The sequence below is a fragment of the Triticum urartu genome, chromosome 7 (assembly GCF_003073215.2).
Source record: "Triticum urartu cultivar G1812 chromosome 7, Tu2.1, whole genome shotgun sequence".
In the NCBI taxonomy this organism is placed as follows: domain Eukaryota; kingdom Viridiplantae; phylum Streptophyta; class Magnoliopsida; order Poales; family Poaceae; genus Triticum; species Triticum urartu.
In genome coordinates, this window is record NC_053028.1 from 484,494,707 (window position 1) to 484,566,795 (window position 72,089).

Sequence of the window (72,089 nt, forward strand, 5' to 3'; positions counted from 1 at the left end):
GTTCAGCTCAATGACGATCCCCGGACTCCGATCCAGCAAAGTGTCGGGGAAGAGTTCCGTCAGCATGACGGCGTGGTGACGATCTTGATGTTCTACCGTCGCAGGGCTTCGCCTAAGCACCGCTACAATATTATCGAGGATTATGGTGGAGGGGGGCACCGCACACGGCTAAGAGAACGATCACGAAGATCAACTTGTGTGTCTAGAGGTGCCCCCCTGCCCCCGTATATAAAGGAGCAAGGGGGAGAGGCCGGCCGGCCCTTGGGGCGCGCCAAGGAGGGGGGAGTCCTCCTCCTAGTAGGAGTAGGACTCTCCTTTCCTAGTCCAACTAGGAAGAGAGAGGGGGGAAGGAAAGAGAGGGAGAGGGAGAGGGAAAGAGGATCGCGCCCCCTCCCCTAGTCCAATTCGGACTCCCCATGGGAGGGGGCGCGCCACCTCCTGGGCTGCTGCCCTCTCTCTCCCCTTAGGCCCACTAAGGCCCAATACTTCCCCGGGGGTTCCGGTAACCCTTCCGGCACTCCGGTTTTCTCCGAAATCACCCGAAACACTTCCGGTGTCCGAATATAGCCGTCCAATATATCGATCTTTATGTCTCGACCATTTCAAAACTCCTCGTCATGTCCGTGACCATATCCGGGACTCCGAATAACCTTCGGTACATCAAAATATATAAACTCATAATGAAACTGTCATCGTAACGTTAAGCGTGCGGACCCTACGGGTTCGAGAACAATGTAGACATGACCGAGACACGTCTCCGGTCAATAACCAATAGCGGAACCAGGATGCTCATATTGGCTCCTACATATTCTACGAAGATCTTTATCGGTCAGACCGCATAACAACATACGTTGTTCCCTTTGTCATCGGTATGTTACTTGCCCGAGATTCGATCGTCGGTATCTCAATACCTAGTTCAATCTCGTTATCGGCAAGTCTCTTTACTCGTTCCACAATACATCATCTCGCAACTAACTCATTAGTTGCATTGCTTGCAAGGCTTAAGTGATGTGCATTACCGAGAGGGCCCAGATATACCTCTCCAACAATCGGAGTGACAAATCCTAATCTCGAAATACGCCAACCCAACATGTACCTTTGGAGACACCTGTAGAGCACCTTTATAATCACCCAGTTACGTTGTGAAGTTTGGTAGCACACAAAGTGTTCCTCCGGCAAACGGGAGTTGCATAATCTCATAGTCACAGGAACATGTATAAGTCATGAAGAAAGCAATGGCAACATACTAAACGATCGGGTGCTAAGCTAATGGAATGGAATGGGTCATGTCAATCACATCATTCTCCTAATGATGTGATCCCGTTAATCAAATGACAACACACGTCTATGGTTAGGAAACATAACCATCTTTGATTAATGAGCTAGTCAAGTAGAGGCATACTAGTGACGTTTAGTTTGTCTATGTATTCACACAAGTATTATGTTTCCGGTTAATACAATTCTAGCATGAATAATAAACATTTATCATGATATAAGGAAATAAATAATAACTTTATTATTGCCTCTAGGGCATATTTCCTTCACGGCCACGCGTCCGCGGCGACGCCAGCTCGGCCTCCTCGCCCCGCGGCTATATAAGGCCACCCCGAGACCCTCCGAGCTCGTCACCAGCCTTGCCTCGCTCTACTACCCCTCCCCAGCCTCTCATTCGAGCTTGAGAGCTCCTCTTCGCCTCTGTTGGCCGCCATTGCCGTCGCTCCCTTGCGGCTAAATTAGCCCGAAGACAAGCCCTCCTCCACCTCTAACCACCACCATCGCCTTGTCCGCCCTCCGGCGACCCTCCTCGTGCCCTTGCCCCCTCGTCAGAGCCTCTCTAGGGCCGTGCCCAGAAGACCACCGCCGCCCCTGCTCCGTTCTGTCGCGTCGCCACGCGCCCATGTCGCTCTTCCTCCGGCGTCGTTTCCTTCCTGGATGGATGCGCCATGCCCCCGCGAGCCCGCCGGTGGTCTCCACTTGGCCGAAGATCGCCGGACTCGGCCGCTCCATCGCCGGCGGCGCCCCTGCCCTGTGTTCTGTCAAGAAGAGGAGAAGCAGGCGCGGGGGAAGAAGAAGGAGGCGTGGGAGGAGAGAGAAGATGCGGCGGGCCCCACGCGTCATCGACCTGGCGCCTGGCCCTGCCACCGCCAAGCTGGATAAGTGGAGACGTACTCGAGGGAGTACACCTTCACTTATCGAAAGCGCATTCCGCTTCTTCTTCAAGCCAAAATATGCTTTCCTTTCTGGAAAACGTATTTCCTAAGAAGGTGCGTTCTGTTTTTCCTGCTGAGTACTTGTTTGTGATGATTTCATTACAGATAGGTCTCTGGCAGAAAAACTATCATATCTTTTTGCTCGCAACTCCGATTGAGGTGAATCCAAAGCCCACTTCTTCGTTTCGTCGAGCCCGTTCCAATGGAATCATTTTCACCATGTTTTGAAATTCTGAAAATGATCATTTTGCCCTTGCGCTTAATCAGCCCCCTTCGAGAGAGAACGTTTTCTGGCGATTCTTTTCGCGAGCTTCTCGCACTTGTTCTCGGTGCTTTCTTCCACCCCAGGCAAGCCACACCCTCCATTTTCATGATTGCAATGCAGTGACATGGTTTAATTATTTGAACTTGTTTAAAACATTGCATTAGCTATGTATGATCTGTTCATGGCATGACTCGGAGTATTGTTTTGATGTTGATATTGCCATGATCTTGCTTGGAGTTCTAGGACTTATATTTTGATGATTATGTGGATGACATGTGCCCTTGGATTCTTAGTGGATATTATGATTATGTTCATGATGGTAATATGCTTTGGAGTATTACTTTGGATGACATGTTGCCTTTGGATTCTTAGTGTCTAGTATGATTATTGTCATGATGGTATCTGTTATTTTCTTGGAGCACTACTTTGAATATCATGTTGCCTTTGGATTATTAGTGGCTAGTGTTATTTTCATCATGATGCTAGTTGATATTATGTTATGGAATATGATGGTGGAGATGATGCTTGCATGTGGATCATAGCTGGATAGTTATTTGAGTAGTAGTATTATCGTTCTTGGGTTCATCATGATAGTAGTGTTACACTGTCCTCGGAGTATTTTGGTATGATGATATTAAGCTTTGGATTATTTGTTGGATATTGCTATGACTTGGATTATAGGTTGATAGATGATATCGAAGTATCAGTCATTACTAGTATATTTTGGGCATAAATTCCGTCATTAAGTTGGTCGGGTGCCACCGAACCGGGCTTTTCCAGTGCAACCACATTTGCCTTTATGGGAAGGCCCTAATGCGGTCTATTGTCGTGCCTCTCGCCGGTGCCTCCAACTAGGGAAGGTTATGGGCGTGCACTACCCTGATCAGGTAGGCGGACATAAGCCTTGTGTGCCCATTGTTGTTGTTATGTGCACGGTCCCCGTGAGGGACGTTTTGGCCACGACAGTGGTCGTTGTGTCTTTGGTAGACACGGGGTCACCCAGGACTAGCTCAGTTGGGAGTGGGTCGGAGTGGTCGGGAGAGTGTCATGGCAGTAGATCGGTTTTGTCGGAACGCCGTTGGTCCACCCGAATGGGAGTGCGAGGCCATGGGTTCCGTGGTGTGGGTACAGTGCGCTACCTCTGCAGAGTGTGTATTTAAATCTATCGATAGTCGTGTCCTTGGTCATGGGCAAGGGTTCGTACTAGGTCACATTGTTTGATCAACACTCACATGACGGAATGACTTATAGGTGATATATTCATATGTTGATATGTTGAGCAGTACAGATTGGCAGGATGTTGATGATGATGTTGGAGACCAAGTGTTGGTCGTGGTTGTGATCGCCGGAAAGATCACAGTTTGAGACCAAGTGTTGGTCATGGTAGTGATCGCCAGAAAGATCACCGTTTGGTTTGGATCACAAGGTGATTGAGATGGTATATTGCTTGGCCGGTTAGCCAAGAGAGATATGGATATGGAGATCTGAGATGGTGATTTACCAGTATTGTATTAGTTGCATACCAAGTTTAGTAGTTGTGTCATCATAATAGTTGTTAATTTAATTAACCTGTTAAACACTATGTTATTGTCTTGCCTTGATGTTATGGTTGTTGTGAGCTTGCAAGTACATTCAATGTACTGACCTGGTGTGTCATGCCAGATTGCAGGTGCTGCCATGATTGCTTGTCAAAGTTGTCGTGCGTGCGCGCTAGATCGTGTCCCAGCCAGAGTCCCTGCGGAGTGGATTTCACCACCTTCGTCGTTGTTCCACTGCTAGAAGTATTTCGATGCTACGATTTGTTTCGCTGCTAGCACAGAGCAAGTGTAGTATCGCAGGCGTAGTGTCGCCGTGCTGATGTGCTTCTTTGTAACATCAGACCCTTGTATTATTATTCTTGCAATAAGAGCAGATTTGTTCTATGTCAAGCAGTGTCATATTCCAGAGACTTTTCCTCGATCTCTGGGCTGGAATACGGGCGTTCCGGTTTCTCTGAGCCGGGGTGCCACAGCGCCGCAGCCTTGGCATTGATTCCCGCGGGAACTGAGGCGATGAGGACGACGAAGCGACTTCTTGCTGATTCGGTGGGCCCGTCCTTGTTCACGCCAAAATCGCGTTCCCTGGCGCCCCCAGGCACCCCCTAGCGGGCTGGGTTCGGCCTGGGTCCTCCAACACCAGTTCCGGCCCAAACCGGCGAAAAAGGGTTCCTAGGGGCGCGACTGGGCCGATTTTTGGGCGCCGGCATGAAAAAATCACCTGGGGGCGTGTTGGGGGCGCAGCTGGAGATGCTCTTAGGGGTAAATCTGAGTAGGTGGTTCGAGTTAGGGACAAAAATGCAAATGGCCCATGTATATATGTAGTAATAATGTGTAATGAACTGCAAAATGTTGCCATGGCAGATTTTTTTTGTTGGTCATCTTACAGAGATCAGTGGTGGGCCTTAGTTTGGATGGGCCTAAATAGGCGGAATTAACTCCAAGCCTAAATTAGTAGTGGTGGGCCTAAATCTAGGCCTGTCGGTGGTGACCTTCCTAGCAATGGTGGGCCCAGGCCCGCTACTGACGGCAATTACCAGTGGTAGGAGACCAGTGGCGAGCCTGTATGGGCCTAAAGCCCGCCGCTGAAGCCCATTTGGTGTCCGCCACTGGTAGGCCTTTTCCTAGTAGTGGGAGCGGTGCATAGTACTGGGTTCAATCTTGTTGTGTCCTTACTCTGTGACAGGAGGAGTTGCAAGACATGTATTGTATTATTGCTACTAAGGATAAAACGACGGGGTTCAAACATATTGATTGGTCTTACTTTGTCTACATTATGTCATTTGGCTTAAAACGTTACTCTGTTTGTCATGAACTTGATACTTTTAGATGCATACTGGATAGCGATCTTGGGGTGGAGTAATAGTAGTAGATACAGTCGGATTAACGGTCTACTTGTCACGAACGTAATGCCTATATGAATCATGCCATTAAGAATCATAATCATAATTATGCGTAATTCTGTCAATTGCCAAACAGTAATTTGTTTACCCCATCGATGCTATGCTTATGAGAGAGATGCCTCTAGTGAACCTATGGTCCCTGGGTTCATTTTCCATTATTACTAAAAATTCTACAATCGCTCGTTGTTTTCCTTTATTTTATTTTATTTTATTTTATTTGTATACCTATCACTACCAGATTTGATCCATGCAAAGCGAGGGCAAGGGGATTGACAACCCTCTTGCCTTTTGGGGTGCAAGCATTTGCTTTGTGTGTGTGCAGGTACTGTTCATGCTGTTTGTGTGTCATCTCCTTCTAGTTCAATAAACCTTAGTTCTTAACCGGCGGAAATACTATCTGCTACTATACTACTTCACCCTTCCTCTTCAAGGAAGCCCAACAACTCTACAGAGAGTAGCAGGAAGGCGTTCGATAAGATACCGTGGAATGTCTGTGGTGGGCCTTGGAGAAACACAAACTCCCAACAAAGTACATTACCCTCATCAAGGACATTTATGATAATATTGTGACAAGTGTTCGAACAACGTGATGGCGACACTTATGACTTTTCAATTAAAATAGGATTGCACCAGCGGTTAGCTTTGAGACCTTATCCTTTTTTGCTTTGCCGATGGATGAGGTTACAAGGGATACACAAGGAGATATCCTATGGTGCATGCTCTTTACGGGTGATGTGGTGCTAGTCGATGATAGTCGAGCAGGGTTAATAGAAAGTTATATCTATGGAGACAAACCTTGGAATCGAAAGGTTTTAGGCATGGTAGAACTAAAACTGAGTACATGAGGTGCGGTTTCAGTACTACTAGGCACGAGGAGGAGGAGGTTAGCCTTAACGGAAGGTGGTGCCTCAGAAGAACACCTTTCGATATTTGGGGTCAATGGTGCAGAAGGATGGGGATATTGACGAAGATGCGAACCATTGAATCAAAGCCGGATGGATGAAGTGGTGCCAAAGCTTCTAGTGTTCTCTGTGACAAGAGAGTGCCACAAAAGCAAAAAGGTAGGTTCTGTAGGACGGTGATCTGACCCACAATGTTGTATGGCGTTGAGTGTTGGCCGACTAAAAGGCAACACGTTCCACAGTTAGGTGTACCAGTGATGCACAAGTTGAGATGGATGTGTGGCCACACAGGGAAGGACCAGGTCCGAAATGATGACATATGTGATAGAGTTAGGTTAGTACCGATTGAAGAGAAGCTTGTCCAACATCGTCTGCGATGGTCTGTGTATATTCAACGCATGCCTCCAGAAGCTCCAATACATAGCAGGCGGCTAAAGCGTGTTGATAATGTCAAGAGAGGTCAGGGTAGACTAAACTTGACATGAGATGAGTTCGTAAAGAGAGATCGAATGACTGGAGTATCACCAAAGAACTAGCCATGGACAGGGGTGCGTGGAATATCCATGTGCCAGTACCATGAGTTGGTTGCGAGATCTTATGGGTTTCAACTCTAGCTCACCCCAACTTGTTTGGGACTAAATACTTTGTTTACAATGATGAAAAGGTGCCCATATGCTTTCTTTAAAGTTGCCATGAAGTGGCCAATGAACTTGACACCATGCTAAACTGCAAAGTTAATGTCCCCGACTAAAAACACTTGATGCTCACTTGATATGTAGGGCGTCTTTGAGAAATATGATCCTTAGAAAATTTTCATACGTGTGTTGTTTGATTCATAGGATAACAATCCATAGTTTTCATTCTTCTTTGGATTCATTTACACTAGAATCCATAAGAAATTTTTCATCCACTCTGACCTCTTGTTTTTGTAGGTTGTCGTACGTGGGTTGTTGCCCATATGTTTCCTTTAAAGTTGCCATGAAGTGGCCAATGAACTTGACACCATGTTAAACTGCAAGTTTATGTCCCCGACTAAAAACACTTGGTACTCACCTGATATGTAGGGCGCGATTTCTAAAGGGATTTTTTGGAGGAATATGATCCTTAGAAATTTCTTGTATGTGGGTTGTTTGATTCATAGCATAACAATCAATAGTTTTTATTCTTCTTGTAATTCATTTACACTAGAATCCATAAGAACAATTTCATCCACACCAACCTCTTGTCTAGAATATTACATTTTCCCCTTGTATAATCAAACATCCATGGAATCATGTAGTATTGGAGATGACATGGCATTCCATTCTTGATGTCAATTTGGAATGGATGGGTGCCCGTGAAGCGCAAGATATTTCTTTGGACGTCTCTCCAATGAAGAATTATCACTATCGATCTCCTTCTTCAACGGGGATGGGAAGATAACTACTTCTTCCCCTTGTTCTTACAGAGCCTAGAAACGAAAACATACATCCTTACTAAGCACCCATGATCAAAGGTTGTTTGTCACACTATTTTTTCTGTTGTGAGATTGCTATTTGTGGAGGCCAACATGTGCTACCCTTAGGGCAAGAGCTATGGGGCCAACTTTATGGTGATGCCCCATGCTTCCACATAAGTAAAGTTTTATGAAGCATCTATTTGGTATCACCATCTTTCCCACCGCATACAACACTAGGACCCACCATTTCAGCTTTTCCGCATCCGATCCTCTCTTCCTTGAGTGATCTTTTCCTACATGAGCTCATCTTTGTCTTCCTTTCACCCTTTACAATTAGCTATTGTTAGTGAGGAAGAAATTTTTCGGGATCCTATTTCACTATGCAAGCAACAAGTTGGGCTGAGGTGGAGCGTCTGAACTGACATGGTGTGTCGGGGAAGTAGTCCAACATGGAGCGTAGACCATGGCCTATTGTAGTTTTGTTGATTGGATGCATTCGTTACCTGAACATGTGTGATGCTCTCGATTCAATCGTACACTAATCATACACGCAAATGTGTATGATCAAGATCAAGGACTCACGGGAAGATATCATAACACAACTCTAGACACAAATTAAAACAATACAAGCTTTATATTACAAGCCAGGGGCCTCGAGGACTCGAATACATAAGCCCGAATACACAAGAGTCAGCGGAAGCAACAATATCTGAGTACAGACATGAGTTAAACAAGTTTGCCTTAAGAAGGCCAGCACAAAAACAACATCGATCGAAAAGGCAAGGCCTCCTGTCTGGGAACCTCCTAACTACTCCAAGTCGTTAGCGGTCGTCACATAGTAGTAGGCACCCTCGGGGTAGCAGTAGTCATCAGTGGTGTCGTCTGGCTCCTGGGATCCGTCATCTGGTCGCAACAATCGGGTATGGGGGAAAAGAGGTAGCAAAGCAACCGTGAGTACTCATCCAAAGTACTCGCAAGACTTACATCAGATCTAAACTAAGTATGCATCTGTATCAAAGGAAATGGGCTGTATCTGTGGACTAAACCGCAGAATGCCAGAAAGAAGGGGAAAGCCTAGCCTATCGAAGACTAGCATCTTCCAGCATCTTCAAGCATGTAGAAGAGTACAGATCAACATAATGTAAAGTAGTAGTAGTGTTATCAACCTCGGCCAGAGATCCTTTCTCGACTCCCTGCGAGAAAGCAATCCCAGAGTCATACTGTCCATTTCTCATATCCATTTCTCATCTCAAGTATCCAGTTCTAGTTGTATCGACCGGGATACAACTCCAAGTTTCTGTTACCATAGGACAGGCTATCGATAGATGTTTTCTTCCCTGCATGGGTGCACCAACTTACCCATCACGCTTGATTAACTCTGGCCGGACACACTTTCCTGGGTCATGCCCGGCCTCGGCCAAACAATACGCCGCAACCCGACCTAGGCTTAATAGAGAGGTCAGCACGCCGGACTAAACCTATGCCCTAGGGGTCATGGGCCATCGCCCCGGGAACTCCTGCACGTTGCGTGGGCGACCGGTGAGCAGACCTAGCTACCTCCTTCAAAAAGGCAGGTGCTTACGCAGTCCAACCCGGCGCGTGCCACTCAGTCGCTGACGTCTATTAAGCTTCGGCTGATGTATACGACGCAGAACGCCCATACTATGCCCACGTGATGGTTAGTGCTATCAGGCCAGAGGCCCCTCGGATCAAATATCCAAATCGTAGTGGATTAGTAACGCGCGGTAACAGGCAGAGACTCACGAAAGATGTGACCCCGTCGCCCCGTCTCGAGTACTTGCAGCAAAGGCTAAGAATGCCCGGCCACGCCTCGTAAGTATCTCGCGGGCACCTTCCAGGTCAACCCGACTCCACATCACTCGTTATTAAGCTCGCGCGGGTACCCCTCAGGGCCGACCCATCTTTGGTAACATGGTTTGGTATAAAGTCATAGTAACCATAGTAACTGTGTGCCTAACACCAAGGGGGAAAAACCGAAGAATCACCCCCGATGAATTCCAGTCGATGTTGTCATCAAGGTGAACGTAAGAGGATCCACCCTCGAGGTTCACTCTTGAGGGGTTGCACGACAGAGCCGTAACGGAAGTGGTTAAGGAGGAAATCACCCTCGATGACCTCGACCGTATAGCTACACTATAGAGGTCTCATCAGGAGTGATGTAAGAGGTTCGACCCTCGGCACTTGATGGTAACTCTGCAGAGTCGTACAACTAGGGGGGTGATGTGCGGTGTCGGGGCCTGGGCGTTGATCATGTTGATCGAGTCATCGAACATAAAGCGGGGCAACTGGGATAAGGTGGGGGTCACTGATGGATCTCTAACCAACCTATACTAAGCAATTTAGGATAAGCAGGTAAGGTAACAATAAGCAGGTAACAAAAACAGGCTATGCATCAGGGTAGGATCATACATAAAGCAGTAGCAGTTCTAATGCAAGCATGAGAGGGAAAGAAATGGGCGATATCGGAATGCTCAAGGGGGGGGTTGCTTGCCTGGTCGCTCAGACGAGAAGGAGGGGTCGTCGGTCATAGGGGCATCAGCATCGTCACGGGGTCTACCAAAGAGAAAGAGGGGGGGAGAAACAGTAAATACATAGCAAGCAAGTGCATAACAGGATAATAGGCAGAGCTAGACGTGTTCTAACACGGTGCTACACGATACCGGTGAAAGGGGAAGTCAACCGGGAATGTTTTCCCAGTTCCGGATCTGTGTCAGACATATGACCGGAGGGGGAATGTTCCATGTCAGATAGTTAGAGGCATCTGACAGGTAAACGGACCGCGTATTCAGATTCGTCTCATCGTTCTGAGCAACTTTCATGTACAAAACTTTTTCATCCGAATTACCGATTATTTTCTATGATTTTTCAAAGATTTAAACAATATTCTAAAATTGTTATTAAATAGAAATTAAATAGCTAAAATGCTGTGTGCACCCGGATCTGTGTACACAGGGGTGTACCAGAGGGTGACAAGCGGGTCCAGGGGGTCCCAGTTGACCAGTCTAATTACACAATATCAAACTAATAGTTTGATATCTGACTAAACTAATAGTTTTAATTAGTTAAATTAGGTTATTAGCCTAATTACACAATATCAAACTAATTAATTATTAATTATTTTATTTATTTTAATATAATTTTTTTTGTTTAGAACAGAGCAGCGGGGGGGGCATAGGCTAGTGGCCCAGGGGCCAAACGGGTCGGGCACAGCGGGCAAATGGGCGGGCGCGACCGCGCGAGGCCGGCTGGCCGAAGCTGTGCCCGGCAGCGGCAACGGCGGGAGCGGGGCTCCGGCGGGCGCGGGGACAGCGGGGAGCGGTGGCGGACGGGCGCCGGACCCGGGCAGCGAGGCCGCGTGTGCGCAAGCGGGGCGATGCGGTCGGGCGGAGGCGGGTGGCCGGCGGCAGCGATGGCGGGTAGCAGCAGCAACAGGCGCGAGCGGCGAGGCGAGCAGCCGGGCGGCGACCGCGACAGCGGGCGGGCGCACGGGGGGCCGTGGATGCGGGGAGCAGGAGCAGCGCGAGCGCATGGCTCGGGCGGCGAGCGCGGCAGCCGGCGAGGCGTCCAGGCACGCGCGAGCGCAGGCCAAGGGGGCGAGGACGACAGAGGTTGCAGCGGGCAGCAGCGGCATCGGGAAGCGCGGGACTGCAGGCCAGCGTGCACGCGGGGCGAGGGGAGCAGGGCGCGGGGACTACGGGCGGCTACGGCGACAGATCGACGACGGTTAGCGGCGGCGTTCAACGGATATGTGTCTATGAGGCACATGAACGAGCAAGAGAAGGGCAAGGAGGACGAGGAGCTCACAAAGAGTGCGAGGGCGAGGGCGAGGAGGCTGGAAGAGGTCGAACGGCGACGAATCGACGGCGAGGTGTCGCGGCCGTGCGCGGAGAGGATGTCTCGTTGGCGGCGATGCGGCACTACCCCGCTTGAGCTGCTGCTTGGAATCGACGAGGATGAGGTGGGCAAAGCTCCTCGACGTCTTCACGTGGCTCGGGAGGACCGGTGAGGAGGTGAGGGCGACAGACGACGTCGGGGCAGAGGGGATCTACCGCGGGAGAGTGAGGGGGGCGAGATGGGGAAAGTGGGCGCTAGGGTTTGACACGGAGAGAGAGGAGGGGCTTGGGGTGCTCTTATCCATCCCCTCAACCGTGGGATGAATGACAGCGGCGGCATCAGCGGCCATGGCGGGGTGGACGGCCGCCATGACCCCCTCCCGTGAACAGGAAGAAGGGAATGGCACCAGTGGTGGGTTGGGCCTTCCCAGCCACTTGGGCCAAAGCCTAGTAGATTAGGTTGTTTTCCTTCTATTAGTATTTATTTACCTTTGCTTTTCTCCTTTGCTTGCATTTTAAATTAGATAGCAAAACGTTTCTTTTGCCCATGATATTTGGCAATTAAAACAAAGGCAATATTATGGAGTGGCTCACAAAGTTTGGGGACATTTGGAAAACTTTAAACATTTTTAGAAAATGAAAAGCTCAAGAAATTTGATGTTGATCCACTGAATAAATTTTCAGGGGCACTGTGGGAATCCAAAAGAGGTTGGTTCCAACATGACCATGATCAAGTGAATTTATAGGATATTGTGAACATTTTAGATTTGACATCTGAAAACTTTTATTTTCGATTTTGTTTTAGATTTGAATTTGAATCGGTTTCGAACCAACATGAGTTTAACAACAGTAATCATGAAGACATGGCATCATTAGCAGGGAATTACTGTAGCTTAATTATCTGGACGTCACAACATGTTGATGCAACGCTTTGAGAAGTGGCCAAGTCACTTGCGATGCTTGTTTGCCAAAAAATTTGGTTGGAGCGGAATAAGAGGATCTTCAACCATAAAGAGCTCTCCACTAAAGCCATAACTGTCTGAACTAAAGATGAGGTGGCCCACTGGATACTTGCTGGAAGCCCCCCCCCCCTTGATCTCGATTGAGTTCATTCATTCCTAGGCTTGGGATGGTAAGCAAAACTTATGTCTCGTTCGAAACCACCAGTCCTGTCGTGGAATTGTCACGGCAGATGTCCTCTTGCAAGGACTTGATCGTGGAGCCATCGCAGCTAGGAAGCTTAAAGGGGTTAATCGGGACAAAGGACACGCGAGGTTTATACTAGTTCAGCCCCTTACGGTGAAGGAAGGCCTACGTCTAGTTGGGTTGGAATTGTTTGAGGTTTCGATGACCAGGGAGCGAGATACGCCATGCCCGGTTCTCGATCTCTTATTTCTTCTGTCCCTAAGCCGCCAGCGGGTCGTCCCCTTATATACACGGGTCGACGCCCTACGGCTTACAGAGTCCCGGCCGGCTCATAAACAGTGTCCGGCTCGGTGACTAGTTATTTCTACCTTACAATACAAGTCGCGCCCTCATGGCGGTTTATCACCATGGGCCCTAAATCGTCTATGGGCCTTTAGACCCTTTACTGAACCGCCATCTTCACATCTTGGTCTTGGGCTTCAGATGGGCTTCTCTTTGCATAACCCGGCCCCTCCTGGGCGGCTTACGTAAATAATTATATCCCCAACATTAGGCTCCAGATTGATTTGAACCGGTTCATGTCAATCTTTAAAAACCTTATAAACTAGCCCTTAGTCTTCTGTTTTGCGCGGAAATTCTAACCCGCCGTGACGTCATCATCCGGATCCGGGTCAAATCTCTGTGACGTCATCTTCAATAAAATTCATATTTTAATCCGTCATGTCCTCCAACGAATCTTTGCCTTTACTGACCATCCCGAGAATCGAGGTGTCGGGGCCGCTGGATAATGATGCTTTGGTCTCCTCGTTTCTTGCGCCGTCTTGGTCGGCCCCTCCTTATAAATAGATGCGACCTAGGCCTTCTCCATTTCCTTCTGTTGTCTTCCTCCTCACACTTCTTCCTTTGCTGCTCAAGCTCCGCCGCCGCCGTCGAACTCCTCGTCTTCACCGACTCAGGCCGCTGCATCACCCTGATTTCGACCAGAAAACGACGGCGACCCTCCGCAGCTCTTCCGCATCTATGAGTTCCTCTTTTCCCCTTTCTCAGATCTGTCTTGAAATCGTCTTGAGTTCGTCGGTGTTCATCACCGCCCGACGCAGACCTCCATTAATTTCACCTCAATGCCTTTGTTTAGATTATAGAAACAACATAAAACTGCTGCGGAAAATATTCGTGCTTATCCTGTATAAGAACAGATCTCATTTCCCTTGTTTTGGAAACCCTCCGTGAATATATGAACTTCTCTGTACTGTTTTTAGGTCTAGAAATATTTTCTTTCTCAGAACCTCGTTTGATCCAAAATAATGATTGCAACTTGTGAAACCTGTTTGTTCCACACTTAACCAAAAAACCGCATCTATTGACTCTGCTTCAGCCATAATAATTCATGTGACCGGTTTAAAATAATACCGGTTGTCAGCACCGCTTGCTTATGGCGACTTAAGAAAACCTTAATCATCTTTAGTACCTGCAGCTGCTAATCATTATCACATAGTTACCTGTATGTCATTAGGCCCCTTCTTAAGCCGCCATCTCAGATAACCCAATAATGCTTATTCTCCGGGTTATAATGAACCAGAAAATTTCCTTTATCTTGTTGTAGGCTTCAATTTATCCAATGGCACCCAAAGCTGTTAAGCCTCCGATTACCTGCAACTGGGTCTCATCCATTGTTACAGAGAGCAAACTGTCCGAGTTTGTAAAGTCTGGCCATCTGCCCAAGAAGGATGTCATGTCTTATCGCGCTCCTGACCCGTCTGAAGAGAAACCTCAACCCAAGGAAGGGGAGGTGATCATTTTCACCGATCACATGAGTCGGGGATTTGCTCCTCCCGGTTCAAAATTCTTTAGAGACGTTTTGCACTTCTTTGACTTAAGACCTCAAGACATCGGGCCCAATTCGGTGTCAAATATCTACAACTTTCAAGTTTTCTGTGAGGTCTACCTTGGAGAAGAACCCAGCCTACTTTTGTTCAGGGAGTTGTTCTATTTTGAACCGGCAGAATGAACGCGCCAACGGACCCAGTCTAGAACTTGGTGGCATCTCGATTCAGCGACGAAGAGACTTCCTTTTCCCTTATGCTGAACTGCCGAGTCATCCAAAGGACTAGAACCAGACGTGGTTCTACTGCCAGGACACTTCTCCGGCTGGTGAAAACCCGCTGCCCGGCTTCCGCGCATTGCGCCTTGAACCTACTCACCCGCTGCCGGATAAGTTGACAGCTACTGAACGTCTGCCACTCACCCCCAAAATCAAGAAGATAAAAGCTCTTTTAGGGAACGGCTTAGATGGCATTGACCTGGTCCGAGTCTGGGTTGCTTGGAAAATAATTCTGTTAAGCCGCCGCCCCGGCTTAATGTGTAATTATTCAGGCGAGAAAGATGACCCTCAGTGTCATAGCCCTGACGACTTACCAGATGACGTAGTGGAAGCTACAACTCAGTCCTTGTTGAAGGAGGGCACAGTGAATAGTGACGCCTTCGGCTTACTACCTTTTTGCCAGAAGAACCCGGCCCCTGCAGTAAGTTTCCAGCCGTCGGGTTATTATTATCTCCTTTTTATCATGTTAGGCCGTATTCTTACGCATAACCCGTTATAACCTTTTACAGGCAAATGATAACTTCTGGAAAACCCAATATGATCATGAGGCAGCCAAGAAAACCAGGGCGGCCAAGAGAGCCGAAAAGAAAACCACCAAGCCCACCACCTCAAGGAAGAGGAAGCCAAGCGCCTCTGAGCTGTTTCAGCTTGATGATACTGATGATAATGAGGAAGAGGTAACCTTTGAATTTCCCTTTCTCCTTTATCACTACCTTACTGATACTAACCTTCTTTCAGGAAGACACGGGCAACAGCCAACCCGTCGAGGAAGAGGTAATTATAATCTCCTCCGACTCCGAGCTTCAGCCGCGTCAGAAAATTCGAAGAGTAACCCAGAAAGTAAGATTTTCACATCCTTTGGCTTACCAAGATCCTGACTTTCTTTTGAAGCGACAGATTTATGAGAGCCGGAGGCAGACCCGGACCAGCAAAGACGCGGAACTCTCCTCCGGCTTACCTGATGTGACCAGGAAACGCCAGGCTGAGGTTACCTCCGATTCACACCTTCTTTTTCCTTTGGCGGGTTTCATTCGTTATCCTCTCAATTCTTCTGACTCCAATTATCAGGATATTTCACCTTCCTCCGGTGAGTCTATGCAGTCCAACATGCCAGCCTTCAAAACTGCTCCCGGGTAATATAAACTTGTTGTACCTTATGCCTTTATTTTACTCATACTTTTCGTATTTAACCTGTCTACTTTTTCCGTAGTGTGCAAGTAAAGCCCAGCAAAAGGGCAAAAAAGAATAAGCCGCCCCAAGAGCCGGTTGTGACTGAACCAGAGCTGGGCACAGCTGCTCCTGATGCCCCTGCTCACGGGCCGCCGCCTCAACCATCTCATGACGCTCCTATATCTTCCTCTGACCCGCCTACTGAGCAAATCTTCAATAAGTCTGGTAACCCGGAGGCTCCTAGCCCCGCCAAAGCAAGTGATCCGGAAGTTGAGATCCTCAAAACTCAGTTTGTTGAACCGGCACAACCATCTGTACTTGCCAAGTGTTCTAAAGAGGAGTTGGTAGAACGCCGAAAGGCCAAGCTGGACGTCACTGACTATACTCATTTGAGTATCGGAGAGATCGTCTCCGGCTATATCAATCAAGTACATAGCAGCCGTGACCTGGAAATTGACATGGTGAAGCAGATACAGCAGAAATCTGAGGTATGACTTATGCTAGCTTTCTTTAACCATACTTACTGTACCAGCCCCCAAGTCTATTGCTTATAAGTAAATATGCTATAGACTTTTGAAAATTGCCTAGCACTGCTTATCCGGCTTAGGAAAAAGACTTTTAACCTGGTAACACTTGCGATACACATTAGCCCCCAAGTGCTAAACATCTTTGCTTGCAAAGTGTTTGGGACTTTAATTTCCATGAACCGGAGTAGTAATTGAAAATTCTTCAGGATACATTAGCCCCCAAGTGCCAAATACCTTTGCTTGCAAAGTGCTTGGGACTTAACACTATTTACCGTAATCTTGAGTGTTATCTGGTGCAATGCAGGTCATGATAAGTCAATTTGAATCGGAAATTGTTGACCTGAAGAACCGTGTGGCAGCCCAGGAGACTGAAACTCAAAAGGATAACTCCAAATTTGAATTCAGCGTCTCTGAACAAGAGAAGCTGAAGCAAAATTTTGAATCGGAGAAGAAAATTTGGGCTGATGAAAAAGCCGCACTGGTGACCCGGGCCGAGACAGCAGAGGCATCGCTGGCGGAAGCAACGGCCGAACTGTCCGACTTAAAGCGCCAGATGTCTCGAATGGTCTCAGCAATCTTTGGTGAGTGACTTACTCAAATCTTAAACACTGCAAAACTCCTTGAATGACCATTTCGGTTGTTTCCTCTGACTCACCTTATGCTTAATAACGCAGGCCCCAGGAGCACAAATCTCAAGTAGAACATGGTGATCAAGCTGAAGGCGGTTTATACTCTGGTGGAACAGCTCTACACCGGGTCACAACATGCCCTGGCCGTTGTGTCTTTATCAAATGATGTTCCCTATCTCCTGCAAGATGTGCTGAAGCGGCTTGTTGTGCTACCTCAGCGGATCCAAGAGTTAAGACGAGCATCTGCAAGAGCCGGAGCTATAGCCGCATTGAGCCGGGCCAAGGCGTGGCTTCCAGAACTAGACCCTGCTGATATTGCTCTTGGGTATCCAAGTTTAAAGGAAGATGGCACCGTGTTTAATGATAAAGATTTCACCGCCTGTGTGAAAGATATACGTCCGGTGGCTACTCTTATTGGGAACGACACTGACCTCTCCAAGTGTCAGCCGGGTTATGACAAGGAGAATTGGAGAATCCCCACGCCGCATTATGACGACGTCAGCTTGATCCCTCCAACCCGTAAGCACACCTTTGCTCCTGAAGTCGACCCAGTCGGTTTAATACATGATGAAGCTGAGTTTGAGGCCTTGAGTGGCATTGACTGGGCCTCATCATCCTTCCAGGACAAAGCAGCCGGCGGAGAGGCGGAGAAGGATAACCCGGAGGCTTCAAATCAACCCCAAGAGTAGATTATCAGGCGCCACCTGCTTATGTAGTTGTAGAAAAACAATGCCGCATCATTCTGACTCGGAGAGTCTTGTAATAGAGTAAAAAATACCTTGAGTTTTGCTATGCCTTTGCGTATGCTTATGGCCTTTAGTACTTGCATAAGCTGCCGTCACCATATACTTTATATGAATCTGTTATGCCCTTTGCAGAAATACCTTGCATTGCCCTGTAGTGCTTACAGCTGTTTTTCCGGCTTATATAAACCAACCCCTGAGGGTAAACTTAACTCCTGGAAATTGGTACATACAAGTTCATCTGGTTCTTAACAACATGATGTAACTAATATTAATTCTGGAAGATTGTAATGTATTCCATTGTACCTTCAAGAGGGTCACAAGATATCTAATGTTGGCACTTGTAAAATATGATGAACAAAATTCAAGGGTTTCTGATTCGAATACGATCAGTGACCCGTTCCAAAGGGGTTGAGCTAAGATTCGGATACGATCTGTTAGCCCCCAGTGGCTGTGGCGATGCCGATCAAGTGGGTATCGATAACTATGTTCTCTTTGGTTCGAATACGACCTATGTTTGAACAGGAAGCCCCCAAGTGACCATAAGAGTTGTTTAATGACGCTGATTCGAATACGATCCACGTCAGACCCAAAAGGAGTTAAGCTATGATTCAGATATGATCAAGAAGCCCCCAAGTGGGTTTGGCAGTATGCCGATCAAGTGGGTATCGACAGCTATGTTCTCTTTGGTTCGAATACGACCTATGTTTTAACAGGAAGCCCCCAAGTGATCACGGCTAGATTCAGATATGATCATAAGCCGGACCAAAGGAAAGCCGGGTTCAGATATGATCCGCTTCTCCTTGGTCATCTCCACCACCTGACAAGGAAAACACATAAACCTTTTTGGGAGTGGAAAAAAGGACAGAGGTCCTGCTTTATTGCTTTATATAATATACATAGTATAAGTATATACACATTAGAGCCGACGGCTCAAGTATAATAAGGCCGAAGATGAGCGATATTCCACGGCTGACGGGTCTCCTCCTCCGACTTACGTGAGTCTTTGTGTTCCCGAACGTCGATAAGGTAGTATGATCCATTGTTCAGATTCTTGCTGACCACAAAGGGTCCTTCCCAAGGAGGGGATAGCTTGTGCATGTTAGATTGATCCTGGATGAATCGGAGCACTAAGTCGCCTTCCTGAAAGGTTCTGGACTTAACCCGGCGGCTGTGGTAGCGGCGCAGGTCTTGCTGGTAAATCGCCGAACGGGCTATTACCAAGTCTCGCTCTTCATCCAACAGGTCAAGTGCATCTTGCCGAGCTTTTTCATTGTCTTCCTCAACATAAGTCGCCACACGGGGTGAATCGTGACGGATGTCACTTGGCAGGACCGCCTCTGCTCCATACACCATAAAGAAAGGCGTGTAACCCATAGATCTATTAGGTGTAGTATTGATGCTCCAGAGTACAGAAGGTAACTCCTCCACCCAACAACCCGGCGTCCACTGTAAGGGGACCAAGAGCCGGGGCTTGATACCCTTCAAGATTTCTTGATTGGCTCGTTCTGCTTGACCATTTGATTGAGGGTGAGCTACAGCTGAAACGTCAAGCCGAATATGCTCTCGTTGACAGAACTCTTCCATAGCTCCTTTGGAAAGGTTAGTACCATTATCAGTTATGATGTTGTGTGGAAAACCAAAGCGAAAAATCACCTTTTTCATAAACTGGACTGCTGTGGCTGCATCACACTTACTCACTGGCTCCGCCTCCACCCACTTTGTGAACTTGTCAACCGCCACCAAGAGGTGAGTCTTTTTATCCTTAGATCTTTTGAAAGGCCCGACCATATCAAGCCCCCAGACTGTAAATGGCCAGGTAATTGGAATCATTCTCAATTCTTGAGCCGGCACATGGGCTCGTCGTGAGAATTTCTGACATCCTCACATTTACTGACCAGGTCTTCTGCATCAGCATGAGCTGTCAGCCAATAAAACCCATGACGGAAAGCTTTGGCCACAAGAGATTTTGAGCCGGCGTGATGACCACAATCGCCTTAATGAATCTCACGAAGGATCTCCTGACCCTCTGCGGGTGACACGCAACGTTGAATCGCGCCAGTGACGCTGTAATGATGTAACTCGCCATTGACAATTGTCATGGACTTAGACCACCGGACGATCTGTCTTGCCAAGGTCTCGTCTTCAGGAAACTCTCCCCGGGTCATGTAAGCCAAATAAGGCACTGTCCAATCCGGGATAATGTGGATAGCCGCCACCAGCTGTGCCTCCGGATCTGGTATTGCCAGATCTTCTTCTGTAGGTAACTTAACAGAAGGATTATGCAAAACATCAAGAAAGGTGTTAGGCGGCACCGGCTTACGCTGAGACCCCAGCCGACTTAAGGCATCAGCCGCCTCATTCCTTCTTCGATCAATGTGTTCCACTACGTAACCCTTGAAATATCCAGCCACAGCATCCACTTCACGACGGTAAGCCGCCATGAGGGGATCTTTAGAGTCCCACTTGCCTGACACCTGTTGAGCCACAAGGTCTGAGTCTCCTAAGCATCTTACCCGGCTCAAGTTCATCTCTTTGGCCATCCGGAGACCATGGAGCAGGGCCTCGTACTCAGCTGCATTGTTATTGCAAGGAAACATAAGCCGGAGCACATAACAAAATTTGTCACCTCAAGGGGAAGTTAATACAACTCCAGCCCCCGAGCCTTCCAACTGTCTGGACCCATCAAAGTGAATAATCCAATAAGTGTTATCGGGCTTCTCCTCAGGTGCCTGTAGCTCTGTCCAGTCGTTGATGAAATCCACCAAAGCTTGAGACTTAATGGCAGTACACGGTACGTACTTCAGACCATGAGGCCCGAGCTCGATGGCCCATTTGGCGACTCGTCCTGTAGCCTCTCTGTTCTGAATAATGTCTCCCAAGGGGGCAGAACTTACCACAGTGATAGGGTGACCTTGGAAGTACTGCTTCAGCTTTCGGCTTGCCATGAACACCCCGTAAACAAGTTTCTGCCAATGAGGATATCTTTGTTTTGACTCGATGAGTACCTCACTGACATAATAAACCGGCCGTTGAACTGGATGTTCCTTACCAGCCTCCTTGCGCTCTACCACAATTGCCACACTGACGACTCGTGAATTAGCAGCCACATATAACAGCAAAGGCTCTTTGTCAATGGGAGCCGCAAGAACTGGCGGCTCAGATAACTGCCTTTTCAAATCCTCAAAAGCAGCATTAGCAGCATCACTCCAGACAAAGGTGTCTGCCTTCTTCATTAATTGATACAGCGGTAGGGCCTTCTCACCTAACCGGCTTATGAACCGGCTTAAAGCGGCAACACGACCCGCCAATCGCTGAACATCATTAATACATGCCGGTTTAGCCAAAGAAGTGATTGCCTTAATCTTCTCCGGATTAGCCTCGATGCCCCTGTTTGAGACCAAGAATCCCAAAAGCTTGCCTGCAGGCACACCAAATACACACTTCTCCAGGTTAAGCAACATTTTGTAAACCCGGAGATTGTCAAAGGTTTCTCTGAGATCAGATATCAAGGTTTCCCCCTCTCTGGATTTCACTACTATGTCATCCACATAGGCATGAACATTGCGCCCAATCTGATTGTGGAGACAATTCTGTACACACCGTTGATAAGTTGCCTGGGCACTCTTGAGCCCAAAAGGCATAGACACATAGCAGAAGGCTCCAAACGGGGTGATGAAAGCCGTCTTCTCCTGGTCCTTAACTGCCATCTTGATCTGATGATAACCAGAATAAGCATCCAAAAAGCTCAAACGCGCACAACCTGCCGTAGCATCAATGATTTGATCAATACGGGGAGGGCAAAAGGATCAGCCGGACAAGCCTTATTTAAGTCCGTGTAATCCACACACATCCGCCAGGTGCCATTTTTCTTGAGTACGAGTACCGGGTTAGCCAACCACTCCGGGTGAAAAACTTCGACAATAAACCCAGCCGCCAAGAGCCGGGCGACCTCTTCTCCTATAGCTTTTCGTCGCTCTTCATTGAATCGCCGCAGAAACTGCCTGACCGGCTTATACTTCGGATCAATATTAAGAGTGTGCTCAGCGAGTCCTCTCGGTACACCTGGCATGTCAGAAGGTTTCCATGCAAAGATGTCCCGGTTCTCACGGATGAACTCGATGAGCGCGCTTTCCTATTTAGGATCCAAGTTGGCACTGATGCTGAATTGCTTAGATGAATCGCCTGGAGTAAAATCAACAAGCTTAGTCTCTGCAGCCGATTTAAACTTCATGGCCGGGTCATGCTCCGTAGTCGGCTTCTTGAGAGAAGTCATATCCGCCGGGTCAACGTTATCTTGATAAAATTTGAGCTCCTCTGCTGCACAGACAGACTCGGCGTAAGCCGCATCGCCTTCTTCACACTCCAGGGCCACCTTTCGGCTTCCATGCACAGTGATGGTACCCTTGTAACCCGGCATCTTGAGCTGTAGATAAACATAACACGGTCGTGCCATGAACTTGGCATAGGCCGGCCGCCCGAACAAAGCGTGATATGGACTCTTGATTTTGACCACTTCAAAAGTTAACTTTTCCGCCCTAGAATCATGCTCGTCTCCGAAGGCCACCTCTAGCTCAATCTTGCCCACAGGATACGCCGACTTACCGGGCACCACTCCATGGAAGACGGTGTTGGAAGTCTTTAAATTCTTGTCAGTTAAGCCCATGCGCCGAAAGGTCTCGTAATAGAGGATGTTGATGCTGCTACCTCCATCCATGAGCACCTTAGTAAATTTATACCCACCAACCTGCGGTGCCACCACTAGGGCCAGTTGACCCGGATTATCAACCCGGGGAGGGTGATCCTCCCTGCTCCAGACAATAGGCTGTTCCGACCACCTCAAGTAACGAGGGACAGCCGGTTCAACAGAATTCACAGCCCTCTTACGAACTTTCTGATCACGTTTACACAAACTTGTGGTGAATACGTGATACTGCCCACTGTTTAACTGTTTTGGATGGCTCTAATAACCCGACTGTTGCTGCTGCTGACCTCCTTGACCAGACTGCTGTTGATTATAACCACCCTGGTTTCCCTGAAAACCGGATCCTGAACCACTGCCCGGGCCATGAAAGCCGCCGGCTCCTGAGCCGTCGCTTGGGCCTTGATTGCCATCAAACGTATTAGAATTCTTGAAAGCTTCATGATTGCGCAATCCTTCCATAAATGAGTCGCTGGTCGTTCCCGGGTGCCGTGTTTCGGGCAGGGCTCATTGAGTAGTTGCTCAAGAGACGGTCCTGACCCACCAAACCGGGGTGGCTTCCCTTTGCACTTCTGATTGTTACCCTGTGCATTGGCCACAAATTCCGGGTTACCGTCCGCCTTACGCTTATTGCCTCCTTGACTTGCCGAGTTATGCTGCTGACCCTTTCCATTACCGTTCTTCTTTCCCTTCCCCGTCTTTTCATCATCAGACGCGGGGTCCTTGGTACTATCAGAATCGGCATACTTGACTAAAGCCGCCATCAGCGTCCCCATATCGTTGCAATCACGCTTAAGGCGCCCCAGCTTCTGTCTCAGAGGCTCAAAGCGGCAATTCTTCTCCAGCATGAGAACTGCTGAGCCGGCATCCATCTTATCAGACGAATGTATTATATCTTTGACCCGGCGCACCCAATGAGTCGTAGATTCACCTTCTTCCTGCTTACAATTTGTCAGATCCACAATTGACATAGACTGCTTGCAAGTATCCTTGAAGTTCTGGATGAAACGGGCCTTTAGCTCCGCCCATGAACTAATGGAGTTGGGTGGCAAAGCCTTTAACCAAGAACGGGTCGTTCCGTCCAACATCATGGTGAAATATTTAGCCATCGCTTCATCACTAACCTCCAGCAGCTCCATAGCCATCTCGTAACTTTCAATCCATGCCCCAGCTGTAAATCGGCCGTATAATTCGGCACCTTCCGAGGTCTCTTGAAATCCTTGGGCAGACGTACATTACGTAGAGCCGGTACCAGACAAGGAACTCCTCCGGTTCTAGTGGCAACTCCCACCTCAACGGAAGTCGTCGGGTAAGCCGGTGAGTTCTGTTGGGCTGCTAGCTGAGCCGCCCGCACGTCCTCCTGACGTATCCGATCCTGAACCGGGTTATCCCCGCCGGGCTGGTTCCGGCGCTGAGCGTTACTTGACAAGGCCTCTGACTCCATGTGTCTACTGTAACTCGGGCTCCGATTTTGACGAGGCGGGGCTAACCAGGGCGGAGGAGTCGAGTGAATCCTATCCCGGCTGTAGGAGTAGGTCTCTTGCTGAGCCAGGGCTGTTTGGACAAGTTCTCTGATCTTCCGGGTTTCCACCGCTGTCGGATCATCCCCATCTACTGGGAGAGCTGCCAAACGTGCTGACGTTGCGATTAAGTTCTCTATGGGGTTGGAGAAGTGACCCTGTGGTATTGGTACGTAATTGGGCGGTGCCATATTGCCGTGAGGAGGTGCCATCCCCTGAGGCTGGACTGGACCTCCCGCTCCGGATGTAATAAGCTGATTCGCACCTGGCGGGTTACTTGGGCCGGCCCCGGGTGTAGCAAAGAGATTCCGAGGATCATAATTCTAAGGTAAGCGGGACTGAGTTTTCTGATGTCTCCTCCTCATTACCTCATTAGATGCGTTTAAGCTCAACGTGAGCTGCAAGGCCTCTGCCTAAAGTTCCTGCGCCCGCACATCCAAAGCCGCCCGCTCTGCTGCTAATCTAGCGTCCTCAGCTGCTAAGGTTTCCTTGACTCGGGCGATCTCGTCGCGAACCTGTGCCACCTCTGCCTCATGCTCAGATTGGTTCGCAGGGATGACTGTAACAGTTAACAAAGCCGTAAGCTTATCCATGAGATCCATCAACACCTGAGCCGGTGAGCGCACGGGGCCTCTTGCCCCGGCTGCTCCTAACCCGGACGTTATCGCTGCTGAGGCCGTAGAATTTTGGCCGGGTTGAGTACCAGCCATGAAGACTCCTGCCCAGTTTGGCGACTCTGAGAGGTCCGGAATAGTGCTACCATCGAAACAGCCCCCAAGCACACCATCTTGAACTTGATACAGCGAATCTGTTGAGACGGCGGATGAATCACCGTCAGAGAGGACGGCCGACTCACCATCACCTTCAGATCCTTCAGGAAGTTCACCTCCATGGATGCAACCCACAAAGGCACGCTTCACGACGGGTTGAGCTCGGGCGGGTTTCGCACGCTGAACCGTCTCGACGAGGTCGGTGCAGCTGTCCGGCTCAGGGCCTGGCTCACCAATCCGGCCGATGAAGACGTGAATTCCGCCAAAGGGGACCCGGTAGCCATACTCAATTGAGCCGGCGTCGGGGCCTCAGCCTTCGTCATCGATGTAGATCTTGCCGAGACGACTCTTGGTCATCCGGCCAACTGCGTATCCCTTGAGCCCTTCGAAGCTGCCCTTCAAGAACTCAAATCCATCGTGCGCTGGCCCCACGGTGGGCGCCAACTGTCGTGGAATTGTCACGCCAGATGTCCTCTTGCAAGGACTTGATCGTGGAGCCATCGCAGCTAGGAAGCTTAAAGGGGTTAATCGGGACAAAGGACACGCGAGGTTTATACTAGTTCAGCCCCTTATGGTGAAGGAAGGCCTACGTCTAGTAGGGTTGGAATTGCTTGAGGTTTCGATGACCAGGGAGCGAGATACGCTATGCCCGGTTCTCGATCTCTTGTTTCTTCTGTCCCTAAGCCGCCAGTGGGTCATCCCCTTATATACACGGGTCGACGCCCTACGGCTTACAGAGTCCCGGCCGGCTCATAAACAGTGTCCGGCTCGGTGACTAGTTATTTCTACCTTACAATACAAGTCGCGCCCTCATGGCGGTTTATCACCATGGGCCCTAAATCGTCTGTGGGCCTTTAGACCCTTTACTGAACCGCCATCTTCACATCTTGGTCTTGGGCTTCAGATGGGCTCTCTTTGCGTAACCCGGCCCCTCCTGGGCGGCTTACGTAAATAATTATACCCCCAACAAGTCCTTTTACTACGATTTTGTTTATTTTGTCTTTTTGGATCCTTTTATTCTTTGATCATTTGTATTCAATCATCAGTGTTTTTTTTGAGAAATTGGCAGAAGCTTTGTCTATTCTTATGGAAGAACATAGTTGTCCAGCTTATCAGGGACAACCGGATGAAAACCAAATACAAATGAGATAAAGACTCCCATGCCCGCCAAATCGACGAGACCCAAGACAAAACACAATGCCAAACACACCGACCCACCATCACCGCCTATTATGGGGAGAGAAACCAAGCCGCTATGGGAGGAGCAAGACTGCCCCCCTCCCGCCGACTTCGATGGTGAAAGAGGCAAACACCCTGACATCCACCTATCTGTCATGTCATGCACAACCCGCCATCACCACCCTCTAGGGCCGCTGCCCGACATCCACCGCTTGCACGGAAGCCGCAACGCCATAGGACCCAAACAATCACAACCCAAACTGCACAGAACATCCGCCCGTAGACCATCGACTTCTTCTTCTTCAATGAAATCTTACCAGCTGTCCTACTGACTTTTGTTTTTTCAGAAAACTGATCGGTTATAGCAGATGATTCCACAACATGTTTAAATTGTGGAAAAAACTAACGCCCACACGTGTGGCATCTTACACATCGCCCACACGCCTACTTTACCACTTATTTTGCCACATGTGAGCAGATGACATCAGCATGAATCTTTTTGGTTTTTGGCTTAAAAATATTTTATCTCCTAATTAAAAAATTAAATTAATTTTTCACCAATAAATCCGTCTCGGCGAGATCTTCAAAACTAGACCCCATGTTGATATATTTTGACGAATTTTTTTTACCCAAAAGTTGCCATGATGTTTACACTGTAGTTGCCATAGTGCTTAAACTAAAGTTGCCATGTGGCAATTTCAATTTGTAGAGCATGTCAATTTTAGTATTTTGATGATGACAACTCCAGTGCTTTGACCATCAAACTTATTTTTTATGAACCATGGCAATTTTAAGTGCATGTATCATGGCAATTTTAGTTTATGGTTCATGACAAGTCTAGTTTCTTAATTCCCGATATATAAATGTCAAAATTTACTTTTAAATATAGAAGAAAATAGCTGAAATATATCATGACAGCTTCAATGTAAATGTCATGGCAATTCATGTGCAATAGACATGACAACTTTTAACCTGAAAAAAATTCGTCGAAATATATTGATATAAGATCTAGTTTCGAAGATCTCGTCGCGAGTGATTTAATGGTGAAAACGGATCTTCAGTTAGATTTTTCATTTAAGAGATAAAATATTTTAAAAACTGAAAATCCAAAAAGATTACCACATGCATGCATACGCTGACGTGACGCGGTCGGTGTGTTATAGGCGTGTGGGCGGGTTTCGCTTCCACTACACTTGTGAGCGTTAGCGTTGTCCTAAATTGTAATTTTTTTTCCAGGTACTCGTTTTTCTAGATGCTGGAGATACTAGTATTGACTGTGGAATCATCTGTGTGGGTGTGAATGTTCTGTGAAGAACACGTGCATAATTATGCGCGGCAAACCTCCGGTACAAGACAGGTGGCTCCACCCCGTGCCGTCCATGAGATATTCCGACGGGTTGGTGGGGTATCTCCGTGGAGAGTGGGAAGAACGAGTGGTCGAGGCTCGAGGGAGACGGGGTTGGAAGCTGCGGAGCCAGGAGCGGGATGTGGAGAGGGGGAAGAAGACAAGCGGAGGTAGGAGTTACCCGGACGCAAAATGGGTTCGGTAGGAGCGATCTGAACGCAAGAATTTGATGGTGCACCAAGGCCTTCCAGATCAAAACTACCCCCCTCGGTCCTCGCCCTTCATTACTAGTACATCTGTTCCGTCCTCCGCCGAACACGCCTCGGGCACTGAAGCACGCCACCTGGAAGGTGTTCTTCCTCCTCCGCTCTACTGTGCTGCCGTGGCGTGGAGATCCAACCGGAGCTGGACCGACTCCTTTTGCTGGTGAGGAACCCTAACTTGCTCCGACTGTTTTTTACAGTGTTTTTTTTCTGGCGTTCTTCCTTTTTTCACGTGAGCCATCCAGTCCAAGTCATGCTTAAACGAAAGAAAATTTGAGTTCAACTGAACTCCCATGCCTAACGCTAGGTCCGCCCCTGCTTGTTCATACAGTACTTATCATTTTCGTGTAAGAAAATGGTACCAATCTGGTGCTGCCTTTTGTCAGAGTAATTAGCATACAATCGGTCATTCGTCAGAGTCGGATTCAGTTAAGTTGTTAACTGCTGAATCGAAGTGTTGTTTCGGATCCTTGTTTAGCTTAACTCCACTGGATCTCTCATATATGACGGCAAAAGTATTGCTTTCATTTCTCCGACCATATCCCCATCCCATATAGCCTGTGGAATTCTTCGTTCCTGTGCAACTCTGTAAATTTTGTTCGCTCCTCTGTTGCAGAACCGGTGTGCTAGCTACGGAAGCGGCCATGGAAGTGGTTTCTTCCAGTCACTCTTGCTTGGCATTTCATCAAACCCCTACCAGTGCGCGGAGGTCTCTGGGCACTGGTCTTGGTCCGCGGCATACCAAGCTTGCTCGGCCAAGAAAAAACTCAGTTCTCTGTGTTGGGAGAGCTTCAAATCCTGGTGATTCAGGAAAGCTTAATGTCAGCCGCAGCTTCGGTGTAAGCGATGTCGATGCTGCCCTCCAGGGCATCTCCAAGAAGGTAGGCCAGATCGAGAAAGTGGCGATTCCTGGCCTGCCAGAAGGGCCAGACAGTTCTCAAATCAGCACTGGTTTGTGGGAGTGGAAGCCGAAGCTGACGGTATACTACGAGAAGTCTGGCACCAAGAATAGCAAGGCGCCAGCAGTGCTTTTTCTACCAGGTTTTGGGGTGGGCACGTTCCATTTTGAGAAGCAATTGATGGATCTTGGCCGTGATTACAAGGTGTGGACGATGGATTTTCTGGGACAGGGAATGTCATTGCCGTGTGAAGACCCTGCTCCTAAGGCCATGGCAGGGGAGGAGGATGAGGAATCATATTGGGGTTTTGGACACGATTCGCAACCATGGGCAGATGAATTGGTGTACTCTGTAGACTTGTGGCGTGACCAGGTCCAGCATTTCATTGAAGAGGTACCATTTTGGAATATTTGTTGTTTCATCCAGTCTTCTTTTTGGCTTTGTGCTAATATGTCTTTCAAGTTAACAAATCTTCGTGTGCTTTGCACTCTCTGGAAGTCCTGAAATAATTAGCAAGTTAGTTTTTTTAGGGAGCAAGTTAGCTGTTTTACTTTCATCATGAGTGGTTGTTGTTAGATCATCAAGTGGTAACGGATACCAAGAATGGATTTCCAGGATAATTTGATTATCTAGGTATTTCTTAATACCATACATCTATACATAGACTTGTGAAAATGTTGTTATGGTGGTCTGGTCAAGAATCACATATATCATGTATATTCAAACTCTGTCATGGTTGCATAATCGAGTTCTTCCTTACTCGCGAATGTTCCAGTTGGAACACTATGTGATCATCTTTTTTGGTGCTTGATGGCTGTGTGCGCCGCAATGTTGCAGAGGCCAGGGTTCACCTCCTTTTCAAAAAAAGAAAGTCTTCGTTGGTGCTCACTATTCTTAATGAAAGCAAAATGATGTATTGATTCCTGTTTGGTGAATGTTTCTTGGTTTTTGGTCATACGAGTAAGAAAGGTCCTGGGAATATAACTGATCTTTGAGTTAACAGGTTCAACTTTGCTGGCTGTAAATGTTAATGTGTCTCCAAGGATTGTTATGTCAGTCTTACAACTTCTTTTTTTGGTATCATACTATTTAGAATCTTGCTATTCACAGCCAGTTTGGCGACATATATCTTCAACTGTTGGATTTATGTCTCATTTTTCTTACTCTTAAGTTTATAACCCTCTTGCAGGTTATCGGTGAACCAGTTTATATTGTGGGAAACTCTCTTGGAGGTTTTGTTGCTCTATATCTTGCTGCATCCAGTCCACACCTTGTAAAGGGGGTCACGTTGCTTAATGCAACGCCATTTTGGGGTTTCCTTCCTAATCCTGCAAGATCTCCTCGTTTGTCAAAGATTTTTCCATGGGCTGGGACATTTCCTCTTCCATCAGTTGTGAGGAAACTTACTGAAACAGTGTATGTGTTACTTATTAGGTTTCAGAACATCGACACGCAGATTGCATTATCTTAAAGTTACCCTGCTGTTAATTATTGGGCCTTGACGTTTTTTGTTCACTAAGCTGGATTCATGGATTGTAGTTTTTTATGGGATTCATGCCTTTTGCATTGTATGTGCAGGATTTACCTGAACCTTTAACATGGAAAGTTTAGCAATAAGTTGACATCTTCAGCTCTTGCAAAAAAAAAAAAACTCATATAAACCATGAACTTCTGCCTGGAATTTACTGAAATTCTTGCACTATTATTTCTCTCCACATACTAGGATATCATGGTTATTATGCATAATTACAGGATCATTAGAATTATGTTTGTTATCCATGCATTGGATCCTACAAATTGGATAGCCCATTGATCCCTTGTGATACAGGTGGCAGAAGATAAGCGACCCAAGAAGTATACAGAAGATACTCAGGCAAGTATATGCTGATCACTCAACAAATGTTGACAAGGTGTTCTCACGTATTATAGAGACAACAGAACACCCAGCAGCTGCTGCATCATTTGCCTCCATTATGTTTGCTCCAATGGGCCAGATATCCTTTCAGGAGGCACTATCTAGGTGAGATGGAAAACCCAACTTGATGAATGGCTCTATTGCTTACAAATATCAGTTTCCACTTTAACACTGATCATCTGCAGGTGCCAAAAGCAGGACATTCCCATTTCCCTTATGTATGGGAAAGAAGATCCTTGGGTTACACCTTATTGGGGTATCAGAGTCAAGCAGCAGGTGCCAGAAGCACCCTATTATGAAATCAGCCCTGCCGGTCACTGTCCTCACGACGAGGTTCCTGAGGTAACTATCGCATGCTGTGTAGAAATTATAGTCCCCCCCTTGTATTTATACAATATACTCCCATTGATCGTTCATAAAGGTACAAACATATATCTAGAGCAAACTACCATCAGGCTATAAACATGTAACTTTAAAATCGACAGTTAACAATCCGAAAATTTGAGAAGATCTTTGCTGGACCTGTGCATTATCCGTCAATTTTTTCTTCAAATTTAAACCTAAAGCGAGTTCGAATAAATAAAATATAAAAATATGTTTGTAAATTTTGCCTTTTGTTTTTATAGTAAATATCACCGAACTACATTTCTTTTGTCAAAACTATACTTTAAGCAGCCACTTCAAAACTATACTCAAGCAACCCATTCACAGAACTGTACTCTGTAAACATAATATTTCATACCTACACTTCTATATTTGCAACGGATGGGACCAATAGTGCCCACTAGTCAGCCACACTGGGAAATTAACAATGATATAATACAATAGTGCCCGCAAGTCATAAATTTATACCACATTAGAGGCTCATGAACCTGCCCTATTGTGCAACATTTTGTCAAGTTCGAAGTTTAGTAGGCTTAAGTCAAGTCTTAGATATTTCGGTAACCTAAGCAGTGGCGGAGCATTTCACACCTACACTTCTATATTTGCAACGGATGGGACCAATAGTGCCCACTAGTCAGCCACACTAGGAAATTAACAATGATATAATACAATAGCGCCCGCAAGTCATAAATTTATACCACATTAGAGGCTCATGAACCTGCCCTATTGTGCAACATTGTGTCAAGTTCGAAGTTTAGTAGGCTTAAGTCAAGTCTTAGATATTTCGGTAACCTAACTAGTGGCGGAGGATTTGGCCGTATGCATCGTTCTGATGCAGAGGCCGGGGAGTCCCCCTTTTCGAAAAAAAAACTAGTGGCGGAGGATGGGTCAATTTTGAGGTGGGGCGAACTCAATAGTGTGCTAAAAGTATGATGTAATACGAAAATAGTTTGAAAATCGTTTTTAACTATAAAATTCAAAATCACAAATTCGCATTATACACAAATGCAGACATTTTAGAAATTTATACCTCTTCCTTCCCAATTCCCCTTCACCGGCAGCGACGGCATCCAGCCGCACCACCTAGTCAGCAACTTCCAGCGGCGCCGCCTTGCGCCGTGCCTGCGCACCTACATCCAGCAGGCTGGCCTGGATCAGTGGATCCCATGTGGTTTTTGCCGCCGTCAAATTCAGCCGCCGTTGTGGCCCCTGCCCTGCCCATTGGCTCACGCTACAAGGTTCGTGCAGTCGTGTCCCGCGGCGTGCGTGTGTGCGCGTTGCTTGACATACTTGGCTAATTAATCGTGCATTGATATGAGATCACGGGCTGGGTACAAATAACGTGGCCCATGTGCACGATGCAACCAGCCCTTCCATCGTTCTTCTGTTCTTCTCAGCGGGGCAGGATTTTCTAACTAACGCAGCTAGGCACGATGCATACGCAGCATATAGGTATAACTGTTCGTGCCAAAAATCAAGGTAGGGCGGCCGCCCAGCCTCGCTCTACCAAGTCCGCCGCCCAGCCAAAGCAAATTTTACGTTGTCATGGGTCTTTAATTTGTTAGAAACTACACCAGTCGTGAAGTCAAAGCTGTGACACCAACAGGGGTTTACAGTCATGGCTAGTGAGTTCCATTTCAATGATGATGAACGCTGATCTTTTCTCTTTGGTCAGGTTATAAACTATTTGCTCCGAGGATGGCTTAAGAATGTGGAGTCTGAGGGTTCAGTTGACCTCCCATTTCTTGAAGATTCCAGCTTTGAAGAACATGGTGTATCGAGGGAGCTGGAGTTTGTTAGGACAGGGTCCAAGAAATCAGTTAGTGTGCGGCTCTTCGGTTCCCAAATTTCCCTGTGGAACCAACTGAGCTCATTCTTGAAGCGGCATGCCTCCAGCATACGGGTAGTATCCAGATGATTTGTCCGTAGTTTGTTAGATAGAAGTTTCAATTGTATATTGTATTCATTATTCTTTATGTAAAGTAGTCAGGTTGATGCCTAGATGTATGAAATAGCGACAAGTTCAAATATCTCTAGTGAATGTGAATATGTGCAGTACAGGGTTAGTATTGAGCGTCAGATATCCGTCGTGGTTGTATTCAGAGGAATTCAAGATCAGATATTTTCCTTCTGTTTGAATACCTGTAAAGTTTGAGGTAAGCAACAGTTTTAACACCGAACATTAAGTACAACTACATTCCCTGCTCGGTTATCTTTGTATCCTCTAGCGCGTCTTCCATTCCAGGTATATTGGCATCATCCGTTTCCGACCTACTCCCTCCATGTCAAGCCCCGGGCTATGAACTACTGGATTTAACACTCAAATCAACCAATTTCAGAAAGAAGTGAGAGCTTGGCCCAGGGTTCTATTGCTTGGGGAAAAAAAGGGAAAAGTAGTTTAGCACGCCACCGCCGGCTAGGGTTTACACCCGAATACAAGTCAACATAGTCCAAAATGAGGAGGGTTGGCTTCATAGCCATTACTACCTCCGTCCTTGTTTATTGATCTCCTTAGTATATTGTGTCAATTTTTGACTGTAGATTTAACTAACAAAATAATAATGCATGTCATTAAAAATTATATCCTTGGATTCGTATTTGAGGAATCAAAGGATATAATGTTTGAACGTACATCCACAAAAAAAAGGAGTATTTGAACGTAGCTTTCATTGATATTATTTTTGGGTACATGCATTAACATTTTGCTAGTTGAATCTATAATTAAAATCTGGCACGAAATGCGAAGGGAACCAATAAACAAGGACAGAGGTAGTACAACTCAGTGAAAAGAAAAGAAAAGCACATTACTGCAGGAATGCCTATCATAGGCGGGCGTAGAAAAACCCAGCAGCGTCGGGCAGGGCTCTCAGGGGCGCCCACCACATACATCCCAGAAAATAATGTAAGGACGGAAATTATCACGTGCAAAGACAATGGCAAGCAACTCTTTCTCAGTGGTAGCTAGATGTATTTGATCCTCATCCAAGCTCCGACTAGCATAAAAGACAACATTGAGTTTTTTATCATCTCGCTGATGAAGGACAGCTCCAACAGCATAATTGCTAGCATTACACATAATTTTAAAGGATTCATCCCACTTTGGAGGTTGGATGGTAGGAGCCGTGATTAATGCGTCTCTTAGTTTTTCATATGCCTGCACGCAAATTTTGTCAAAAGAATATGCCATGTCTTTGTGCAAGAGGTCAGTCAAAGGTTTTGATATTTTGGAGAAATTTTGATAAACCTTTTATAGAAACTAGCATGTCCCATGAAAGTTTGCATACATTTTATGTCTCGGGGGTAAGGTAAATTCTCTATTGCCTCAATTCTATCTTGATCTATCTCGATGCTCTTTCCTGAGACAGTGCCCCAACACTACCCCTTATGTGACCATGAAGTGACTCTTCTCCCAGTTCAGCACAAAACATGTTTCTTCACATCACTGCAAATTTTTTGTAAGATTATAGAGACAATTATCGAAGGATGTACCATGAACAGAAAAATTGTCCATAAACCTCGACAATTTTTTCAATAAAATCATGGAAAATTTTAGAAATGCATTTATGAAATGAAGGTGGTCCATTACATATACCAAACGACATTCTACGATATGCATATGTATAGTACATGCAGGTGAAGGTAGTCTTTTCTTGATCCTCGGGCTGGATTGGTATTTGTGAAAACCCAGAATATCCATCAAGATAGCAAACATAAGAATTGTTGGCCAACCTCTGAAGTATCTCATTTATGAACGGTGACGGGTAATGATCCTTCTTAGTCCATTTATTTAATTTCCTGAAATCAACACACATTCCATACCCAATAACGGCCCTAGTAGGGACTAGGTCATTATTTTCATTAGTCACTAAAGAAACTCCACCTTTCTTAGGAATGCAATGGACCGGACTTACCCACTTACTATCAGATATTGGGTAGATTACCCTGCATCGAGGAGACGTATTACCTCTTTTCTTACCACATTTTTGGAAGCCGAATGCAGTCTTCGTTGGCTTTCAATTACGGGTTTAGCACCTTCCTCAATAGGGATAGCATGAGAATAAATGGATGGATTTATCCCCTTCACATCCTTCATTGAGTAGCCTAAAGCCTTATGATGCTTGCTTAGCACCACCAATAATTTCTCCTTTTCTTTCCCTCAAAGGTCGGCATTAACAATAATAGGGAATCTTTCTGTATTATCCATAAATTCAAACCTCAACCCTTGGTAAGGGTTTCAAAGTAGGAGGAGATAGTTCCTCATCCCCCTTTCTTTCAAGCACCTCATAGACTTTATTCAAGCGCGGGCAAACTATTGGAGTAGTGTCCATTATCATTTCAATTTCCTCCTTCTCTCCATCCTCAAATAAGGATTCAGGCCTAACCAATACCCGCTCAACTTCATCTTTGGTGTTTGGAGACGAATCTCCCAATTGATTCACTTTCTGTTCTTCTTTATCTTGAGCTTCTTCTTCATATGGCTTGCATAATACAGAGGAAAATGGGAATTTGATCATCTCATCTCCCCACTTCATAGAGATAGACTTTTTCTTGATTTATGCTCATGCAACATTCAGAAAGAAGTTCCAAAAACAATAGGGCAATCTTTATCCTCAGAGATCATTAGTACATAAATATCAATAGGATAAATGAGCGAGCCTATTATAATATTGACATCTTTAAGGATACCACAAGGTTTCCTATCGGTTTTGTCTGCAAGCTTAATAACAACATCAGTGGGCTCAAGAGTACAAGGAGAAATCTCATTATAGATTTTTGCATAAAGACTGTAAGGAATAATATTGATTGGGGAACCAGGGCCACATAACCCAAAATAGGACTTGCACCTGAAGGAACATGATAAAATTTGTTTACCTGCATCTTTACCTTCGGTACAACCTTTAAGATAAGAAGTTGTATCTTTGTCTAGGTGGACTTCTTTGTTCACCATTGGTATAGGTGTAGCAACTTCTTTTACTATATCGACATAAGGTGGAGGCCCACATTGTTCTAACTTGACATTCCTCTTCCCTTTAGCTGAAGGGGTTCCCTCTGGCTTCCTGCCATTTGACTTATGATGATCTTCTTTCCTTCTCTAGGTGGAGTAGTCTTCTTCTTTATAGCCTCCACCATGCGAATAGCTTTAGACTCCCTATTGCGTTTCAAGTACTTTTTCTCTGGTAAATTCAAGAACTTAGAAAAATCTTTCAAAACATACAACATGGGGTCAGTTCCACCATTTAACTCATGACGTAAGTCTTTTACTTTTGAAGTTATAAGGAAATATTTAATACTATCATAAACAGGATCAACCTTACTATTTTCCTTTGAACAAAGGTACCAATTCTCAGCATTATACCTCATCATGTCAAGTAAGCTCCAAGCCTCTGATATTTCAGTTCGTAGAAAAGAACCTCTAGAAGCAAGATCTAAAGCTTGTTTACTTTGTGAGTCAAGTCCACCATAAAAGAAGTTAACAATTAAGTAATAAGGATAATGGTGTTCAGGACATGCAAAGATTATTTCACGATACCTTATATATGCATCTACCAATTACTCACCTTCTCTTTGTCCAAAGCTGTTGATTTTCCTTCTTAATGTATACAACTTTCCTTGAGGGTAATAATAAGTAAGGAATGCTTTCAAAAATTCTGGCCAATTCCTCAAGATGTTCACCGGCTGGCGCTCTAGCCATTTAGTAGCTCCTCCACCTAATGAATAAGGAAAGGTTTTTGCTTTTATTTCTTCATTAGTCAAGTCCTGCAAGTGAAAAGTTCCACACGCAAGATAATTTTTTTAATATGCTTATATGGGCATTCAATTTCATAACCTTGGAATATATTTTCTTTCACCATAGCAATCAACCGAGGGTTTATCTCATATATTTTGCCAGGTAGGTCAGGACCAACTAATATAACATTCTCTCCTCGAGATGGTCCTGCAGCCAATTCCACTTCTACCTGACAAATTTGCTCTTGAAGGACCATGGTTGCTTTCTATCTGCAAAAATCATTAAGACACAAAATAATTCAATACTTAAGACAAAGCCCAAAAGCACTCAGCTCCCTGATAACGGAGCCAGAAAAAGCTTGATAACCTGCAAGTGCACAGGGTTTAGTTGTAGCCTTTTCAAAGTAAGAGTATCGATCCCACAGGGAGCACATGAATCATACTTTTGCCTCTTGTAGGGAATTATGTATTTTTGTGCCTGCAAATAATTGTAGACTTAAAGCAGAGTGAGAGCGGATATAAATGATTGTTCAGTAGTGTTGTAATTGGTGGCTAAATAACATAAAATAAATGATGTGTAGGGATTGTGATGACTAGTGAAACAACATAATAAAAAGGCGTTCTCAGGAAGTCTAGAATCTTCATTGGTATGTTTCAAATGCACATATGCATAAGCATAGTATACACCGGATACTTGAGACACTGTTGATGATTATGCTAGGCGGAGCCGGGCACAGTACACGTTCTACTCGTGGTAGACTTCATGCCACGCACGCCACCATCATAGTCTCCCCAGAGGGTTAAACTCATGATAATTAAGGGTTTCCCCGTGGACGCGGCCTCTCTAAGGGTTCTTCGTAATTCCCTGGTCAATTGCAAAGGCCAGGAGCAGTAGGCTTTTACTGTCACCTCGAATTACCTCAGCATCCTAAACCTTTACAATGACAGTGATATACTTCGTGGCCACACGACATAAATGTTGAGTGGGGCCCCTTCACAACATTCACGAAGTTATTAAACTAAGCATTCAACAGGAGATCTCATTCCACAATAACGTTTCAGATCCTACACATACCAAGGTTCATCCATATCCCTGAGAACTAGGAGTCTACTCACACATGAGGACAACAAACGTCGTAGCAATGGTAATAATACATGGATGAGTGATTCAAATGATACACTAAAGGATCCACTAGGGTTCTTGATGTTGCGGATGATAAGGATGTGAATGATGATGTGGTTGACGATGATAGTGGCGATGATGTTGCCCCCCACTAGTAGAAAAAGACCCATTTGTCTCGGTTCCAGAGGGCCTTTAGTCCCGGTTCTGGAACCGGGACTAAAGGCCCCCCTTTAGTCCCGGTTCTGTTATGAATCAGAACTAAAGGCCCTCCACGTGGCCCCTATTTGGAGCTCCACCTTTAGTCCCGGTTGGTAACACTAACCGGGACTAAAGGAAATTTTACGAATTTTTTCCGAATTTTTTTCCCGATTTTCAAATTTCTGAATTATTTTACAATTTAATCTCTATCATCCCTCATCACTTCTCAATTTAACCTCTAGTCTCTAATCACCCCTCATCGTTCCAAATCATCTAACTTCTCGGACGGTCACCCATCCTCTCACTACTCCATCCTGAGCACACTTAACTTCCGGGTTCTATTCCCCCTCGTTTCCAAGTCTCCACTTGTTGTTTTCCTAACAATAGTAAGATGTCAATCCTATTAACCCTCAGGAGTTTAGATTGAGCATGAAGTCACACGTTTAACCATAGTTTGACCACAGTTTGACCAGATTTGACCGAAATTCAAAAAAACTAAAATAATTATTTAGTAACACTAATATTCTTGAATAATTATTTAGTTACACTAATACTTCTTGAATAAGTAGTTTGACCATAGTTTGACCAGAATTAACCAAAATTCAAAAAAACCGAAATTTGAGCATAACTTTTGAACCTTTTAAAATTTGAGGATTCTAAAGATTTTCAAAATGGCCTATGGCCGTCAAAATTGGATGCGGATTTTTGTGCTGAACATTTTGATATATTATACGTTTTTTCCAACATCGTATGCAAAAGTTATAGCCGTTTTACTTTTTCATAACACTTTTTTGCAAAACATGTCCAAATTTAAGTTTTTTAATTTTCCTAACTAGTAGATGTAGTAATATAACTACATCTTGAAGGATTTTTTTTTGAAGTTTTTATCATTTTCTTTTGGTTTTTTTCAAAACTGAAATGGCGATACGCCGGGGGGGGGGGTCCGGTTCGTGTCTTTAGTCCCGGTTTGAGACATGAACCGGGACTAAAGGGCATCGCACCCTTTAGTCCCGGTTTGTGTCTCAAACCGGGACTAAAGGTCTAATCTTTAGTCTCGGTTCGTGTCTCAAACCGGGACTAAAGATCTCATTTAAACCAGTGTCGGTGTCAAAACCGGCTGATCTCGGGTAGGGGGTCCCGAACTATGCGTCCGAGGATCGAAGGTAACATGAGACAAGGGACACGATGTTTACCCAGGTTCGGGCCCTCTTAATGGAGGTAATACCCTACTTCCTGCTTGATTGACTTTGATGAGTATAGGGGTTACAAGAGTTGATCTACCTCGAGATCATAATGGCTTGACCCTAGATGTCTAGCCTATATGGTTATGATTGTCTCTACGGACTAAACCATCCGGTTTATATAGACACCGGAGGGACCTAGGGTTGTACAGAGTCGGTTTACAGAGAAAGGAATCTTCACATCCGAACGACAAGCTTCCCATCCACACAAAGGAGAGTCTCGTCCGGACACGGGGGAAGGCCTTTTATCTTGTATCTTCTTGGCCCATTAGTCCGGCCCATGTCACATAGCCCGGACGCCCAGGGACCCCCTAATCCAGGACTTTTTCATAACACTTTTTCGCAAAACATGTCCAAATTTAAGTTTTTAAATTTTCCTAACTAGTAGATGTAGTAATATAACTACATCTCGAAGGATTTTATTTTTTGAAGTTTTTTTTATCATTTTCTTTTATTTTTTTTCAAAACTGAAATGGCGATACACAAGGGAGGGTCCGGTTCGTGTCTTTAGTCCCGGTTTGAGACATGAACCGAGACTAAAGGGCATCGCACCCTTTAGTCCCGGTTCGTGTCTCAAACCGAGACTAAAGGTCTAATCTTTAGTCCCGGTTTGAGATACGAACCAGGACTAAAGGGCATCGCACCCTTTAGTCCCGGTTCGTGTCTCAAACCGGGACTAAAGGTCTCATTTGAACCGGGACTAATGCCTTTAGTCGCTCAAACCGGGACTAATGCTCACATTAGTCCCGGTTAGTAATGCAACCGGGACTAATGTGTATATTGAGTTGTGACCAAAGCCCTATTTTCTACTAGTGCCCCTCCTTGCGGTGGGATGGATCCCCTCCTTCTCTTTGCCAATCCCTCCTCCGAATGAACTCCGGAGGCTAGGGTTCTATCTTCTGGATGAGTTTCTAGTGTCTCTGGGCGTCTGATCCATGATCTGATTCGACGGGTGAAAATAGTCGATCCAACGGTGGTGGCGGCGCGCCATACGGCTGCTCATATGGGCGCTCGCGGTCATATGGAACGCCATCTTTTGTGCTGGGAGTGTGGCGACGTCCATTCCTTTGGTCTTCTTGCTTGATTTTTTATAGAAAGTGATTATCACCTTAAATGCATGATTCCACTACCATTTTTGAGGATTTTCTCCATTAAAGGATAATTGATCCAAACGACATCACCTGAGGGATTATCCACAAAAAGAAGTACGCGGACGCGGTAAAATTCCACAAAGCCTACCATGTAGGCACATAATACATAGTAAAACTATCACATAAATTGGACTCATCACCTATTAACCTAGTGCCTAGTGCTAGTTGATGTTTTATGCATATTTTTGGTTTTAAAAAAATCCATACCAAACGAAGTCCAAACGCTATGAAGCTTTTTGATGATTTTTTTCTGGACAAGGAGAGACCCTAGAAGCTTCAGGGGAGGACCAGAAGCCAGACGAGGAGATGACAAGGCAACAGGGCGCGCCTTGGGGGTGGCGGTAGGCGTTCCCTCATGTCTTGTGGGCTTATTGTAGCTCCGTCTGACCTAATTCTAGTTTCATAAATTCCCAAATATTCCCAAACCCTCAACAGAGCCAACGAAACAATTCTTCCGCCGCCACAAGCCTCTATTCTTCCGCGATCTCATTGTTGCGGAACGCAGTATTTCAAAAAAGTTCCAACGAACATGCAAGATCTATCTAGGAGATGCATCGCAACGAGAGGGGAGAGTTTGTCTATGTACCCTCGTAGACCGAAAGCGGAAGCGTTGACTAATGCGGTTGATGTAGTCGAACGTCTTCACGATCCAACCTATCAAGTACCGAACGCACGGCACCTCTGCAATCTGCACACGTTCAGCTCGGTGACGTCCCCCGAACTCTAGATCCAGCTGAGGCCGAGGGAGAGTTTCGTCAGCACGACGGCATGTTGATGGTGATGATGAAGTTACCGATGCAGGGCTTCGCCTAAGCACTACGACAATATGATCGAGGTGGAAAACTGTGGAGGGGGGCACCTCATGCGGCTAAGAAATCAACTTGTGTGTCTATGGGGTGCCCCCTCCCCCGTATATAAAGGAGGGGAGGAGGGGGGCCGGCCAGCCTCAAGGGGCGCGCCCTAAGGGGGGGGGAATCCTACTCCTACTAGGAGTAGGTTCCCCCCTTTCCTAGTCCAACAAGGAGGGGAAGGAAGGAGGAAGGGGAGAGAAGGAAGGAGGGGGCGCTGCCCCCACCCCTTGTCCAATTCGGACTGGGTGGGGGGGGGGGGCGCCACCTCCAGGCCGGCCCTCTCTCCTCTAAGGCGCATGGGGGCCCATTAACTTCCGGGGGGTTCCGGTAACCCTCCGGCACTCTGGTTTTATCCGAAACCATCCGAAACACTTCCGGTGTCCGAATAACATGGTCCAATATATCAATCTTTATGTCTCGACCATTTCGAGACTTCTCGTCATGTCCGTGATCTCATCCAGGACTCTGTACAACCTTCGATACATCAAATCACATAACTCATAATACATATCATCATTGAACCTTAAGCATGCGGACCCTACGGGTTCGAGAACTATGTAGACATGACCGAGACACATCTCCGATCAATAACCAATAGCGGAACTTGGATGCTCATATTGGTTCCTACATATTCTATGAAGATCATTATCGGTCAAACCGCATAACAACATACGTTGTTCCCTTTGTCATCGGTATGTTACTTGCCCGAAATTCGATCGTTGGTATCATCATACCTAGTTCAATCTCGTTACCGGCAAGTCTCTTTACTCGTTCCGTTATGCATCATCCCGCAACTAACTCATTAGTCACATTGCTTGCAAGGCTTATAGTGATGTGCCTTACTGAGAGGCCCAGAGATACCTCTCCGACAATTGGAGTGACAAATCCTAATCTCGATCTATGCCAACTCAACAAACACCATCGGAGACACCTGTAGAGCATCTTTATAATCACCCGGTTACGTTGTGACGTTTGATAGCACACAAGGTGTTCCTATGGTATTCAGGAGTTGCATAATCTCATAGTCATAGGAACATGTATAAGTCATGAAGAAAGCAATAGCAATAAACTAAACGATCATAGTGCTAAGCTAACGGATGGGTCTAGTCCATCACATCATTCTCTAATGATGTGACCCCGTTCATCAAATGACAACACATGTCTATGGCTAGGAAACTTAACCATCTTTGATTAATGAGCTAGTCAAGTAGAGGCATACTAAGGACACTCTGTTTGTCTATGTATTAACACATGTACTAAGTTTCCGGTAAATACAATTCTAGCATGGACGATAAACATTTATCATGATATAAGGAAATATAAATAACAACTTTATTATTGCCTCTAGGGCATATTTCCTTCAATCTCCCACTTGCACTAGAGTCAATAATCTAGATTACACAGTAATGATTCTAACACCCATGGAGTCTTGGTGCTGATCATGTTTTGCTCGTGAAAGAGGCTTAGTCAACGGGTCTGCAACATTCAGATCCGTATGTATCTTGCAAATATCTATGACTCCCTCCTTGACTTGATCACGGATGGAATTGAAGTGTCTCTTGATGTCTTGGTCCTCTTGTGAAATCTGGATTCCTTTCCCAAGGCAATTGCACCAGCATTGTCACAAAAGATTTTCATTGGACCCGATGCACTAGGTATTATACCTAGGTCGGATATGAACTCCTTCATCTAGACTCCTTCATTTGTTGCTTTCGAAACAGCTATGTATTCCGCTTCACACATAGATCCCACCACGACGCTCTGCTTAGAACTGCACCAACTGACAGCTCCACCATTCAATAAAAATACGTATCCGGTTTGTGACTTAGAGTCATCCGGATCAATGTCAAAGCTTGCATCGACGTAACCGTTTACGACGAGCTCTTTGTCACCTCCATAAACAAGAAATATATCCTTAGTCCTTTTCAGGTATTTCAGGATGTTCTTGATCGTTGTCCAGTGATCCACTCCAGGATTACTTTGGTACCTCCCTGCAAAACTGATAGCAAGGCACACATCAGGTCTGGTACACAGCATTGCATACATGATAGAATCTATGGCTGAGTCATAGGGAATGACTTTCATTTTCTCTCTATCTTCTGCAGTGGTCGGGCATTGAGTCTGACTCAACTTCACACCTTGTAACACAGGCAAGAACCCTTTCTTTGCTTCACTACCGCAGGATGCTGCTAACGCGACACTACGATCATAGACCCTTTGACGAAACTGTGTGCGATGCATTAATCACAAACGGGGATGTAAAAAACCGTCAAAAAAGGTGCAAAACATTTGCGATGGAGGATGCATCAAACATGGTCCAGATTTTAGTTGCGTGTGCGATGCTGGGCACACAGTTAACCCATTCGAACTGTTTGCGATGAGGCAGAACAACAGAAACGGGCAGCCATATCAATGTGTGTGCGATATACGACATACAGTTTGCTCCGATGAACCATTTGCTATTAGGAAGGGCAACATAAATGGTTAGCCAGATCAAGGTGTGTGTGCTACAGGGAATACGGTTCACTTGGACGAACTATTTTTGATTAGCGAACGCAACAGAAACTGTTCAAATTAACAAGATGTGTGTGATACGTGGCAAACAGCCGACTCGGATGAACTGTTTGCGATGAGAATTTACAAAACAGATGGTTAATACAGTTAGCTCGTGTGCGATTCTGTGTGTTCAAAAAACTTTGAAAAAATGCAAACTAGTTTCTCGTGGTGGCTAGGAGTATCGCACATGATGCATCTACGAGTACTCGTGTGTGATGATTAGTATTTTTTTGCATGGTGCGATGGTTAGTAAGTTACGCATCCATTTCCTTATGTTAACACTTGTATGATAAATAACACGTGGCAACTACATGGTCAACCTTCTACCATCAATAAATTTTGACCTTGTTTCTCGTCACATTGCTGATTACAACGCAATAAGTAATTGCAAATCTGTTCACACCTATCAAACTAATACGTGTTCACACTTAGCACCGGGCTATAAAAACTACCCACTCGAAAATTAATTCATAGTTTCCTATCCTCATCACCCACAAAAATGGTTTTTTGTCAAGTCATTCCACCATGACCAGTAGGAGGAGTTTAGGGTGGACATATAACCAGGCAGCAAAGACCAACGCCGCGAAAGCACTAGAGAGGTCCCACCGCGAAGCCGCAGCCGCAACAGAGATGTCCCGACGCGTCGCAGAGCCCTCGAATGAGCTCTCATGGGCACACGAGGGCTCTCACAAGCGCATTCGCGGTGTCGGCCATCGCAATGAGCCGGCGTTCCTGAAGTCCTTCGTCGGCAACAACGACATTCTCGCTGGCATCACTATGCAGCAGGAGCTGGTCGACGGCTTGACGAAGCTGCTCAAGATCAGTGATGCCTCGGTTGACAAGGCGACCAACCTCGTCGAGCAACCATGGATGACAATGCGAAGCTCCTTAAGTTGGTCGCCGAGAAGGAGGAGGAGGCCGCCGGCTGGAAGATGCTGCATGAGCAGAGTAGTGCCTCAGAGATGACGCTGAAAGCGGTCATCGAGGAACTGATGGGTGCCTTGAGGAAGCTCTGGATCAAGCGCGAGCAGGAGGTGGAGGAATCTGTGGCTGCTTTCAAGCAAAGTCGCGAGGAATTGAAGAAGGAGCTGGAGGATTTCGCCGCCCGGCAATCCATCGACGAGTAGAGACAGTAGCGACCCATATCATTGTCTGCAATTCCTTCTTCTCTTGCCCCCGTGTCTTCTAGGATTTGCCGCATGTGGCATTTTAAATTACCCGGAATATGTAAGACAATTATTATCTGCGCCACTGTAAATTTGTCATTGTATTATCCGTTGCCATTTTATTTGTGGTCGTATTATCCATTGCCCTATGTGGCAATTTAAATTAGGGCGGAATACGAGTTGAAAACACAAACAAAGCAAATGCTGCCATGGGATCACAAGCAAACACTCTCTGTCTAGGTGCTTTAATTAACCCATTAATGGAGAAGTTGTGAGCGAGGTGGGCGGCGGCTGGTGCATGGAGGTCAAAGAGCTCGCTTCCCGGTGAGCATGGGCGGCCTTGCTGCTCGCACGTGTCCCATCGAGCCTGCGAGGTGGACATGATGCACGCGTCCCGTCGAGCCTGCGCAGCGGACTGCTCGCACGCGTCCCGTCGAGCCTGCACAGCGGACTTCTCGCGCTCGTCCCGTCTAATCAAACAGCTGCACGCACGCCACCGAGTATGGTTAAATTTCGACACGGTAAATATAATACAACCGTTTGTGATATTAACGTGTCAGCTTTTTGGTTCAAAAAGGATTTCGTTGGCTACTAATGTGTGCGCCTCTTCTCAAACTGGACGATTTTTTTTGCCACGACATATATGTGCTATGTCAAGAAACCATGCCAAGTTTCTTGTTTTTTGGGTGACTTTTTGATTTATTGGGATTTAAAACCGAGATTCTCAATGTTTCAGGATGACGACAAGTTTGTAATTCATTCTCATTCCTTAAACGAGACCTAAACATGCACCCAATGACACATGTATGATTTCCCACCCATTTTGCTTCACTGGAGCATGTGGTTGTAGTTCAAATTTGAATTTGCATAGAAAACTTAGTAATTAGTAATATATATATATATACATATATATATACAATGGCCAAACAAACCCTGAACAGTTTCAAATTTCAGCCCGACACTCCTGTTTATTCTATGTTGCCTGTAGAAAACAAAGTTCAAGGCGAGAATAGGCAGCGATTATCGTTTAAATTTTAGCACGGATATCCTATCGTTCCATGTTGCCGATAGAAGAAAATACAAGGCGAAAAGAGGCAGTGATTACATTTCGCCCACAAGGGGGACATGTTTCCCTATCGAAACCACGAGGCTTCTTTGAGAGAAGCTCCAGTTTTTGTAAGAGGTTTATAATAAAGCTTGGCCCAAATTGGACAATGTTTTTACCACGACATATATGTGCCATGACATGACACCATGCCACCTTTGATGACTTTCTGGTGAGTTTAGGATTTATGGGGACTTAAAAACCGAGATTAGAAATGTTTGAGGACGAGCCATGACATCGGTACGGTTGTAATTCGTTCCCATTCCTGGCATGGGACCCAAACATGCACCCAAGGACACATGTATAATTTTTCTAGCCATTTTGTTGAACTGGAGCATGTATTTGTAGTTCAGATTTGAATTATGGACATTAAATGCCTAGGAAACTCAATTAGTGTATAAAAAGGCCAAACAAACCCTGAATAAGTTTAAATTTTAGCATCGATATCCTGTCATTCCATGTTGCCCGTAGAAGAAAATACAAGGTGAAAAGAGGCAGTGATTACGTTTCATCCACAAGGGGACACGTTTCCCTATTGGAACCACGAGGCTTCTTTGAGAGAAGCTCCGGTTTGTAAGAGGCTTGTAAAAAAACTTCCGCCACAATGGAAAAAAAATCCTCGACATATAAGTGCCATGTCCTGACACCATGGCAGGTTTCATGATTTTCAACTTAGTTTTGGATTTACGGGGATTTAAAAACTGAGATTCTTCTCACGAAATGTTTTCAAATAGCACACGGTTCTCTCACAAAAGCCGATATTCAATGAAAACTTCGTGGAAACCATATTTTAAAGTTTCATAAAAATCTGAAAAATGTGGGATGTTAAGAAGCTGATGTTTTATTGTGACACAAAATTTCAAGTAGAAAAACATTACGAGATGTGAGCTATGAAAAAGACAAATTCCGCCCTGAATAGTGACATTACTATTCGGCACTATTCAACACTGATTTTTTCTTTTTCATAGTTCACATCTCGTAATGTGTTTCAACTTGAAATTTTGTGTGCCAATAAAACATCATCCTCTTAACATCCCGCATTTTTTGGAACTTTTTTGAAGCTTCAAAACATCTTTTTCTCGTGGTTTTCACCGGTTTCCACCGAATGTTTGTTTCCGTATGATATCCCTCCCCCCGCTGCGCGCGATCTGAGTCGTGCATTCTGACTGGCTAGAACCCAAAACCCACGGATCGTACATGTGCACCATTGGATGCTCCCAGATCGAACGGAAACCTTGAGCCCTTTCGATAACACATGCAGTACAGGGTAAGCATTGTGCGCATGCGTCGTGTAGCTCACGCTTCCTTCTCTACTAGGTTTTTATTCAAAACAGACTACCGTTTCTCGCCACTCCTCTCATCGGTTTCCCGCCTCTTCTCCCAGATATGCATGATGTAGATGTTCGCTTAATTCTTATAGTTCATCTCATCCAAAATCTATAGTTTTATAAAAAAACTATTTTAAGATTCATGGAATTGTGCATTGTAAAGGTAAAAAGAAAAAAGTGACAATTCATTTATAAAAAAGGTTTGGGCAATTAAGATATGGAAGATCCTAGAGAACAAAGGAGAAGTGCTTGTGTTTTGAGGTTTGTGCATTATGCTTAAGTTCAACCATGGAGTCTTCTAGATTGTACATGTGGCATAATCTGGTGGAATGTAGATGATATCCAACGGCCAGTACTGCTCTGATTTGCCATCTCTGGACCGTCAGATTGGCTTCATCCAACGAGCAACTTTCAAAGTTATTCGCACACTATATAGGTGCATAGATATAGATGTATATATATGTATGTATGTATGTGTGTGTGTCCCATGCTAGACAAAATAAAGTTTGAGCGTGTGCGTGGGATGACCCCCCCCCCCCCCCCCCCCCCCATTGGACCAGGGGGGGGGGGGCCCCCCCCCCCCCCCCGGCCGCCGCCTCGAAGTTGGGAAACTGACATCATAGGTATTGAACCAAGCTTGGAGTCGGGTATGATGTTCGGTTTGTAATGTAGTTGGCATGGCCCATTGAAGTTGTGCATTTGGGATTTAAACACATCATACACCATCATACCCATACATATTTCAGGCCGCATGCAGTTGATACGTCTCCAATGTATCTATAATTTTTGATTGCTCCATGCTATATTATCTACTGTTTTGGACATTATTGAGCTTTATTATCCACTTTTATATTATTTTTGGGACTAACCTATTAACCGGAGGCCTAGCCCAGAATTGCTGTTTTTTTTGCCTATTTTAGGGTTTCGAAGAAAATGAATATCAAACGGAGTCCAAACGGAATGAAACCCTCGGGAACGTGATTTTCTCAACGAACAAGACCCGGGAGACTTGGACCCTACGTCAAGAAAGAAAAGAGGAGGCCACGAGGTAGGGGCGCGCCTAACCCCCCCCCCCCCCAGGCGCACCCTCCACCCTCGTGGGCCCCCTGTTGCTCCATCGACTTACTCCTTCCTCCTATATATACCTTCGTACCCCCAAACGATCAGATACAGAGCCAAAACCCTAATTCCACCGCCGCAACTTTCTGTATCCATGAGATCCCATCTTGTGGCTTGTTCCGGAGCTCCGCCGGAGGGGGCATCGATCACGGAGGGCTTCTACATCAACACCATAGCCATTCCAATGAAGTGTGAGTAGTTTACCTCAGACCTACGGGTCCATAGTTATTAGCTAGATGGCTTCTTCTCTCTTTTTGGATCTCAATACAATGTTCTCCCCCTCTCTTGTGGAGAACTATTCGATGTAATCTTCTTTTTGTGGTGTGTTTGTTGAGACCGATGAATTGTGGGTTTATGATCATACCTAGATATTCTCATAACTATGCTCAATTATATCAATTTCTCAACAGTAATTTGTTCACCCATCGTAGAATACTTATGCTCTCGAGAGAAGCCACTAGTGAAACCTATGCCCCCCGGGTCTATCTTCATCATATTAATCTCCTACTACTTAGTTATTTCCTTTGCTATTTCCTTTGCCTTTATTTACTTTGCATCTTTATCATAAAAATACCAAAAATAGTATCTTATCATATCTATCAGATCTCACTCTCGTAAGTGGCCTTATAGGGATTGACAACCCCTATTTGCGTTGGTTGCGAGGATTTATTTGTTTTGTGCAGGTACGAGGGAATCGCGCGTAGCCTCCTACTGGATTGATACCTTGGTTCTCAAAAACTGAGGGAAATACTTACGCTATTTGCTGCATCATCCCTTCCTCTTCGGGGAAAACCAACGCAGTGCTCAAGAGGTAGCAGCAGTGTATGCAGGGTCTTCTGATCGACCATGTCTCCCTTGTGCGGTTTTTTGTGACGACATGGATATCTGTGGGCTCCCCGAGTGTATATATATCATCCCTTTGATCAATAATGAGGGGTATGTGTTGGCCATGAATGGATTCCTCCTAGTTCGTGTTGGGGCCGGTCACCGTCAAATGCCGGCCAACCAAAGCTCGAGCTCATGCGTTGTCAGGATTCCCTCCTAGATGCTCGGATTGCTGGGTTCAACCTACATCAAACCCTGCGTACGTATCTCGTCCTTAACTACCTTGCCTTCATGGTTGTTGTCTGTATCGAGAGCTAGGCACCACATCAAAATTGTACATTATTCTATACTGAAAACACACATCACGCCTTCCCAACGTACATCATTTTGGGCCGCATGGAAGAGGTGCTGGTTTTGTGGTCCCTCTCGTGAGATTTTTATGATGGTTCAATCTATTGGCCCAAGTGGTTTATCAACGACAACAACTGTCATTTGACCAAACGATAGATTCATTGGTCCGTCTTATGGTAGGTCATGGTGACATGCATGTATGACCAAAGTATCGATCATTACGTGCATCCGCCCCACTGACACGAAGTGGGAGGTGGTGGGCCAAGCATCCTAGCTAGGTATGACATTATGCCATTATATATATCCTAGATAGGTGGTTGTTAGGGTGCTTTTGGGTTTGTGAGGTAGGTGCCACCAAAGTTATGCATTGTGTATTTAAAGTTTTAAACATCCCCAATATTCGTACATATATTTGGCCACTTCTAGGTGGTTCTTGACTTTTGGCCCCTCTCATCGATCTTCAACGACGCGCCCAACCGTGGGCCCGCGGGGTCAAAGTTGTGCATTGGAATTTTGAACATCATAGACCACCCTTTTCACTCATATATATTTGGGACACATGCTGGTGTGGCTGTCTTTTGACCCTCTGTAACGTTATTTTTTGCTGCAAAGACTCTGATGACCCTCAACGGACACGGGGTATAATATCTTAACCGTGTGTGATACAAGTGTGATGTGAATCACCATGCCTGCGCAAGCGTGATCAAATTAAGGTGGAGGTACTGGCTCAACCGTGTGTGATGCAAGTGCGCTAAAATCACCACGACCACGCAAGCGCGAGCAAAGGGTGGAGGTACTGGCTTAACCGTGTGTGATGCAAGTGCGCTGTAAAACCACCACTTGTGCAAGCTAAAGGCGGGTAAGTTTATTTGGAAATTAGAACGAACTGTGTGCGATAGACCAACTAGCTAGAAATATAAAAAACAAACTACCCGCCTTGAGCGTTGCAAAAATCAGCGGATCCGCGCCACTTTTCCTTATTATCATACACGCATATTGTTATTGGACCGTGCGCGATCTTGGGCACTCCCGCCCCGCATCAATTCCTTTACCAAAATTTTAGTAGTTGCCGTACTTCAACCGTCGCCCACACTCCTCTAGCACCGACCTTATAGTAAAATTGTAGTAGCCGAGGCATTTGAACCGTCACCCTCCCTCGTCCACCACCATCTTCACCCACCATTACTAAAATTTTCAGTAGCTGTGGCGTATCCTCAAACACCACCCCCCTCGAACCCTAGCTCGCGACCGTAGCCGCCAATCCCTGCCGGTCTGCCCGTTCCTCCTAGCTTAGATAATAAAGTTCAGGTTACCCAGTGATTCCCATACTGTCGTCCCACTCCCCTGAGTTTTTAGATGAGGCATGTGGTGTCCCTCCCCGCCAGATCCACATCCCTTGCTCCAGAATGTCATAGCCTAAGCTCGACCATGTACCCCAAGGAGCCCGGCAAGCGTTCGACCAAGAGGAGGTTTATCATGGCCTCTTCGACGGACGTTGGCGAGGTGGCCGCCGTTCGCCCCGACCTGTTGATCCCGGAGCAACACGTCACCGCGGAAGCCGGCGAAGATGTTGACTACGTTGCCATGTCTAAGGCTTCATCTCAGCGAGCTAGCGTATTACTGTATCTCAGGAAAGCTGGCTACGACATCAAGCTCGTCCACACCGACGGCTTCACGCGGGCCACGTCACAGGTTAAGTGGTTCATCTCCAACCCCTCTGGTTCAACCGCCGTCGATCTCTTCGACGACCCTGCCGCTGATCTCCTCCGCCAAGCGGTCAAGGATTTGCGAGCTTTATACGCCATCGAGCCCATGTTGTCACTTCTGAAGGACACGTTCTACGGCGGCGGCTTGGGATCCTCAATTGCCAAGTCATATCTCATCGACCACGACCACGAGGAGGGCACCCACAAAGGCTCTTCCAAGGTGAAACAACCCATCTGTGACATCAGAGAGCGCACCATAGGCCTGTGCTCTTCCAACTGGAAGGATCCCGTCCATGAAATGTGAGGCAACATTCTATCAGCAAATCTTACCTTTTCTAGCTTGCCAACCCGTACCCTTTGTTGTAGTAGCATTTGCTATGTGGTGCTTTAATTGTGTCGTGTTTAATTATTTCAGTTATGCAAAAATGTATTGTTCAATAGGTCTATGTGATGTTTAAGTATGAATTGTCCACTTCGATTTCACGAATGGCTATATTTGGTTGTTTATAGTGAGTAGATGCCTTGTTTATCTGTATTTGGTTGTTAGGTTGGTTGGGGTGAGCATTTTTCCAGTTATCGAGCAGATGCCTTGTTTATCTGTATTTGGTTCTTAGTTTGGTTGCAGTGAGTATTTGTCCAGTTATCAAGCAGATGACTTGTGTATCTGTATTTGGTTGTTAGGTTGCTTTTTTAGCATTTGTCCAGTTATCAAGCAGATGCCTTGTTTATTTGTATTTGGTTGTTTGGTTGCTTTTTTAGCATTTGTCCAGTTATCAAGCAGATGCCTTGTTTATCTTTATCTGCTTGTTAGGTTGGTTGCAGTGAGCATTTGTCTAGTTTTCAAGCATATGCCTTGTTTATCTGCATTTTCTTGTTAGGTTGGTTGCAGTGAGACTCTGTCCAGTTTTCAATGGCTATATTTGGTTGTTATACTGGTCATGTATGCCTTGTTTATTTCAGTCAGTCACAATGTGTTGTTCATTATGTGCAAGTCGGAACTGTGCCACTCGACTACATCAATACCAGTTTGAATGGCTATATTTGGTTCCAGTTATTCCTGGTGTAGTTAACACATGCCCTTTATTTCAGTTTTACACATTTATCCAGTGTGATGTTTAAGCATTACCTACGTTCTATTCATTTTCAACAATACCAGTCTGAATTGCAATATTTGATGGTTGTTAAGCCTGCTGTCGGTAACATTGCCTTCCATTTTATATCTGCTTTAACAGCACTGTGAAACCAACACATTCAAGCTATCATTTGGAGATGATGTTGTTTACCTTTGCTATATTTGTTTGATGTTAAGATTGTTGTACTTATCATGCTTTTCCACTACTTATGCAGGATAACAACGGGAGTGGCCACCATTTTCCGCCGAGGTTAGCTTCATCCCTCAGCTTGTACTCCCCCTGCCGTTCCATAATGTAGTGCATATAGATCCAGGCCTGGACACTAGTTAGCTTCTAATATTGACTTGTTTCTTGTAGGTATATATGCCCTTGGTAAGGATCCACGCATCGACCCTTTTTGCGTATGGGGCAATGAGATATTGATGAACAAGCATCAAGCGAGGAAACTAATAAGGATTATTAGCAAAAAGATATGAATGGTGGCAAGTATATTATTTGTTTATGCTCTATCCGACACAATAGTGAGCTGTAGGATGGTAACTACAAACTCCGCAACCTTCTCTTTTTACTTCCCATAATGAGTTGTTAGACAACAATGTTTGGATCTTTTTCGTTCCTAATGGTTCCTGAAGCAGTTCACTCAAGATTACCTTGCAAAGTACATGATTGGTGGACACGCAATGAAGGTTAAAGTATTTCATCCAGACTACAATGAGCATCGAGAAGTCCTAATGAATACAGTGAAGGATGGACGGGCAGCCATCACAAGGGGTTGGCCTAGAGTCGTGCGCGCATTATGCATGGAGGAGGGCACAATAAGGGCATTCCGCTTCACCTTCTCTAGCAACCAGAATGTCTTTCGCCTCTCTCTTTACAGTCTTTAGTACAATTGTGGTTCATCATTCTTTACTTGGTGCTTCTGTAGTTCTTCAGTATATGTACCTGTGCATCGAATTATGGATTCATGGTTGAACCTATATTTGTAATAAACATGGTTGGATATGAAATAAGTGATTGCCTACTTTCAAGTTCAAAACATGTGATTTTTAAATTAGGGATTACACTGCACACGGTTTGCGAAAGTGAAACGTCTGCGATATACGTGCAGATCAGAAACGTTTCTAGGATCCACTACGTGTGCGATCAATCTCCACTGCACACACGACTTTCTCTTGAAAACTGTTTGCATTAGGCCACCTTGCGCAAACGTTTACCACATAAAAAGTGTGTGTGTGATGGACAGCCTTTGCCACACAGTTTCTTCGACGCACCGTGTGTGATGCATTTAATAACGCAAACGATAAAATTATTAATATCGTGTGCAATGGCAACGCTATCGCAAACGATTTAACGAGAAAAATTGTGTGTGAGGTACCTGTGAACGGAAATGTTTTCCTTGGAGCGACCGTGTGGGATGTACATACGAACGGAAACGTTTAGCGGGGACTGACTGTGTGGGATGTACTTGCGACCGGAAACAATTTTGCCGTATAATTGTATTTTTAGCTCTACTGTACGTATTTCTGTATTTGAGCGCTCGTCGGTCGCACACGACCTCATTTTGCCGAGCGTGTGTGCCAGGAGGGCATATCCCAGACAGTTTCTGGGTCATGTGGGAAGGACCCCCTATCACCCACACTCACTTGGCGACGGTTCCAAATGCTATCGCGGAAAGGGGTTAAAAACCAATTGTTTAGGACCGACGCGCACCAATGCTTGATCCATTTTGAACTTCTTCAATACTTTATCAAGGTATGTGCTTTGTGAAAGTACAGTTACGCGTCTTGATCTATCTCTATAGATCTTGATGCCCAATATATAGGCAGCTTCACCGAGGTCTTTCATTGAAAAATTCTTATTCAAGTATCCTTTTATGCTATTCAGAAATTCAGTATCATTTTCGATCAACAATATGTCATCCACATATAATATCAGAAATGCTACAGAGCTCCCACTCACTTTCTCGTAAATACAGGCTTCTCCAAAAGTCTGTATAAAACCATATGATTTGATCACACTATTAAAGCGTATATTAAAACTCTGAGATGCTTGCACTAGTCCATAAATGGATCACTGGAGCTTACACACTTTGTTAGCACCTTTTGGACTGACAAAACCTTCCGGTTGCATCATATACAACTCTTCGTTAAGATATCCATTAAGGAATGCAGTTTTGACATCCATTTGCCAAATTTCATAATCATAAAATGCGGAAATTGCTAACATGATTCGGATGGACTTAAGCATTGCTACGGGTGAGAAGGTCTCATCGTAGTCAACTCCTTGAACTTGTCGAAAACCTTTCGCAACAAGTCGAGCTTTGTAGACAGTAACATTACCATCAGCATCAGTCTTCTTCTTGAAGATCCATTTATTCTCTATGGCTTGCCGATCATCGGGCAAGTCAACCAAAGTCCACACTTTGTTCTCATACATGGATCCCATCTCAGATTTCATGGCCTCAAGCCATTTTGCGGAATCTGGGCTCATCATTGCTTCCTCATAGTTCGTAGGTTCGTCATGGTCAAGTAACATGACCTCCAGAACAGGATTACCGCACCACTCTAGTGCGGATCTTACTCTGGTTGAACTACGAGGTTCGGTAGTAACTTGATCAGAAGTTTCATGATCATCATCATTAGCTTCCTCACTAATTGGTGTGGGAATCACTGGAACTGATTTCTGTGATGAACTACTTTCCAATAAGGGAGAAGGTATAGTTACCTCATCAAGTTCTACTTTCCTCCCACTCACTTCTTTTTAGAGAAACTCCTTCTCTGAAAGGATCCATTCTTAGCAACAAATATCTTGCCTTCAGATATGTGATAGAAGGTGTACCCAACAGTCTCCTTTGGGTATCCCATGAAGACACATTTCTCCGATTTGGTTTCGATCTTATCAGGTTGAAGCTTTTTCACATAAGCATCGCAGCCCCAAACTTTAAGAAACGACAACTTGGGTTTCTTGCCAAACCACAGTTCATATGGTGTCGTCTCAACGAATTTCGATGGTGCCCTATTTAACATGAATGCAGCCGTGTCTAAAGCATAACCCCAAAATGATAGCGGTAAATCAATAAGAGACATCATAGATCGCACCATATCTAATAAAGTGCGGTTACGATGTTCGGACACACCATTCCGCTATGGTGTTCCAGGTGGCGTGAGTTGCGAAACTATTCCACATTGTTTCAAATGAAGACCGAACTCATAACTCAAATATTCACCTCCACGATCAGATCGTAGAAACTTAATTTTCTTGTTAGGATAATTTTCCACATCACTCTGAAATTCTTTGAAAATGTTTCAAACGTATGTTTCATCAAGTAGATATACCCATATCTGCTCAAATCATCTGTGAAGGTCAGAAAATTACGATACCCTCCACGAGCATCAACACTCATGGGACCGCATACATCAGTATGTATTATTTCTAATAAGTCTGTTGCTCGTTCCATTGTTCCGGAGAACGTAGTCTTAATCATCTTGCCCATGATGCATGGTTCGCAAGCATCAAGTGATTCATAATCAAGTGATTCCAAAAGCCCATCAGCATGCAGTTCCTTCATGCGCTTTACACCAATATGACCTAAACGGAAGTGCCACAAATAAGTTGCACTATCATTATTAAACTTATATCTTTTAGTTTCAATACTATGAATATGTGTATCACTACTATTGAGATTCAGTAAAAATAGACCACTCATTAAGGGTGCATGACCATAAAAGATATTACTCATATAAATAGAACAACCATTATTCTCTGATTTAAATGAACAACTGTCTCGCATCAAACAAGATCCAGATATAATGTTCATGCTTAACACTGGCGCCAAATAGCAATTATTCAGGTCTAATACTAATCCCGAAGGTAAATGTAGAGGTAGTGTGCCGGCCGCGATCACATCGACTTTGGAACCATTTCCCACGCGCATCATCACCTCGTCCTTAGCCAATCTTCGCTTAATCCGTAGCCCCTATTTCGAGTTGCAAATATTAGCAACAGAACCAGTATCAAATACCCAGGCGCTACTGCGAGCATTAGTAAGGTACACAGCAATAACATGTATATCAAATATACCTTTCACTTTGCCATCCTTCTTATCCGCCAAATACTTGGGGCAGTTCCGCTTCCAGTGACCAGTCCCTTTGTAGTAGAAGCACTCAGTCTCAGGCTTAGGTCCAGACTTGGGCTTCTTCACTTGACCAGCAACTTGCTTGGCGTTCTTCTTGAAGTTCCCCTTCTTCCCTTTGCCCTTCTTCTTGAAACTAGTGGTCTTGTTGACCATCAACACTTGATGCTCCTTCTTGATTTCTACCTCCACAGCCTTTAGCATTGTGAAGAGCTCGGGAATTGTCTTGTCCATCCCTTGCATATTATAGTTAATCACCAAGCTTTTGTGGCTTGGTGGCAGTAATTGAAGAACTATGTCAATGATACTATCATCAGGAAGATTAACTCCCAGTTGAGTCAAGTGGTTGTGGTACCCCAGACATTCTGAGTATATGTTCACGGACAGAACTATTCTCCTCCATCTTGAAGCTATAGAACTTATTGGAGAATTCATATCTCTCAATTCCGGCATTTGCTTGAAATATTAACTTCAACTCCTGGGACATCTCATATGCTCCATGACGTTCAAAACGTCGTTGAAGTCCCGATTCTAAGCCGTAAAGCATGGCACACCGAACTATCGAGTAGTCATTAGTTTTGCTCTGCCAGATGTTCACAACATCTGGTGTTGCTCCTACAGCGTGCTTTGCACCTAGCAGTGCTTCCAGGACGTAATTCTTCTGTGCAGCAATGAGGAAAATCCTCAAGTTACGGACCCAGTCCGTGTAGTTGCTACCATCATCTTTCAACTTAGCTTTCTCTAGGAACACATTAAAATTCAATGGAACAACAGTACGGGCCATTTATCTACAATAACATAGACATGCAAAATACTATCAGGTACTAAGTTCATGATAAATTAAAGTTCAATTAATCATATTACTTAAGAACTCCCACTTAGATAGACATCCCTCTAGTCAACTAAATGATCACGTGATCCATATCAACTAAACCATGCCCGATCATCACGTGAGATGGAGTAGTTTTCAATGGTGAACATCACTATGTTGATCATATCTACTATATGATTCATGCTTGACCTTTCGATCTCAGTGTTCCGAGGCCATATCTGCATATGCTAGGCTCGTCAAGTTTAACCCGAGTATTCTACTTGTGCAAAACTGGCTTGCACCCGTTGTATGTGAACGTAGAGCTTATCACACCCGATCATCATGTGGTGTCTCGGCACGACGAGCTGTAGCAATGGTGCATACTCAGGGAGAACATTTATACCTTGAAATTTAGTGAGAGATCATCTTTGTAACACCCCGGATGTAACTTTCCATTATTGTAACTCCAACTCTTGCCATTTTTGGCTATGTGATATGATATTTCCTTCAATGTTGGGTTTTGTCTTTCGTTTTGCATTTTGTTCATGTCATACATTTCATCTCATGTCACCATGTGCATCTCATTTGAATTCGTGTTCGTCTCATGTATCCGGTCATTTTCCCCGTTGTCCGTTTCACAATCCGACGCTCTCTCGTGCCCTGTTGCACCCCTCTAATCTCATTTCGTGAGCGGGAGAAAAACGTTCTCGGAATGGGTCGAGATTTGTCGAGTGGCCTTGGTACATCACCGTAGGCTGCCTGTCAAATTTCATTCCATTTGGAGGTCGTTTGATGCATCAACGGTTAACCGGGAAACCACAAAACCCCTCTCTTGTTATAGCCCAACACCCCTCCAAAACAGCCCACTAACCCATCTAAACCCCCTCCATGCTCTCCGTCGTTGGATCACGACCGTGTGGGCAAAAACCGCACCTCATTTGGACTCTCCTAGCTCCCTCTACCTATAAAAAGGGCCTCCCCCTCCGAAATTCGGGCGAAACCCTAGCCACCTCACCTCCATCGCCGCCGGACATGTCCGATCTCACCGGACAAACCGCGCCGCCGCCCCTCCGCCAATCCTAGCCCGCCACATGGCCCATCGCCACCTCCCACTGCGCTGGCCTGCCTAGCCCAGGGTTGGCCCGCTCCTCCGCGCGCCCGGGCCCGAGCGCCCCGCTCCTCCGCAGCCGCCCGCCACCGCCCTTCGCGCCGCGCCGCCACCACTTGTCCCCGCGCCGCCGTGCTACCTCGCTGCCACCGCCGCACCTACGCGCCACCCCGCGCTGCTCGTCGCCACTCCGCCGCCGCACCTCCGCACCTACCTCGCCGCCCGTCGCCTCCTATCGCCGTCCGACCCCGGATCCGGCCGGACCCGGCGATCTAGCTCCGGCGACTCTCCGTCCACTCCGGCGCAAGCTCTGGCGAAGCTCCGGCCCTGCCTCGATATCTGTGCAAACCCTAGATCTGGGATCCGGAGGGTGAGATTTGGCTAAGCCCCAAAAATCCTCATAATTTTATGCCCTCTTCATCATACTACATCTCCGTGCTTAGTGCTCCAAATCATGCATATGATATATCAAAATGTTCGTCTCGTGATGCTCGTCATGTTAGTGGCATTTGCATGCATGTTATTTTCCATATTGATTCCATTATCATCGTTGCAAAAGTGCTATATGATGTTGTCTGCTGGAAGTTAACAAAACTTGATGATTTGTCATTTTCGTTGCATTTTGTGTGTGCATCCTATGAGCATGATGTCTACATGTTTTATGAGCTCCATCATGCCATATTTATAGAGGTGCAAGGCTTGTATTTTTGTGATCTATGTGGTGACTAGAACAAGCATGCAAAGTAGGCTTCATAATGTTGTTGTTTTCAGACACTTAGAGATTTTGCCAAGTCCTTTTCCTGTTACATTTTTATGCCATGTAAACTTGTTGCTACCATGAGATCCATGCATATTTTGAGGTAGTTCAGTAAGAATGTTTTGAAGATGTGGTATTGCTCGATCCATTAATGCATCTGATTGTATTTATGGAGTGCTCTAACATGTCATTTCCTTGCTCTACTTTTGCTAAATATTGTTCCTAGCAGGTTGTTAACATGAGATTAAATATTGCCATGTGTGTTGCTAGTGATACATGTACCCTATGAACTTGATCTTTCCATGCTTAGCTTCTTGAATATGTCTAATTCATGTTGGTTTCCTTTTCATGCCATGAAATGCCTTGTGATGAGTGAATTGAGCTTGCAAAGTTGCTATCATGAATCTATTCCTGCCATGCTCTGTTTTTTTTCTAATCTGGAACTGATAATATAACTTGTCATGTTTGCATGGGTGCCACATCATTTTCTATGCATCTGTGGTTAAAGTTTAGTAAGGGAGTTTTGTTCTATGCTTTGAGTACTACCATGTCATGCCTTTGTTTGCCATGATATGTTCTTGTAGCATGTTGTTTGCTAGCTCTAAACATTGCTGCCTGATGTTGCTTATGCCATGTTTAGTATTTTCACTAAGTTTGTGAAGCTGATATCATTTGCATCTTTGCCATGCTATTTTGAGCTTGTTCTAGTGTGATCTAGCAGGAGCTCAGTGCTCATGTTTTGTAGAGCTTCATGTGTACTTTACTACCATATGCTTTGTTGCTATGTTGGAGTGTTGTAGCATAGTTTGTTGTTGCATTCTAAGTGCTATGGTGCTGTTAATCGCAGATTTGTGTCATTATTGTTTTGCTTGTCATGTGCAAACCGTGCATCCGTTTCCGGTGATCCTTATATCTATTTCGACCGAAATCACCTCATCTTTCCAGGGCACACTTGGTTTGCCAAGTTGATGCCTTGATCATTTTTTCCTTCCGGAGTACCCATATGCATTGCACATCATATCTTGCATTCCATGCCATGTATTGCATCATGTTGCTTGTGCATTGCACCGTGATTTATTGTTGTTCCATTTCTTGTGTTCTTGCTTTGGGTAGAGTCAGGACACGAGTACGTGAACGAGGAACCTGTTGAGTACGCTAACGAGGAGCAAGCTTTCGACAGCTCAGAGAACTTTGCAGGCAAGATGATCATTACCCTTGATATCACTTATATCTTTGCTTGCTAGTTGTTTGCTCTATCGCTATGTCGCGCTACCTACCACTTGTTTATCATGCCTCCCGTATTGCCATGTCATGCCTCTAACCCACCTTCCTAGCAAACCGCTGTTTGGCTAAGTTACCGCTTTTGCTCAGCCCCTATTATAGCGTTGCTAGTTGCAGGTGCAGAGCAGGTTGTTCCATGTTGGAACATGGATACGTTGGGATATCACAATATCTATTATTTTAATTAATGCATCTATATACTTGGCAAAGGGTGGAAGGCTTGGCCTTTTTCTCGGTGTTTTGTTCCACTCTTACCGCCTTAGTTTCCGTCATACTGGTGTTATGTTCCTTGATTTTGCGTTCCTTACGCGATTGGGGTTATGGGACCCCCCTTGACAGATCGCTTTGAATAAAACTCCTCCAGCAAGGCCCAACCTTGGTTTTACATTTGCCTAACAACCTATAACTTTTCCCTTGGGTTCTGCAGACCCAAGGGTCATCTTTATTTTAACCCCCCCTCGGGCCAGTGCTCCTCTGAGTGTTGGTCCGAACCGGGCAGCCTGCGGGGCCACCTGGGGAAACTTGAGGGTTGGTTTTACTCGTAGCTTGACCTATCCGGTGTGCCCTGAGAACGAGACATGTGCAGCTCCTATCAGGATTTGTCGGCACATTCGATGGTCTTGTGGTCTTGTTTTACCATTGTCGAAATGTCTTGTAACCGGGATTCCGAGACTGATCGGGTCTTTCTGGGAGAAGGAATATCCTTCGTTGATCGTGAGAGCTTGTGATGGGCTAAGTTGGGACACCCGTGCATGGTATAAACTTTCGAGAGCCGTGCCCGCGATTATGTGGCAGATGGGAATTTATTAATATCCGGTTGTAGAGAACTTGACACTTGACTTAATTGAAATGAATCAACCGCGTGTGTAGCCGTGATGGTCTCTTTTCGGCGGAGTCCGGGAAGTGAACACGGTTTGAGTTATGTTTGAACATAAGTAGCTTCAGGATCACTTTTTGATCACTTCTAGCATTTCGACCATTGCGTAGCTTCTCATCTTACTCTTATTTGCGTATGTTAGCCACCATATTTGCTTAGCGCTTGCTGCAACTCCACATCATTACCATATCCTACCCATAAGCTTAAATAGTCTTGATCTCGCGGGTGTGAGATTGCTGAGTCCTCGTGACTCACAGATACTTCCAAAACAGTTGCAGTTGACGATGATACCAGTGCAGGTGATGCTACCGAACTCAAGTGGGAGTTCGACGAGGAACTTGGTCATTACTACGTGTCATTTCCTGATGATCAGTAGTGGCGCCTAGTTGGGACGATCGGGGATCTAGCAGTTGGGTTTATCTTCCTTTTCATTTGGTTGTCCTAGTCAGACTATGAGTGTATTCTTATGATGTATGACTTATTTGAATATTGTGTGACGTGGCCAGTGTAAGCCAACTCTATTTACCCCTTTCATGTTCATTACATGGGATGTTGTGAAGATGACCCTTCTTGCGACAAAACCACCATGAGGTTATGCCTCTAAGCCGTGCCTCGACACGTGGGAGCTATAGTCGCATCATGGGCATTACAATCTTATAATGCTACCGCCGTACTAAGCAAAATAAGATGCATAAAGGATAAATATCACATGCAATCAATATAAGTGATATGATATGGCCATCATCATCTTGTGCCTTTGATCTCCATCTCCAAAGCACCGTCATGATCACCATCGTCACCGGCTTGACACCTTGATCTCCATCGTAGCATCGTTGTCGTCTCGCCAACTATTGCTTCCACGACTATCGCTACCGCTTAGTGATAAAGTAAAGCAATTACACGACGATTGCATTTCATACAATAAAGCGACAACCATATGGCTCCTGCCAGTTGCCGATAACTATGTTACAAAACATGATCATCTCATACAACAATTTATATAATCACGTCTTGACCATATCACATCACAACATGCCCTGCAAAAACAAGTTAGACGTCCTCTACTTTGTTGTTGCAAGTTTTACGTGGCTGCTACGGGCTTAGCAAGAACCGTTCTTACCTACGCATCAAAAACCACAACGATTTTTCATCAAGTGTGTTGTTTTAACCTTCAACAAGGACCGGACATAGTCACACTCGATTCAACTAAAGCTGGAGAAACAGACACCCACCAGCCACCTATGTGCGAAGCACGTTGGTAGAACCAGTCTCATGAACGCGGTCATGTAATGTCAGTCTGGGCCGCTTCATCCAACAATACCGCCGAATCAAAGTATGACATATTGGTAAGCAGTATGACTATTATCGCCCACAACTCTTTGTGTTCTACTCGTGCATATAACATCTACGCATAGACCTGGCTCGGATGCCACTATTGGCGAACGCAGTATTTCAAAAAATTTCCTACGGACACGCAAGATCTATCTAGGAGATGCATATCAACGAGAGGGGAGAGTGTGTCTACGTTCCCTCGTAGACCGAAAGCGGAAGCGTTGAGTAACGCGGTTGATGTAGTCAAACGTCTTCATGATCCAACCGATCAAGTAACGAACGCACGACACCTCCGCGATCTGCACATGTTCAGCTCGGTGACGTCCCTCAAACTCTAGATCCAACTGAGGCCGAGGGAGAGTTTCATCAGCACAACGGCGTGCTGACGGTGATGATGAAGTTACCGATGCAGGGGTTTGCCTAAGCACTACGACAATATGACCGAGGTGTGTTTCTGTGGAGGGGGCACACGGCTCAGAGAAACTTTGGTGTGCCTTTGGGGTGCCCCCTCCCACGTATATAAAGGGGGGAGGGAGGAGGAGGCCAGCCAAGGGGAGGAGACGCGCCATGGGGGGGCAATCCTACTCCAAGTAGGATCCGACCCCCCCTTTTCCTATTCCAATAAGGAGAAGGGGGAAGGTGAGGGAGGAGAGAAGGAAAGGGGTCCGCCCCCCTAGTCCAATTCGGTTTGGGCTGGGGGGCTGCCTTGGCCTGCCTCCTCTCTTCCACCAATAGGCCCATGAGGCCCAATAACCCCCCGGGGGTTCCAGTGACCCTCCCCCCGGTACTCCGAAAAATACCCGATACAGCTCGAAACTGTTCCGGTGTCCGAATATAGTCTTCCAATATATCAATCTTTATGTCTCGACCATTTCGGGACTCCTCATCATGTCCGTGATCTCATTCGGGACTCTGAACTACCTTCGGTACATCAAAACACATAAACTCATAATACCGATCGTCATCGAACGTTAAGCGTGTGGACCCTATGGGTTCGAGAACTATGTAGACATGACCGAGACACATCTCCGATCAATAACCAATAGCGGAACCTGGATGCTCATATTGGTTCCTACATATTCTACGAAGATCTTTATCGGTCAAACCGCATAACAACATACGTTATTCCCTTTGTCATCGGTATGTTACTTGCCCGAGATTCGATCGTCGGTATCATCATACCTAGTTCAATCTCGTTACCGGCAAGTCTCTTTACTCGTTCTGTAATGCATCATCCCGCAACTAACTCATTAGTCACATTGCTTGCCAGGCTTATAGTGATGAGCGTTACCGAGTGGGCCCAGAGATACCTCTCCGACAATCGGAGTGACAAATCCTAATCTCGATCTATGCCAACTCAACAAACACCATCGGAGACACCTGTAGAGCATCTTATAATCACCTAGTTATGTTGTGACGTTTGATAGCACACAAGGTGTTCCTCCGGTATTCGGGAGTTGCATAATCTCATAGTCATAGGAACATGTATAAGTCATGAACAAAGCAATAGCAATAAAGTAAATGATCATAGTGCTAAGCTAACGGATGGGTCTAGTCCATCACATCATTCTCTAATGATGTGATCCCGTTCATCAAATGACAACACATGTCTATGGCTAGGAAACTTAACCATCTTTGTTTAACGAGCTAGTCAAGTAGAGGCATGCTAGGGACACTCTATTTGTCTATGTATTCACACATGTACTAAGTTTCCAGTTAATACAATTCAAGAATGAATGATAAACATTTATCATGGTATAAGGAAATATAAATAACAACTTTATTATTGCCTCTAGGGCATATTTCCTTCACTCGTCTGGAGGCCTTTTTCGGTTATTTGCCAAAGGGGGAATCGATCACGGAGGCCTTCTTCATCAACCTTATTGCCTCCATGATGATGTGGGAGTAGCTCCCCTCATGACCTAAGGGTGCATAGCAGTAGTTAGATCTCTCCCTCCCTCTCTCTCTCTCTCTGATCTTCAATAAATGTTCTCTCTGGAGATCGATTCGATATCATCTTTTGCGGTGTGTTTGTTGGGATCCGATGAGTTGTGGGGTTTATGATCAGATTGTTCATTGAAAGTAATTGAGTTATTTTTGAACTTTGTTATGTGTGATTGTTATAGCTTTGTATTTCTCTCTGATCTAATCGTTTAGTTTGGCCAACTAGATTGATTTATCTTCAGCGGGAGAGGTGCTTTGTGATAGGTTCGATCTTGTGGTGTCCTCATCTATGACAGGAGGAGTAGTGAGGCACGTATTTGTATTGTTACTACTAAGGGTAAAACGGCGGGGTTTGATCATATTGGTTGTTCTTATTCCCTCTACATTATGTCATCATATTTCATGCACTGATTTGTTTGTCATGAACTTAATACGTAGAGAGACAAGCATAGAAGCGCTCTCAAAGTGGAGTCATAGTAGTAGATGCAAAATCGTTTCGGTCTACTTGTCATGGAGGTAATGCCTATGTACTGATCATGCCATGAATAACATCATAACTATGCACTTTTTTATAAATATTATCATAGCTCTGTAGTGTCCCTTGTCCCCAAGGAGTCGCATGACCCGGCTTGAACTTTAGGGTTTGTTTGTTATCCAATAATGAAAGAGTGTGTTGCAAGATTGCAGACAAATCCTATATATAACTAAGTAGTTGATCCCTCCTAACATATTTATCTAACCATGCAACTAAATCACCTCAACAGGTAATCATGTATAAAAAGCCCACCTCAACATGTAATCATGTATGAAAAGCCCACCTCAACATGCAAACATGCATGAAAAAGACTTAGATGTCTTAATTATATTATTATGATCCTTATATTCAATAAACATGTTGTAATTAAATAATAATCATATGTATTTTCAGTTTAACCTTTTATATTATTAATCCAAATATTCATGTTCATGTAACATAACTCATTAAAATTATCACAAACAATTCCCGCGGCAACACGCCGTGTTTCACTAGTAAAAAATAGCATTGTACACTGCAAGAAAAATTAAATAAAAAAGATGAACTGAAAATCACATTGATTTCATTTTTTGAGCGATAATGACATGGATTTCTAGTACTTGACACTCCTGCATATCAACATATCATACCATATTTAATCCTACAAACCGAAAACACATGAATTTGTATCCTATGCCTTTTTGCTTAAGGAATTCCTTACCTTTGTTGTGAATTCAATTCCATAGTGATTTTTGTTTCCCTTGAAGAGTTTGTTAGATTTGAATGATCGAAACTTCATTTGGAGTACTAGAAAATTTCCACTTAGCCCAACTCCCTGAAAAATGTTTGCAATGCAAAGAAAGTGGGAAAGTAGCATTCTGCAGTAAATCTAAAGCCAGCCCCTTGATTCAGAATTTCCGAGACGCCTTCATAGAATTGCATCTTTTTAATAAATCTTAAGCTCCCATCATATGAAATTCCTACAGCAATTTTTCGCCCCAATAAGGGATTCAAGTCCTGTTGCAGGGGATTCAACAGCCATTGCCTTGCTAAAAAAATAAAAGAACAAGAAAGAACATGGTAAGCCAGCTCTATAGAAGTAGAGCGGAGCCCAGGGGGAGGGATGATGACGGGGATAAACAAAAACACGGTGTATATAATCAGCATGCTAGTTACAACACCAGCCGGCACCTAGAGATACGAGAGGGAGAGGGAGGGGGAGGGGGGGAAGAAAAGCAGCAACTTCTACAAAAGCAAAGCAACAATCCAGGCACGCACGCAGCTAGAGGGAGGGAGGGAGGGGGGCGAGAGATCGGCGCGTGCGGCAACTGAATCCTTCCATATCATTCCTTTCCACTGATCCTCGAGAGCTCCACGGGATGGCATCATGGCAGTGCAAAAAGGAGCGAGCACCAACTCCCCCGTCTTATCTGCCTCCATCATTGGCTCGACCTGCATTGCCATGTGAGGTCGCTATCCCTCCCTAGCTTCTTGATCCGCGCACCCCGAGCTTCTTCACCTCCACCTTGAGCGACTTGAGGTACCTGACGGCCTCATCCAGGACGGCGGGCGTGTCCATCCGGTCGCCGCCGGGGATGATCCCCTTGAGCGTCTTCATCATCTTCTTCATCCGTTCCTTCTTCCTCTCGCCGCCTCCGCCGGCGCCGGTGGCGTTGCCAGTCGGGCTGACGCTCACCACGTACCCGGAGGAGCAGGTGGAGTCCGGCGAGCCCCCTCCGCGGCACGCGGGCGTGCGACCCGTGCTCAGCACGTCGTCCTCCTCGTCGCCGTCCCCGGAGCTCATCAGCGCGTCGATCTCGTCGGTGTCCTCCTTCTGCCGGATTGAGCACTCGCCGCCGTCCTGGTCGCCGCCGTAGTAGGTGCTCTTGCCGACGTAGTTCTGATCGTAGCCGCCGTTGTTGCAGTGCTGCTGGTCGTAGCCCCCGGAGGAGCCGAAGTTGTTGGCCAGCGACGGGTGGTACATCACCCTGCTCCGGTCATAGGTCTGATCAAAGATGACGTAGTTCTTGGGGCAGGTATCCGACGGCTGGAACTCGAGCCCGGTGAGCGGAGCCGGGAAGTCGTGCTGCCTCCGACCGGCGAGCGGGTCCTCATAGGCAGGCGGCGCCGCCGCGGGGTACCGGTCGTTGGTGTAGTACGCTCCTCCGGCTCCGTTGCCGTACCCGGCCATGTCATAGCCGGCGCCGTAGCCACCGCCATAGCCGTACCCGTAGCCGGCGCCGTAGCCACCGTACCCGTAGCCTGGATCTCCCTGCATCACTTCGCTCGTTGCTGCTAGCTGCTCAACTCCTAGAGAGAGATGTGTTTGTGGATGGATGGGTTTGGTGGAGAATTCAAGGAAAACGAATAAGAAGAAGAATTCAAGGGTGTTTGTGGTTAACTGGAGCTGGACTGACTTTCTCTGGTTCAAATTCAAAATTGATTCGGTTAGTGTGTGAGTTTGAGGCTGTTTTGGAGGGAATGTCTGGTTGATGTGTGGGATTTTGTGGCCGAATCTACGTCACAGGCTTGAGCAGCTGGCGGAAGTATTCGGCCTGCAAGCAGTAGGCAGTGGCAAGATACGTTAGTGAACGATCACGAGCATACAATCAAACAGAAGTTAACAGAAATGGAAGTGCAATGTATGATTATGACTTATGAACACATCATCTAATGACACGTCTACTTGTTTTGAAGCATGGCAAGATTTCCCAGCGTGAGAACAGAGCAAAATGAGAACAGAGCATGGCAGCGACTAGTCTCTGAGACTGAAAATGAATGCATACATGCACGAACAGAGCACGAGCACACTGGTAGTAGCATGTAGTAGCACTTGTCAAAAGGAAAAGGTACTACGCTGCAATTAATGATGATTAAGGGTGGACAAAGCGTACTGTGGTACCAAACCATAGGACACAAGCTAGTCGTCCCGCTCGATTCTCCAAGGGAAATGCTCTAATAATAGCAATGTGGGCACGCGTCTAATCCTATGTGCCGATACTTGCACCTTGTTACTGAATAAATCTGAACTGTCGCCACTGTTTCAGTATGCAGCTACCGTACTAGAAGCAGAGGAACTACAGAGTGTGTGCTGTTCTTTTCTCCATACGATCCGACAAATGGAACTACAGAGTGTACTGTCATGCGAAACTACGATTCACTGACGCGGCAAAGTGCATTATGAATCAGACGAACTGTTTAAATTTCATTCATGTACCTTAGGATGTACTGCTGCTAATTGTTAATTTGAAGTTACTAGTACTACCCAGTATTTTAACTAGAAGTATATTTACGCTGGCAACCGAAGAAGCGCTCGAACATGCTCCCCTGTCTGAGGCAAAGAATACATACATGAACCAAAGCAGCGCTGGGCTGTACTACTGCTCCCATCTTTTGTCGACCAACGAAAAAACGCAGAACGAAAAGACACTGCTACTCCTACTTGAAAACGCCATGTCTTTTTCTTTTGACCACTAACAAACCACTTTGTTGTCAACACGGGCGTGGACGTCGAGTTCCGTCAAAATGTGGGCCCGATCGCAAGCTTTCCTGTCTGCATGCACAACGGCATTCAGGCCGGCATTTCCTTTCCTTTCCTATCTCAACACTAACGGAGGGACAGCACCAATGAGAAAGTTGCTGCTTATCTACAACTATACTAGAAGATGAGATGATGCATCATGATTCATTCCCGCTCCCACTAGCAAGCAGTAGTATCAGACTAGCGATGCTCAAAAGCAACAAGAAGAAATCATCAAGAAGAATCAATCTGAAACTAAACAAGTAGAGTAGCAGAAGAAAGAAGAACATTGTAGTAGTAAGTAGCTTACTAGTTTTTCGGTGCGCGAGGCTCTGTCCTCACCTGGCAGAGTTGCGTCAATCTGTAGTAACACGCGACGGCGCCACTTGTCATAACGATCGCGGCAGCCCCGTTGAACCCAGCTCGCATGTCCTCGTGGAGCGCTGCCGATCGGCGGAGCGGCGGCGATGATCAGAGGGCGACATGGAAGAACACCCACGGCATCCTACTCTGCATCATCAAACGGAAACGGCATCAAGGCACCGCGCAGCAGAGCCAGAGCAGGCGGGAGATGTAATGGCGATGGCTTTGTGGTTACCAGTCAGTCAGCGAGGTGTGTGTGTGTGGTATGGTATGATCTTGGCGAAGAAGAATTGCAGACGGCGAGCGAGCAAGCAGGCCGGTGGAGAGCAGGGAGGAGCAGAGCGGATGGATGGATGGATGGATGGCGCTGGGCGCAGCGCGGGGTTTTATACAAAGGATGAAGGGAGCGTTGGATGCTCGGATTGGTGCGTGCGTGCGTGCGTGGGTTCATGCCCCGCCTTCTCTCTATTGATTCTTTTTGCCCTGCACTCCTTTTGAGTAGATACAGAGAGGAAGGAAGGGGGAGGAGGATGGCGAGCACCGCGGCGCAGCGCAGTGATGGAAACGAATGAATGAATGGGGCGGGGGCGGGGGCGGGGGGAGAGAGGGAACGAAATTAATGAGGTGGCGTGCGCACTCGATGGGTTCGTGCTCGCTGTGGGTGCGCGTGCCGCTTCCCACCGCGCCCGAGCCCCCGAACCGCCCTGCGGCCCACGCCATCGTTTTGCCCGCGCGCACCATGACGCGCGGGCCCCGGGGAGAGGGGCGGCCCACATGCCGGTGACTGTAAGGCCGCTGAGCGGCGGTGCGGAGGGGAGGCGAGGCCCCGGTCAATGGAGGTGGGCATCGTGGCAGGGCAATCCACCCATTCCAACCCAGTCCCAAGCACGAAGCAAGCCGAGCCGCACGCACGCGTCCGCGGGAGGGAACCATTGAGTGCATGCACGAACGCCTGGCGCGCCGTCGGATCGGGATCGGGCGGCGGAGGGGCCTGGCGCCGTCGGACGCGACGCGCGTGCCCGCCGTGGCCATCGATCGATGCTGCTGCCCTAGGGCCGCCCCGTCGGTAGGGTAGGCGCCGGCGGGGCGGGGCGGGGCGGGCGGGATAGTCATGGCGGCGCGCCGGGGCGCCCGGGGGACAGCCATGATGGCCGAGGAGTACTGGCAGCGGGGCTTGCCCCGATGGACCACCGGACATGCGAGATTACCCATCGAGATTGTACTTCACGTGCTGTCTCCTAGCGGATTAGGATTACACCCCCCTCGCCTCGCCTCGCCTCTGCCTTTTGTGGTTCGGCTTGCTTCCATTCCATGTGAGTAGTACTACTACTTCAAGCCCAAGTAGCAATTCCACTGCTTGCTGCATTAGGAAATTTGGTCTGATGAATAGAAAAATGGGACGCAGCAAACGGCTGATCGACACACATGCCCGGGGAAGCATGATAGCAGTGCAACATATGGCACCATCGTCACCGGGGCGTCACCCGGGCCGCGCCGCCTGATTGGCGCGGGCGGAGGCCCGTGCGACCGGAGAATCATGGACGCCACCGGAGGCCGCCGCTGGCAGTGATGGTGTAGCGGCGCAGGGGAACGGCCCGATGCAACCGCCATTATAGGCCATCAAACGGGCTGCCCTGCCCTGCCTCGTTGCATCGCGAGCGACGCAACTCGAGCGCCCCTCCTCCTCCTACTGCGGGGTGGGGACCCGCCGTAGACCACGTCCAGGGCGCACACTCCACGCCGTAGGCGCTCTCGTGTCGGGGGAGGCGCGCCGCGCCGTGGAGGCCATCATCGCCGTCAAATGCCATCATGCGTCCAGCCCCCGGCCCGATCGAGCGTTCACGTCACGACGGGGCCAAGGCGAAGACCGCCATGCGGCCGACTCGAACGCCGGGCGCGGAGCTCCGATTTCATGCGTAGGTAGGGGTGCTAGCCAGCCCAGCCTGTCAACGTAGCGCGCGGGGCCGGCCTCAGGCACGTAAATTGTTTCGAGCACCAGGCCAGGCGCGTGCGTGCATGAACTGCGTCCTGCCGACTTTCAGAGTGAGTTGGATTCACGTGCTAATCATTGACTACCAAACGTATTGCAGTGAGATTTCCGCAAGTGCTACCGTGTAAGTAATCTCAGCTAGTACAATGTACGCAACAAACCACCAAAGTAGTACGTATGGTCCTTGTAGCACGGTGCTAGGAGTTTGGAGCATTTTGACGATAGACATGTGCGCACACCCAACTATGGCCAGGAACTAATTTCCAGCCACAAATGGTAGTATTTGGTCAGAGCATATCTCCTGACTCTCAAAATCATTTATTTTGACTCTTTTAATCTTTTTTTGAGAAACTCTTTTAATCTAAATTAGGATGATCTTTTGATGTGGCGTTTTAGTTTTCAACATTTTTTGTTGACATGTATTCATGCAGTATGAAAGTGGAGTCGATGTCATTCAAATTTTCAATAAATTTTTATAACAATTAATAAAAACCATGAGAACTTTAACAAACGAGGAGAACATCTTTTGAAAGGAAGATCATAAAGAAACTACAAAAATAAAAAAAAGTAAAGCAAGAAATTGTAGCAAGTTAACTTACAACAATGAAAGAAATTAATGTGACAATGTAGAAAAAGTATGGTGCAATTATCGAATGGCGAGATATGTATCGCCAAAAAATTGCTTACTTCAAAATTATAATATTTGTTACTGTCTGGTATAATTCTAATCTTTTTTAGTGTTGGGTTTTACTATTATTCAGTTTCCCCTACAATGATCACTCTAATGTTTTTTTAAATCCATTTTTCCAAAAGTCCCTGATATTTTATGTTTTTTCCAAAACTGACTTTTAACTATAAGTTAGTTGTGCTTACTTGAATATGTGTCCACATGGACATTGTGTAAACTAAATGACACATAGTCACCACATCAGTCCAAATAAACGACTATGGGCGGAAGAGGGTAGAATTAACGGTTTTAA

The 72,089-nt window shown here is 46.0% G+C and overlaps 2 protein-coding genes across 4 annotated transcripts; one reads left to right on the forward strand and one right to left on the reverse strand.

Moving 5' to 3' along the window:
- Positions 1-27,538: 27,538 nt before the first annotated feature.
- LOC125517974 (pheophytinase, chloroplastic) lies at positions 27,539-33,039 on the forward strand. The gene is made up of 6 exons (XM_048682937.1): positions 27,539-27,865; positions 28,319-28,994; positions 29,791-30,017; positions 30,430-30,621; positions 30,702-30,858; positions 32,576-33,039. The coding sequence occupies exons 2-6, from the start codon at positions 28,347-28,349 to the stop codon at positions 32,816-32,818; spliced, it is 1,467 nt and encodes a 488-aa protein (XP_048538894.1). The 5' UTR covers positions 27,539-27,865; positions 28,319-28,346; the 3' UTR covers positions 32,819-33,039.
- Positions 33,040-66,163: 33,124 nt separating this feature from the next.
- LOC125524123 (transcription factor bHLH144-like) lies at positions 66,164-69,690 on the reverse strand. Of its 3 annotated transcripts, none has more exons than XM_048689197.1 (3): positions 69,355-69,690; positions 69,067-69,261; positions 66,164-67,791 (listed from the first exon to the last, which is right to left on the reverse strand). In XM_048689197.1, the coding sequence occupies exon 3, from the start codon at positions 67,512-67,514 to the stop codon at positions 66,720-66,722; it is 795 nt and encodes a 264-aa protein (XP_048545154.1). In that variant the 5' UTR covers positions 67,515-67,791; positions 69,067-69,261; positions 69,355-69,690; the 3' UTR covers positions 66,164-66,719. The 3 variants fall into 3 exon arrangements, with proteins under 3 accessions (XP_048545154.1, XP_048545153.1, XP_048545152.1); XM_048689196.1 differs by having other exon boundaries at positions 69,099-69,266; XM_048689195.1 differs by having other exon boundaries at positions 69,067-69,266.
- Positions 69,691-72,089: the final 2,399 nt, after the last annotated feature.

Bases quoted from the DNA above. Each gene is read 5' to 3' on its own strand.
- LOC125524123 (XM_048689197.1), bottom strand. From the start codon at position 67,514: ATGCAGGGAGATCCAGGCTACGGGTACGGTGGCTACGGCGCCGGCTAC.
- LOC125517974 (XM_048682937.1), top strand. From the start codon at position 28,347: ATGGAAGTGGTTTCTTCCAGTCACTCTTGCTTGGCATTTCATCAAACC. The intron at 30,018-30,429 runs GTATGTGTTACT...CTTGTGATACAG, and splicing joins AGGAAACTTACTGAAACAGT to GTGGCAGAAGATAAGCGACC. The intron at 30,859-32,575 runs GTAACTATCGCA...CTCTTTGGTCAG, and splicing joins CTCACGACGAGGTTCCTGAG to GTTATAAACTATTTGCTCCG.